Genomic DNA, 72,089 nt, shown 5'->3' with positions numbered 1-72,089 from the left:
AAGAAAACATGGACGACCCCATTGGACGGGCTGTTTCTCTTTTCACAGCCCGACCATGGGAGTTAACCACGTCGGCTTTCGGGCTGTAGTCGGCCCATTTTTCCGGGCCGTTTAAATTTTTTCTGAAATTTTAAGACTCTGATAGAGAAAAGAGACTCACATTGAGCTTTAGCAAAAGAATTAGTGTTATAGCTAAGAAGCTGATCTGTATAATTGTTTATTGCCCCTGCAACACACCTATTTTTCTCTCCGGATTCATCCTTGCAATCTCCTGCATTATTATTAATCAAATCATAAAGACTAAATATTTTTTGGAGCACATGCGTTGTTTGAAATTTAATTCGAAATCTGAAATTGACTCGAGTCAAATTTTGACAAGTTATTTTTTATTAGACTCGTGTTATCTGACCAAGGTGAAATCTAGATAGCTACCTAGCTAGCATAGACTGATTTTAGATCTATCCGAATTAGACATAAATTAAGTCTAATTTAAGAGCCTAAAACAAGAAAACTTAGATTAGATAGTCTAAGAGACAGGCAAGTCAACTCAAACAATTGAAGAAATGAAACCCACCTACAATAAGTAGAAGGTGTCCCCTTCTTTTTACTCTTGGGTCTCCCTCATTAGCGCCCCACGAACTAGAGCAGTTTGAATGCCTTCGTACTAGGCCTAATCCACGTTGGGCTTTAACGGAACGAATTAGGCCCAGTCCGAGTGTCTACGGACTAGTCTAATTCGTGGGTCTCGGACTGCTCAATTTGAGGTCCACGGTGAATGCCAAGAGAGGAATGGGTTAAGAGCAAGAGAAGGGGGTGCCTCTAGAGGCACCCTAAGTAGAAAAAGGAAGGAAAACTTACTATTGTACTGGTAGGTGCAGAGGTTATCGGGTGTATCGATGTAGTGAAGAGGAGATGACCAACGATATCTAAACTTGACACGATCTGCCCATGAACACACGCTTCCTAAATCATTTTCAGCGTATGCAGGAAGCAATTCTTTCACTGCAGCTGCCGCTCCTTTATTCAACATAGGCTATAACACCCAAAACAATTTAACATCAATGATAGAGACTAGAGAGACATGAACTAAAATCGAAAATTATTGACCCACCAAAGTCAAAACAGACTCTGGGCAGACGGAACGCGAAAATTTGACAGTCAACTCTCTTTAGATTCGTGATACATATAAAGAGAATATCCTGGTCGTTGATATCATTTTATACCGAGAATCTGTCTTACCTTTCGGCGGTTGTACTACGATTGAAAAGAAACAGGATAAAGGGTTAAATACCTGAGCTATCCTGCAAACAGTAAGATGACCATCAGTTCCCCATCCATGAATTATCACTGGAAACAACAGAAATATCACAGACACAATACCCAAGCTTTGGAATCTTGAGATGTTCATCCTTAATTTCTTTGAGAGGGAGAATGAGAGAAATAAACAGACAGGAGATATGAATATAAATCTAAAGTGAATCCATCATATTATTACCATTACTTAAAATGATTTTTGAAAATCCATTGTTTGTGAGGTAGGAAAGATTGGATTAATGAGAAAATCATAATGTGAAATGAATACTGATATAGAAACAAGAATATCACAACATTCAGTTTTCAGGATATTCCCTTGTTATGATACCATAAATGTTCATGATATGTTTTCTTTCCTAACTGACTCATCAATTGCGTGATGGGATTGGAAAGTATAATAATAAAAAAAAAAAGATCGTCACATTTAAGGGCTGAATTGGGCTATGGGTTGTCTTCATCTTCATCCTTCATGCAATTATTCATCTTAAGCAGTTGATAATCTGTTTTGTCCTACTCCTTATTGTGTGATTTCCAATTGATTATTTTGGTTCAAACTTTCCTTCTCCAAATCTGATTCGTCCGAGTCAGATACATAATTGTCGTTCACGCGATACAAGTATACAACGACTAGGGTCATTTCAAGCCTAGCGTCTGATTTCAAATCCAACGTAAAAAAACGCAGTCTTACTTTATGTCTTACTGGAATGAATCCAAAATCAGCCTTAATTCGACGTTCAGACGAGTCATATTCACAAACATTCTAAAATCTATCTAGTATCTAGGGAGAATTCAGATCTAGAGTATAATTTCTTATATTACTTAGGTGTCGTTTGACAACACTAAAATAAATTACTTTTTTTGTTTATTTAAGTACAAAAGTCAAAAAGTTAGTTTGGTACACAAAAATTACCGACTTCATTTAAGTTAAAATTTGACTTTCTTTTAAAGTTAAAATTTTTAGCTTTTGATTTCAAAGTAAAGTAACTTTTTTTTGAGACATGCATGAATTTTACTTGACGATTTTTTTTTGTCTATCTCCGCTCCACTACAACCAGGGCCGTGCCTGAGAGTTTAAGGGCCCCGTGCGAAATTTGAATCTGAGCCTTTTAGAACAAAAAAACTAGGGTCCGTGGGTATATAGCCCAAAATAATGTTCAAAAAGGATTTAGGATCCAATCTTCCCAAAAAATGGATTTTTAGTCCTTTTGCTCTTGGGACTAAAAACCCTTAATATATATTACATAATTCCTTCCATGTCCCAGTCATTTTTCGTGGGATTTTAATATGTGGGACCGGACAAAAATTTCAAACGGTTTAATGTAACTTGATTTTAGGATAAATTTAGGAAAAAACGGATAGATTCTCACGAAATTTTCTCTCTCTTCTATAATCTGTTTAGAAAAAAAATCCAAACTTTTGCAAATCAATTTTCTCTCTCTTCTTTACAGATTTAATATGGAGATTTATTAGCCAAAAATATGAAGATTTATTAGAAACAAATGGATAGAAACAAATTATAATTTCTCTCTCCTCTAAACAGATTTGGAAATCAAATTTTCTCTTTCCTATTATCCGAATCAATCAGAAACCAAAATCCTAACCAAAACCAAAACGTCATCACCACGGATATTTCCAAATCAATTTTCTCTCTCTTCTTTACAGATTTGGAAACCAAATCAATTTTCTTTATCTTACTATGTAAATTTTTTTCGATTCAAAACAATTTTCTCTCACTTAACTTTCAGATTTGGAAATAGTATATAATCTAGGATCAATTTAGCGTGATTTGGGGGTTAATATACAAAACATATATGTCACTTTCTCTCACTTAACTTTTAGTTTTGGAAATAGTATATTTTTCTGGGAACATTAAAGCAGCATTTGTTTTCGTTTTTACTCATACATAAATACTCATCGAATACAAATTATGAAATAAATACGTAAATTATGTATTATTTATGACGAATAAACCATCATTTGTCAAGTATACAACGTAATTTTACAAATGTATTTGGGCCTTGTTCAGTAAATTACACATAATTTCTTTTACATTACACATAATTTCTTTTACATAACACATCGTTTACATACTGTTACAAAAAAAAAACGTACAAAATCTTCTCTGGTTCAATAATGGTGCCCATCCATGTTGCCCTATTGCTTGGAATGCTAATGGAGGGGGCCGAATATGAGGCTTTTCCAAGGAATCATGATCAAGATCCATTCAAGTGTGCATTTCTTATGAAATATTTCGAGGAGCCAATCAAAAAGTCAAGTAACAAGAACAAGGGTATTTCAAGTTTGATTTGATGATTTTGCCTGGAACTCCATCTGTGATAACAAATGGAGAGAGATTAATACATATAAATTATATAAAAAAGTATATTATTTACAATAAATTACATGAACATTTACGTAAATTATATGTAATTTATTTCAAAGTACACGGGATTTACATATATAAGCGAAGTTGTTCTAATAATGAAACGAGTACTGTTTTTGAGATTAAAGCATAATTAATGTTCCATATAATATCCATGATATTCGTGATAAAGTATATATAATTTGTCAGAAAATACATATATCATGTTCTCATTTTGAAAAACATCGTACGGGAGATGTTTGCATAATTTACTATAAATTATGGTAATTTATGATAAAGTACATGTACTGTTAATTCTGTTATGAGGAACCGTACGAAAAAACCACGTTTCATAAATCCGTACGGATTGAAAACCAGATCTGAAGAAAAAGTACGAATATCATTAGGTTTAAACTACATATCTAAAGATATCTGATATGATGATTGATTGCAACAATAAGTATACTCGATTTATAGGAATTAGTAATGAAGGATTATCTCATCAATATCGAAATCATTAAAGAAACTTTTAGAGAGAGAAATACAATAATAACATACTCGATTTGAAACAGAATCATTAAAGAAGAATTTTGTTTACCTGATTAACAATTAAGAAACTGATTTTGAAAAACTCTAATGAATATGAAACAATTTCTTTGTTTTAATGGAATATTTTCAGTAGATTAAGATGTAGAGAGAGAGAATCAACTACTATAAACTGAAATAGAATCACAAAAACTTATAAATTGATTTATGTTTTACCTGATTAACTTGATATGAAGTGACATAAATAGAAATGGAGTTCTGAGCTTGTGTATTGGATTAGAAGACGAATGTTTGAAAAGCAATCTAATGAAGATGAAACAAGATTCCTGAGTTTAATGGAGGTTTTGTTATGTGAATCGGATTTAGAGAGAGAGAATAAAGAGGTTTCAGTTACTGGAAATAATGAATCACGTTTCTTTGTTTAGAAACGTGATTGGAGAGGGAATGTGGGAGATAAAAATGGAAGAAGATCTTTATGAATTTTGAAGATAAATCAGTTATAATGTATATTTCTTTGTTTAAAAACGTGATTGGAGAGGGAATGTGGGAGATAAAAATGGAAGAAGATCTTTATGAATTTTGAAGATAAATCAGTTATAATATATGAGGAAGGTTAGATTAGGAATTATGATTTATTTGGTATTATAGGGATTTGTGTTTTTTCTCTAGATGACACCAAATGGACTAGATATCCATTTATATTGTTTTTTTGATTTTGAAACCCTTTATAGGATTAGAGAGGACTAAATGTCTTATTAGGACCCGTTTTTTGGGCTATAAACCCAAAAATTCAAAAAACTACATACAAAATTTGAGCAAAGTATAATTTCTTTGTTAAACTGTATTCTTTCTTTGTACAAGATATAGTATAGAATCTAAAAGTGGGTTTTTAGATGTAGCATTTTTGTATCATGATTTTTACATACATACCTTCGAGTTTTTTTTACGAATTTTAGATATCTATTTCTAAAAATACTTCAAAAAATGAACCCAAATACGTAACAAAATGGTAAAAAGAAGTGTAACAAAGTAAAATAAATAAAGAGTCAATTAGCAATGTACCATGAACATTAATTACAAAACCAGCTAAAGAGCAAAATTAATTTGCGAGCAGTGGGTTTCGAACCCCCGCAAAACAGGTGGAATCACCCACTTCCAACCAGCTCGGCTAAGAGATGTTTTATGTTTGTGCTTGTATCTATATTTTATAAACAATAGCTATAAGGATATTATTGCAAATGGGCCCTTGTCGGTGGGGGGCCCTGCCGGCACGGGCCCAAGCACGGCCCTGACTACAACTAAACTTCTACCATACTATTCTACCCAGTGGCGAAGCCAGAAACTTTTCTTTGTGGGGGAACAGTTAAACAGTAAAAAAACGAACACCATCATTAATGACGAATTGCGAGCTTCATTACTAACCTCTATCAAAATTAGTTATAAGTCTAAATTACAAAAAAAAATCATATGTTGTTCAAACTAATGACTTCTATATATCATAGCAACCCTATTAGTCTATCAACTAATTAGGCTACAACTAACCGTGACTTATTTTGACTAAAATCTAAATATAAATAAATAACATTTGCAATTAAATTAAATAATGTTAGGAAATATACATAAAAACGAAGAATTAATAGGACATAAGGGTAACACGAGAGTGCAAATAACTCTATCGAAAGTTGGATGAGTTTACAAAGAAATAGGAACAAAAGAAATTTGATAAAAAAAAAAAATAAGAGTTAAAAAGAAAATTTGATGTATCAATTAGATAACTACAGAGATAGTAGGGGCAAAAATAAATTGGAAAGTTTAGAAAAGCCCCTTACAAGTATTAATGGTGCCTCCCTCAAGACAAACATGAGAGAAAGTCTGTGAAGGAAGGAGGCGCCTTTAACACTAAAGGAAGGCACCTTTAAAACTTCTCACAATAAAATACTCAAGAAAATCTGAAAAAATATAAGGAGGTGAGATTCGAACCCATGACTTGCCGGTCCTGAAATTTGCATACCTGCAAAGGCTTTTGGCACGGAGTCGTGGGGGCATGCGCCCCCACGGGCCCCTACGTGGCTCCGCCCCTGATTCTACCCCCACCACCACCACAACAAGCATTGCACCTCCCCTCCCGCACCACCCTACTTCAACTACCACCACCACACCACCACCTTCGTACCACCACCACCATACACCACCACACCTCGACAACAACCACCTCGTAGCTCCACCACCACCACCACGGTACCTTCACCACCACCACAACCACCACCATACCTTCACCACCACGGTACCTTCATCACCACCACCATCATAGCTCCATCATTACCACCTACATATCTTATCCACCACCTTTACCACCACCACCATAACTCCGTCACTGTCACTCACGTACCTTATCCACCACCACCACCTTATCCCAACCACCACCGTATTTCCACCAACACCACCACCGTACTTTCACCACCACCATACTTCCACCACCACAATCGCCACCATCATACCTCCACCACCACCACCACCACCCATACCTCCACCACAACCACCACCGTTGCCACCATCATACCTCTACCATCACCACCATCAAACCTCAACCACTACTACGCCCCATAACCATACTTTCATTGCACCACCACTACCACTAATATCACCACTACTTCGTATACGAGAGTAATCGTGGAAATCATAAACCAATTCAATTAAAATCAAGTATCTCTATGAGAAAGAAAAATAAAATTATCAAAAGTAAATTGAGTTACCAAACTAACTTTTTGACTTTTTTTACTTATAAGTAACATTTTTGCCAAATATACATTTGAAATTTTTTTTACTTTTTTAAAGCAAACTAACTTTTGCTTGCCAAACGACACCTTAGGTTGTATTTAATATCGGGCGAACCAATATTGATCAACCATAACCGGTCAAAGAAGTCAACTGATTGACCTGAGTAGCACGTACTGGATCCCTGAATATGCACGAGCGAGGCCTTGACTAAATCAACGAAAAGGTGAACTCGAAAGAACTTTGTAAGCTAAGCTTTGACCAGATTAGGGTTCAGATTAGGTAAATCTCACCTCGAATTCCCGTGCCTCGACACAGTACGAGGCTCAAGTTGTTGAGTTGACTTTCGTAGACCTCCCTTACTATTTTGAGACTCAGGGCAGAGATCTAACCATAGATGGCCTAGAGTCTCCTAGACACCTTGAACCTTGCACTAGTCCAAAGGAAAGCGAAGCGGCAGATCTGAACCAGCTCAAGTCAGCTCTGTCCTGCTTTAGTCTCGAAACAGAAGTTAAGAGGTCTGCAGAAGTCTTTTCGGTAGCTTGAGCCTTGTTCTTCCTCAAGGCAAGAAGTAATGTGGTTCTGAACCAGATCTGATCCTAATTTAACTTTGCTCTGGTTAGAAACACAAGGAAGGTCGACAGAAGTAAGTTCGACACCTCGAGCTCTGCTCTATCTGAAGAGAACAGTAGTGATGCACAAGCCAGATAGAGCCAAAGATCCTTTTTTTTTCTACACAAACCGTTAATTGTCAAAAGATCTGTCAGTGTCAGAAGATACGCCCTCAATAAATATTATCTTCCAAACGGCCATACACACGTGGTTGTAATCAATTTGGCGCCTTACCACCGCATCATCTAAGTCATGCCTTCCCACAACTCACCAAACATATATAAGCATATAGGTTTTTCCTAAAGGAGGATATCTTCAACTCACTCACTGAATCACTTCACTAACTACAAAAACACCTCACTAACTTAAACATCAGAGCATCTTCTCCCCTTTTTACAAGTATCTTTTCCACCTAAGATCACTAACAGGAAGAAGGAACATTTTATGGAAGTCAGAAGGATCATTTACCAGAAAGATATTTAGAAAACCATTTTCCCTCAACATCAGGGGTTAAAGCCTATTTGAAAATATATGTGCCTAATGACAAAAAAAATAAACATTACCATTCTAACGGAAAGAAATCCACAGAATGGGCTACCAACCCCAATTTCCTATTGAATCTAAACTCATTTTATATTATTTTATTTTATTTTTAGAAAGTGACTACGAAAGTCATTAAAATGACATTTGATACATCAAAGATGTGATAAGCACCACAACCGTAAACCTTGAAACACATACGGGCCTAAACCCTAACGAAGTAAACGGCCTAAAGCCCATCTAACTACAATATAAGCTCATTTAAATCTCATTTGAAATGGATTTTTTGTTTATGAGTTAATTCCTATTTGCCCCCTACTTTGTGACCAGCTACCTTTATGGCCCCCTATTTTCTGTAAATTCAAATATGACCCCCTTTTTTTATGTAATTGTCCTAACTACCCTTCCTTTAAATACTTGTTCAAAATTAAAATTAAAAATAAAACATTGATTTCACCTCATTTCCCTCCCAACCACACAACTCTCTCCACGTCACCTCTCTCTCCAACTCACCTCTTTCTCTCTCCAACTCACCCCTCTCTCTCCAACTCACCTTCATCTTCTCCGATTAAAGTCGCCGGCCGGAAAATTTTCCGGCAGGCGACTTTCAAAAAAAAAATTCTCTCATCTATCTCTCTCTCTCTCTAAAAACTCCGGCGAAGGGGGTTTCCCTTCGCCGGAGTCGGTCTGTTCTTGAACGGACCAGATCCGGCGAAGGAAACCCCCTTCGTCGGAGTTTTTAGAGAGAATAAAATTTGTTTTTTTTTTTAAGGTCGCCCGGCCGGAAAATTTTCCGGCCAGCGACTTTAGTCGAAGAAGATGAAGGTGTGTTGGAGAGAGAGAGAGAGGTGAGGTGGGGAGGGAGAGAGAGAGGTGACGTGGTGAGAGATGTATGGTGGAGAGGAACATGAGGTGGAATTATGATTTTATTTTTAATTTTAATTTTGAAAAAGAATTTAAAGGAAAGGTAGTTAGGGCATTAACTAAAAAAAAGAGGGTCATATTTGAATTTACAGAAAATAGGGGGCCATAAAAGAAGTTGGTCACAAAGTAGGGGGCCAAACAGGAATTAACTCTATGTTTATTAAGTGTCATTAATGGATTAATGACCCATTATAATGTAATCAATGAGCTTTTAACCCATGAGGCCCTAATCTCTTATTTGAGTCAAATTGGATTGATACAAATCTTCATGCCCCCAACCAAAACTAGATGTCCCAATGTGTCGGCCTATTCTTGAATTCCCACGTTTCTTTTAAATTGTCACATGTGCGGAACTGCAGGGCTATTGTCCCCATTAAAGCTTTTTCTTTTATAAAGAAACCCCATCAAAGTTGACTTAGCTCCACATTTCTCTACCAGATTAAGACCTTTAGGTGCTACTCCACTTTCTTTTGGCCAATGTGTTTCACTAAAAAAAAGTGTTTTTGAGGGAGAGAACCAAAAAAAGGGGGGTAAATAAGCTTTTCCCCCAGCCCAAAACAGAAATAAGAAGCAGGTCCAATTTGTAAGTTTTTTGGTGGGCCCGAGATGACAAGTACAATAAAGAATGTGTCTTTTTATCTTACTACCTGTAATACCCTTTTCTCTTTATTTTCATTACATTCTCTCTCTCTCTAAAAAAACATTCCAGAGATATCTTCTTTCTCTCTTCAAGAAATTTCAAAAGCTATCTTCTTTCTCTCTCTAAGATTTTTCTTAAACAAATTTAGTGAAGAAATATTGGAACGGTTTAGGGTTTTGGAGAAGTCAGATTCAGTTTGATTTCTTAAACAAATTTGGTGAAAGTTTAATGGTGAAGAAATATTTTAGAAAAACCAGATCTAGAAATATTTTGAATGGTTTAGGGTTTTGGGAAGTCAGATTCGGTGAAGAAATATTGGTGAAAGTTTAATGGTGAAGAAATTGGAATGGTTTGATTTCTTGAACAAATTTGGTGAAACTTTAATGGTGAAGAAATATTTTGAAAAAACCAGATCTGGAAATATTTTGGAATGGTTTAGGATTTTGGATAAGTCAAATTCAGTTTCAAATTACTTGGGAAGAAATCTTTTGTTGGGTTCAGGAAGCAACAAATCTGGTTTTTTTTATTTAAGCGGGTTGTTGGAGATTTTTTATTTAACAGAAATTCATAATGGTGAAGAAATCAGATCTGAAGTTATCCTTAACTTGATCTGCTTTTATTGTTTTCGAGGAATTTCATTACCAAGTTTTCGAGGAAATGTAGTGTACATTCCTCAGTTCCCAGTACATTTTATCGTTCCCAATCAGTTCCCACGTTTCCTTGTTATGTGGAAGTTGACTGTACATGTTTAGTTTCTTTCGTCTTATATTTCTATCTTTTTTCCAATTTTGTGAATGTTGCAACGTGAAAGTTTCCTTCGAATATTGTTGAATGAAAAATCTAGTACGAAAGATTGTTGAATGAAAAATCTAGTACGAAAATCGGAAGTATCTAATACTTTTATAGAGAAAAAAATATCTTGATCTGTTTTACGGAAGGAAAGTTTAGAAAGAGAACGTATAAAAGTCTTGGGTGGCGTCTAAATTTGATACATTATAACAACCAGATTTACGTGCGTTTTTAGATTTTTGTTTACCGAAACTTCATTAAAAAATCTTTATAAAAATCTTCCAACATATAAGGCAAGAATGTTTGAGATAAGGAAAGTAGTTAAGATTAGAGAGAGAAGATATGCTTACAAAAGAAAAATATGGAAAGAGAAAAATCTGGAAAAGAAATATGAAAAAGGAATATAATTTTAGATAGAGCTAAAATAGGAAAAATCCGGACAGAAATTTCAAATTAGAAAAGAAAGAATAATATTTGAGAGAAGAAACGCATACCACATTCTATTATATACTGTACATAACATAATGTACAGTACGTAAAACAATTCCTGGTATATAAGACTATTCCCAGTACAAAAAGTGTCTAGTACACAACCAAATGACTAGTACATAAAACAATTCCGGGTACACAAGAAAATTCCCAGTACAAAAGTGTCTGGTACATAACTAAATGGCTAGTACATAGAATAATTCCCGGTACACAAGAAAATTTTCAGTACACAAGTGTCTAGTACATAACCAAATAGCCAACACATAAAACAATTTCCGGTACAAAAGTGTCTAGTACATAACCAAATGGCCAGTACATAAAACAATTCCCGATACACAAGAAAATTCTCAGTACAAAAGTGTCTAGCACATAACTAAATGGCTAGTACATAAAACAATCCACGGTACACAAGAAAATACCCAGTACAAAAGTGTCTAGTACATAACCAAATGGCTAGTACATAAAACAATTCCCGGTACACAAGAAAATTCTCGGGACAAAAGTGTCTAGACATAACCAAACAAGTGTCTAGCACATAACCAAATAGTTAATAAATAAAATAATTTCCGGTACACAAGAAAATTCCCAATGCAAAAGTGTCTAGTACAATGGCTAGTACATAAAACAATTCCCAGTACACAAGAAAATTCTCAGTACAAAGGTGTAGCACATAACCAAATGGCTAGTACATAAAATAATTCCCGGTTCATAAGAAAATTCCATGTACAAATCTGTCTCGTACATAACCAAATGGCTAGTACATAAAATAATTTCCGATACACAAGGAAATTTCTGGTACAAAAGAAAATTCTCCGTATTAAAGTGTCCAGTACACAAAAAAATGTACAGTACAATACCTATTGTTTTAAAAAAATGTACAATACAGAAAATCTAAACAAATGTCCAAAATATAAGGAGAAAAATTATAAAGAGGGAAATAAAATCTCGATACAAATCTCAAACTTGAAAATGAAATTCATCTAAAAAAAATTTAAGATTTACCAAAAAAACTAGGGGGGAGAGAGATAAATTTACCGTAAATATATGAAAGAAATTAGGGGGAGAGATGAATCTAGAGATATAATTTTGGAGAGATAAAGTAGTTATAGAAAGAGAGAAATTAAATAATTAGAGAGAAATTAAATAATTTAGAAGAAGTTTAGAAGAAATAATTTAGGAGAAAAAAATATGGAAAGATAAAGTAGTTATAGATAATTTAGGAGAGAGAAATAAAATAACTAGAGAGAGAAACTGTTTGAGAGAAATAAGGAGGAGAGAGAAATAAAGTTGAGAAGAGATAAGGGAAAGAAATGACACATGTCACGTTTGAATTAAAAGAACGTGAGAGAGTACGGAATTGGGTGAATGGCATTCTTGTAATTTTATGAAAAGTGAGGCCTTAACTGCCACAAAAAATTCCCTCCTGACAAGGTGGACCTGCTCCCTATTTTCTCTCTGCAGTGGAGCGGGTCCCCATTTCGTCCAAGGGATTGGGCCTTTTGCCCAACCCCTCACAAAAAAACCCCAAAAGAAACCCTAAAAGATATTACAACTAGGCCGTCCATGTAGGTCCACAGTCCATTGGTCTTTCCAAACGGTTTTCGGGCATCAACCAACAATTTTCCACTCAGAAAAGTTTTAAAGGGGCCTCTCATGCCACTTTTTCTAAATTCTGGTCAATTGATTTGGACCATATAGACGTCTCCCTTAGCTTGTGGTATCAGAGAGTTTGTAGGTTTTATTTGTTGAAACGATTGTAGGTTTTATTCACCTGTTTTTTTTTTCTTTCGGAATTTAAACTTCAGAAGTTTTGAGAATCCAAGAGAAGGTTACGGCGAGACGAGCCGTTTATCATTACGATAAGTGTCAAGCGGAAGTGCAGTGATGTATGCAGGAAATCAAAATAACTTAAATACTTAAAGCACCTCCTACCTCAGCGTGGCACTCTTCAATAAGGATTATGCTTACCAATAGCTGACTTACTCTATTGTTTTGTCATGTTCCAGCTGAAGTACTAGAGGTGGCTCATTTTATTGCAAAACCACCGTAGAAAATGGAACTTCTAAACAACTGAAAAAGGAGGAAATATAATATCTAAAGCAACTTCAAAATAAAAGTCTAGACATGATTCAGTCTCCAACGATGTATATAAGCATTCTCATAACACGTTATTTAATGGTCAACAAGTTGGAACAGAAAATGGTTAGACAATACTGATTATAGTAAGCACAAATGACAAATTGGTAATGTCAAATTGAATTTTGTATGCAAATTCAAATCATCTTTAACGTTTTGTGTCTTCTCATTTTATCTATTTCCAGCATAACTTTGAGTATGTTTTTCATGTTCTTAAGTTTTCACACCCTAATTGTACGACTTTTGGAATTTTGGAGGTTCTTAAACTCCAGTTAGGTGGCATGCCGAAGTTGAAGGCATGAAAACTTCTTCTCACTTCTCGACTTTCTAGCATATGACTTTCAGGGTTCTGGAGATCTTCAGACCCAAGATAGGTGGAATTCCGAAGTTGAAGGCATCCTTCTGAAGGAGGTGTTATTTCATCAAAATGACAATGTGATCAATATATCGGACATGATAAATGATGAAGACCATCAAGAGTGTCAACTCGATCAGAAGATATGACTAGAGAATGAGGTACAAAACCAGGGCCCGCCCAAGGTCCCGGTGGGCCTAAAGCAGACGTATAACCGCAGGCCCTTTTATTAACATAATAACTATGTCTTCACATTTTGCCAGAGTACACTTGTAATTAGTAATGTATTTTTAATGTTAAATCGCCCCTTTAAATATTAAATTGTTTGAAAGTACTTAAAAGTGTAGACGAACAATTTTTCTGAAATTAAGTCCACCTAACTTTGAAATAATTTTTCTGTTTAACTGTCAATTATTTGTCATTTAAAAATTTGAGTAGCTTACTAAATTTAAAAGCCCCGGAGAACTATAGTTTTGACAACTGTTTTCATTTCTAATTTAAAAAAAAATAAGAGTCAAAATAAACAACATTTTTTTAATGAAATTGGACTATTATAACATTTTTTGGTTATATTAGATGCAAGCTAGCAACTTTTTACTCGTGTGTGTGTGTGAGTGACTGTGTGTGTAGTTTTGGCGATTGGAACATTAGTGTCATATAGTAGTCTTTTTTCACAACACTTTATGCGTCTGCTATATTTACAACTTAAAGTTGAATGTCAAAGGTTTTCTGATGCAGGGGCACCCGGCGTGGAGACTATTTCCATGACCGACCCGGTCATGGGCCAACCGGCCATAGAGAGTAGTTTTAGGAAGTCCCAATTTTAGTATGATTATTAGAGAATTGAGGTTTAGGAAGTTATGTTATTTTAGTATTTCCAATAATTGGAAAGGTCCAGATTTGAGTCTAGTTATTTAGGCAGTTGCAGTATTTTAATTATTTAGGAAAGTCTAATTCAAGTCTATCTAGGAAAGTCCAGAATCCTATAAAAGGATATCTAGTTAGTCCATTATTCAGAGATTGAGAGAAAAACCCCTTTGAAGTTTTAATAAAGTTGAGTATTTAGAGTTATTTAATCTTTATTTTTATCGTTCTTATTTAGTGTATTCATCTCTTTTAATTCCGTTGCGTTTCTACATCATTTTCAATGTCAGGATCAATAAAAATATCACAAAATTACACATTACAAATAGTAACATATTCCCCGTCCATTTAAATGCAAACCATATGTACAAACAAGAATAACACATATGGAGATACACAACATAATATATTTGCTCATAATACGTTATGAGCATAAATAATTGTATTCCTTTCTAAGTTTTTATTTTTCTCTTTAGAAGTTCAGTATTTTTCATAACATATTATTAACTATTATACTACGTAAATATTTAATACGGTAATATTTTCCACTTCATACTTCTTTTTTTCATGCATCATGTACAGAGGTACAACTTTCAACAGAAAAAGTGTAGAGAGGTACAAAAACACCATTTTGACAAGTCCAACGTGCGTCGACTTAGGGCCTAAATTTAATTTTTGGACCTCAGTTGACGCCTCCAGTGGGCGTCGACTGGGGCCAAGTTTGGGCGCAACCCCAACCCAACCCTTCAACTGGCCCAACAGTTTGGGTCGGCTGAAGGGTCCCAACATGACCGACTGTTGGGGACTCCCCAACGGTCATGTTGGGTGGGCAAATATGGCCATTGGAGCAAATCCAACGGCCTGAAATGGTTTCAACCCTTATGAATAGGGATTGACCCCATTCTTTCTTTTCATCTCATACTCAAGTCTCTCTAATTTCTCTCTAATTCTCTCTCAATTTCTTTTTATCTCTCCAATTCACTCTCAATTTGTTTCTCTCTAATTTCTTTATTCCTACAATAGACCCCTGACATGTTCACCAGACGTCCGACCAAAGTTTTATAGAATTAGTCTCCTAATTTCCCGTTCGTTGAATAGGAATGATGATACCGAAGAAACATCACCGTCTTTCCCTCGACATTTAATGAAACTTTTGATGATTCTTCTGCGCAAGAAGACACGTCTTCGACCAAGAAAGCTCCACGGGTACCGTATACACAAGATGAAGATATTTCACTTGTTCATTCTTCTTTGAAAATTCCATATGATGGGTGATCGTAAGAAATCAGAAGTATAAAGATTTTGGAAAAAAAATATCCGATGAATATAATGCAAATGCAGTCCGAGAGCGTTCATACAGGAGTTGTAAAATCTCCTTTCAGTGAGACAAACACAGAATGCCGAAGCTTAATTTCTATTTTGAGGCTAGTAAATAAAGTTAAAAAAAGCGGGAAAAACGATCATGATCGAGTAACTATTCAAACTTTTAATCCCTTTATTTCTATTTTTTTTACTTCATAATATAAGCTTAAAATAAATTTTGTTTCTTTCAGTTCTATAGAACACTTGATACTAATAAAAAAAATCATAAAGAAAAAGGCTTTAGATTCCAACATGTATACAAAATTTTGATGGCACACAATAAGTGGATGTCAGAATTGTCAGGTGAGATAACATCCGACAAAAGAGCATCTAATTACATTCCTACGAAGGAAAAAACCAATTGACTGTAAACAAGCCAAAGCAAATGAAAGAATTGGAGAAAATTCTTCAAATTCTAGTTCTAAAGACAAAGAAGTCAGTGGTTCTTCAAAAGATCTAACTGAGGGATATTGGAAAACGAGAGACGAAGAAGGATGTCGGAGAGGAATTGCAATGGATGAAGTTGTGGAATTACAACGGAAAAATGCACGGGTACAACAAGAATCTCTACGGGTTCAACAAGAAAACTTACGAGTACAACAAGAACACAAGAACCAAAAAATGCAAGTTAGAGATCAATATGGTGTGAACTTAATGATGATTGATGTTAAGACTCTCAACGAAGATGGTGCACTAATGTTTAAGGCAACGCGAGATGTTTATATGGTCGGTCTTCCACGAGACTCAAGAAACCCCTTCTAGTTATCTTTAGAAATCATTATTGTTTAATCGTACTTAAGTAGATTTAAATTTGTAAACAAATAATTGTAATCATTGTTTTTTAAGTGAATTTATTAAGTAAATTGAAAAAATTTTAGTTCAATTTTAGGCCTAAGCACGTGCTTGCATTGGAGTTGATTTTTGAAGCTTGAGGTGAGACTTGAAATTTTGGGTTGAAAATGTGATTTTTAGGCCTTGTTGGAGTTCATGAGTGACCATTATATAAATTGAGATTCTTTTGACTCCTTGGTTTTTTCCTTCATTAAAAACCTTCTTTAATTTTCACACCTGTAAATGATCATGAAGTTTACTCAAAGCTCTCTCACTCTCAAATGTTCATGTTCAAACTTTTCTTTGACAAACAAGAGCTCCAACTTTCTTAAAGGACACATTCAATTACCCATTTCACTCCAACCCAGAAAAGATTTATCATCATCATCATTATTGATTTCTTATGTTCCAAAAATTAACCGATCTAAAGTTGTAGTAACGGCTAAAATGATTAATAAGAAAAAAATGATTGAAAATGTTAGTGAAGAGATGAACTTGATTGCTTCTGAAAATATGGACTTTGCACCAGCTAGAAGAAGGGTTCGATCTGCTTTTACTATAGTTCAACAACAGCTTGATCATATCTTGTTTCAGGTTCATTTGATGTTTTTTCTTTCAGAAATTTGATCTTCTTTTACTCTTATTTTAGTAAAACCCTTTACTAATGGGTTCCCCTTTTTCTTCTTTAATGGGTATATATATGAATCAGACAGATCATGATGGGATCAGAACAGAAGAGGTAATAATCAAACTTCCCCTTTTCTTCTTTTTCTCTTCTTTTTACTACTTTTTCAAGATCAAGGGTAATAATAATGGATTCCCCTTTCTTCTTTAGTGGTTTGAAAGAAATTCAAAGGGTCAAGAGATTTTTTGTAAGAGTTGGTTACCAAAGTTGGATCAAGAAATCAAGGGTATTCTTTGTTTTTGCCATGGTTATGGTGATACTTGTACTTTCTTCTTTGAAGGTACATTTCAGATTCAATCTTTTAAAATTCATTCAAATTTTCAGTGAAGTTTTTAGATGATATTCTGAGTGTTTGATATAAATAAGATTTTCAGGAATTGCTAAAGCAATAGCTTCGTCCGGGTATGGGGTTTATGCTGTGGATCATCCAGGTTTTGGTCTTTCTGAAGGATTGCATGGTTATATACCAAGTTTTGATGAATTAGTTGATAATGTTATCGAACAATTCAACATCATAAAAGGTACATTTTAGCTTGATGAGTTTTAAATTGTTGTAGTAAGTTCGTTGATTTGATCCATGATTGGTGTTGTTTTTATTGTGTTTTGACGATGAATTTTTCTTGAACAGAAAGGCCAGAAGCGAAGGGATTGCCTCGTTTTTTACTAGGACAATCCATGGGAGGAGCTGTTGCTATTAAAGTTCATCTAAAGCAGCCAAATGCTTGGGATGGAGTAGTTCTTGTAGCTCCAATGTGTAAAGTAAGCATTCCAATTTCACTATAAATATGTCTTTGGAAATTGCCTCAATGATTTCTCATCTTGAAATCGTTTAATTGGCTCTCCCGAGGAACTATTTGTGATGACGATGTCCGACAATTATCTATCTTGTCTATGTTTTGTGGCTTAGGCCCAAGCGGAACGGGTTCAAGTTCTTGTATACTGTTCTAATTGCCTCGTGTGGTAATCGTGTTTTGATCAAGGTCTTGAACTCTTGATAGATTAGGAAAAGTAATGAAGAACTAACAAATCTAATTTGGAATAAATGATGAAACATTTTAGGATTGACAACTATGTTCACTGATATTACTTGATCTGGTATTCTGCACCACATGACCTTATAGTGAGACGAAAGTTTATGTGCTAGGCACTTAGTCCCACATTGGTTAGGAAGACCTTTCAGACTTGGGTTATAATATAACACCTTCTCTTGCATATTTCCCCGGCCTTTTGGTTGTTGTGCCTATGATGGTGAGGTGGAGAAGCCCTAGGGGTTGTTATAGGACAGTTCCGTGCAAGGTAGAAACCTTGTCCATGTTCAACTAGGCTAGTGGGCTTTGGTGTGCCTAAATCAAGGACAATATGGTTGGTATTGAGATGTGTGTTACATCATAAGTTTGAAGGGTTTCAAAATCTTTACCTAATTTAACATGAACCCTGTAGGTACATGAAGGTTAAACACTTAAACCTATTATGGGGGGTCTATCAACACACTAAAAGAATGGAGCTTTCCGAAATTCCTTTCAAATTTAAAGTTTAGTTCCCTAGAGATAGTTCAAGCTTCATTTCATAATTCAAACAACGAGACTAACTAAAATTATGTTGAAACTAGATTGCAGATTCTATGAAACCAGCACCAGCAGTGCTAAAGATCCTGACTCTGTTGTCAAATGTTCTACCAAAAGCAAAGTTAATACCAGAAAAGGATTTAGCAGAGCTCATGTTCAGAGACCCCATAAAAAAGAAAATGGTTGGTATTAAATCAAATTAAACTTAAAGTGTTTATTGATGATTCAAGATCGCAAGTAAATAACATGTAATTTTCATATTAGGCTGTGTACAATGTGATCTCTTACTCGGATCGAGCACGACTAAAAACTGCAGTAGAACTTCTGAAGGCAACAGATGAGATTGAGTCACAGGTCGAGAAGGTCAGTTAATTTTTCGACTCTAAATCTGTGTCTACATATATGTGTGTGTGTGTACGCGCGTGTGTGTGTGTGCACGTGAGTGTGTGTAACTTTACTGTTTTGGTATCAATTGTTTGCTTGTTTGTTTCTGATTGATGTACTTTACTGTTCAGGTTTCAGGTCCATTACTGGTTCTTCATGGAGCAGCAGATAAGGTAACAGATCCAACAGTTAGCAAATTTCTCTATGAAAAAGCATCTTCTACGGACAAGACCCTTAAGCTTTACCCAGAAGGTTATCACTGTATACTAGAAGGTGAGCCTGATGAAAGGATCTCGACAGTACTCACCGATATCGTCTCTTGGCTTGATTCCCATTCTCCCCACTCCAAGTAAAAAACAGACGTTTTCCGCCGATACGTCTCATTGCTTAGTAATTATCTATCAATTGTTGTAATATGTAACTGTACTTTTTTCTTTTTTTCCTCTTAGCTACTTTTTCTTTGTGTTTGGATGTGTAACTATTATGTCTCATAGGATTATAATTTATCCAATAAAGAATAATTATTCAGGAGGGTTAAAGTCCAATGGGGCTAGTCCTTGCAAATGAGCCTCCAAGCATTAACCCAGGACTACTTTACAAATTCTAATTCCCAGACAATGTGGGATAATGTTAGTACCACCCTCAACACCATGGTTGGAGACTTGGAGTCATTCAGCACTCTACATCAGCAAAAGTTGAGAATTTCGACCGATCCCTGAAACACTAGCATTGGTACCATATTAAAGCCCATTGGCTCTAACTCTCCTTGCAATTGGTTTGCACAGAAAGGATTGTCCAAGACTTGTCATACTTAGCAATATAGAGAAGCTTTGGTAAGGAATTTATACTAAGGAAAATAAACAGCTTCAATGCACATGAATGAATGTCTAGTACTTGCCCATGGTTTCAGGGGTATAAACTGAATGATAATAACAAAATCTATTTGAGAAGATGATATTATAATACAAAAACAACAGAAAGTGACAAACCACCGACATCCATCCCTCGACTATATTCCTTCTAGTCACTCCCAGTTAACAACAGAATTGCCATCTCAACAAGTAACCTTTAATGACTTAAAAACTCGATACCACGTCATCATAAGAAAATAGTATATATCGCTACCGCAACATTTGTTGCAACTGAAGAACTTGATTCCTTTGTTCTGGTGGAAGAAGATTAATTTGCTCCTGAGTCAAGCTCATTACCTGCTGAACAACAGCTTGCTCCATCTCAGGTGTCAACTGCACCAAATTGGGAGTGAAACACCAGAAACAAACGCTTCATGACTATTGACTACTTATGGAAACCTAAATTAGATTTGGAGAAAGAAATATATAGATAGGTCAGCTACCTGTGGCCCTCGCGGCAGTTGACCACCGAGACCTGTCTGATTACCGGGCAGTGGTGGACCTGGAAGCTGCACTCCACCAGTTGCATTCTCCTGAAAACCTGGCCCAAAACGGGGCTGCCTGTCGACTTGCATGGCATTCCCAGCTTGCCCACTAAAGTCGGGCCTTGATTGTAAACCTCCTCCAACCTGGAAAATCTTTAGTAATCAGGATTCACAAAAGCATGCAAGTTTAATGGAAACACCTCTTCATGAGGAAAACTTCTAAAAGCACAACTAGTTAGACAACAGATATAAAATAAAAATGAGAAAATTTTAAGACAGGATGCAGTTAATAAATTTGGTAGTCTAATATCATTGTACTTGCGAAATTTCTCTTACATAATGAGAATTGGGCAATATAAGTCCTTTGTGCCTTATGTTTGAACTAAATGGCCTCTGGAACCCATGATTTGGCATGGGAAAAATATATATTTGGCCTGGACACTATCTGGATTGAAACAAAAATAGTACAACATGTGCAATCGTTGATTCTGCATCAGGATAATCCCCACTATCCAACAATTATCAAATCACTAAGATGTGGTCCAACCCCAAAGCCTTCTTTCTCCCATCATTGGCTATACTAAAACATCTTGATGCTAAATGAAAGAAGGGTGTAGTATATTTCAGATAAGACTTGTAGAAAATTTCAAACATCTTCCATTTACATAATCATATTTTATTTTTGAAAACTTGTATGATTTCAGATTTGATAACATGCCATTGATGCTGAATAGACCATAAAAGATATTCAAATGGGGGACCGTACGCATAAGCTCTAACTTGGAGAACTATCCAAGCACTAGAAAGCACACTTATGAAACCAATTATGTTACCAGTCGTACACAACATGATTATACCAATCAATATAACAAATCAGTTGATATACAAGAATGGAGACGTAATTTTACCTGATATAGTGGATGAGGAGGTGGTTGACTTGGTAGTGCTGGCTGTCCCTGTTGAAATGAAGATCCAATGCTACCTGATGATTGCTGTACTGACTGGACGATTTAAAGAACTAATTAAATATAGTCCAGTTCTAAATCAACACAGTCGATAAAATGAATGGAATAAACAGTCAAAATTGGTAAAATCTTCTTACATTGAACAGGTTCTGTGAAAGATGAGGCTGATTAGCACCAGAAGGCTGGTAAGAATTATGAGAACCCAGTTGTGAATGAACTTGGTGCTGGAAAGGTTGCATTGAAGGTGGCCGAGGTTGTGATGGTAATGGAGGTTGTATTGGCAGATGTTGAATCCCGGGGGAGTATAATGATTGCTGTTGTTGGATGGGAACAATTGGTACCTGCTGGGATTGAAGTGAGGGTGGCCTTGGAGCAGGATGAGGTGGTCGTGGAGTCAAACTATGCAAATTGGAGGATTGTGGATGTGAAATGGAGGTCATTTGACCTTGACCACTTGGGTGCCCCATGGTCTGCTGCAATGGCTGTGGGGAATGTGTTGGCATGGTCTGGACAGAAGTAGAAGGGATAGGCAAAGAAGCATGGCTTTGCATTTGCTTTTTAACTAGATCGCGGGCCTGTGGTTGAATTGCTTGGTCCGGGAGCGAGTGGTCATCTGGAGTATTTAGCTGCTGTGGTGGTTGAGCAGACTGTTTAGGAGGCAGAGTTTGCTGGACGGTTGGCACCTACGAGACATAGGGAGTTAAATTTATTCAAATCCACCAAATGGGCGAAAACATAGATAAACTAAAAAACATACCACTTGTGGAGGCTTCACCATTCCAAGCATAATTTGTGCCTAATCGAAGAAAAAAAACGAGATAAAACAATTATCAACACCAACAAAAGGGTCACTTGAATGCTATATATACACATATATTAAGCTTAAACAGGAGGGAATATATGAATTAGTCATAGAATCAGAATACTATAAGTACACATATATTCTAGGTGGGGTAAGATAAAGCCTAAATAACACTAATGAAAGATACACTGGAGAAAGCGAGATATAACATGAAGTGTCACAGAAAAAACCTTTGGCCCAGATTTATCGATGCTGGGTATCATTGATATATAAGCAAGGTATTACATTTCAGCCTGCTTGGAAACAAAGGTACTTAGGAATATTTAGGTTACTGTCTGATAAACACAATTTCATTGAAGTTCATTTAAACGTTCTGCAAACTACAGAAATATTATAAAAGTGTTTTTGGAACATTAGTGAACAACGAAAGAAGAATATAAACATATCTCTAACACTAACCATGGTACACATAAACGAAATTTATACCATTCTAACGCTTATATAACAGGTTGTTATAAGAAATATTATGTCATTTGTTCTATGTACCGCTGAAAGTACGAGCATTTGGTTAACCCCATAAAAGGATCCAAAATCAATTCAATAAGGTGAGCAATTTTTCCCGTCCTTGAGATTGGAACATGTAGGCCGAAATTAACATCAATTTCCACAAAATATTGACGTTTTTTCAAGGTTTTTTGCAATTTCGGACTAAGCGACTATTCAATAAGAAAAGAACAGTGATTTCCACGAAAATAATAACAAAAATGCCATTATACATAGAATTTTGTTTCGATAGCCACGGAACACGATACCTTTCAAAATTTAATACCGTACGTGCAAGCAATAAAAAACATAAGGAAATAAAAAATAGACGGGACTCTCAATTTAAAGCATACGCTTAACTAATCCTTGTACTACTTTTCAAAAAAATAAATCGAAATTCAATTGAAATAAGCCTCTACGTACCAAATCTTACACTACCATTTACAAAATGCAGCATAGACTTTTTGAAGGATAACATGATAGTATGCAATAGTCAATAGATAGAATCAGCTACCAGAGTTCTCCTTCTAATAATCCAAATCAGATTTTCTTGTGTTTCAGAGGAGAAATAACAAAAGACCACATCGTAGTTATCTTTGTACAATATTTGACTCTTCTTCCCACAGTTGTATCGATGAATAACCATTCCCCTTTTCTTTCTACATCCATGCTCAATGTGACTCGAACAATACTAGCTTTCAACTAGCTAATTGATTTGATTATATTTAGCACGCATGGACTAATTTCAAATTTATGACGAACATACACGTATTAACATATATCAACCCTTTCCCATCAACAAACTGATTACGTGTTCCTTGCAAATAATTCAATCAACTTTACAATAGAATTCACATTAAATTCCATTCCAGTACAAGTTTTACTTAAAAAAAAACACCTAAATTGAATATATCAATGTTAAAATATAAATTAGACCTCACCTCATTGAAAATCAATCTTTTAAAAAAAAGAATTTGAATGAATCATTGAAAATCAATTTTAATTCAATCTCAACTACGCTCCAATTACAACATATCAAAACAAAAACCCTAATTGCATTAATATAAACAAGATACTTGGTAAAAGATAAATAACAAGAAGGAAATGTAATGAAAAATAAACCCTAGATATCAAAGAAGGAACCTGAAATAGGGCTTTGGTTAGGGCAGGATTTTCGACTAGAACCTGTCTAGCTTGTTGTTGATTCTGCTCCGTTAAACTCTGTATACAAATTATTAAGAGAAGACCGATTTAAGAAGTGTTAAACAAATCGAAATCAAATCGAAGTCATTAGAAAGAAAAACAACAATTAGGATTCAAATTACTAAATAATAAGTATAATTATTACCTTCATTTGAGACATAATTTCATAGAGTTGATTCTTAGACATTCCGGCGAGATTTGATTTCGATGTTAAATTGTCGCCTGAAATCTGCTTTCCCGCCATCGACTTTTCTTGTCTTTTTCGGATTGATGGAGAGGCGTTCCTTCCCACTCAAGAAAATGACCGGTCTTAAAGTGTTTCATTAACCAATGTAATTGAGAAGTTTTAAAAGCGCCCCCAGATACTCAGGCTCCCCGATAAAATTTACCTACAAGGTCTTCAAAACTTACTAGAATCACTAGTAATAAATATATTTGTTCAAATAGGTTAATGACAATATCTCATATAGATTTCAACTTATTATAATACTAGGTATAACCTATGTCTTCTTCAACAAAAAAAAAAGGTATAACCTATGTCTCCGGTACCAAGAACATCGTATCCAAATATGAATAAATTCTTACAAATATAAATTAGATAATTTTAGAGATGTCCCCAAAATATTATCAAGACTCTTTTTCCTCGCAGTTCTCTCTAGAATATGCCTTCACATGGCGCCAATAACACTCTGGAGGGGTGTCTTTAAAATTAAATATTCTTTTTATATCTCTACATATTGATGCTTAGCTGAAATCGGAATAGATTCAACCAATCTCAGGTCAGCTTATGGCATCGTAATAAAACACCAAGATCTATCGATTGAAACAAATTCTGAATGAAACCGACCCATATTAGTTTCATTTTCTACCAACAACGCTGATCTGGAGATATTCCATCTGCTCTTCGCAGACGACAACATCATTTTCGGCAGAAACAAGATTGACAACATCCACAATCTTAAGAAGATTCTTCAAGAATTCTGTGAGAGCTCAGGGCAAATGATTAATTACGCTTAATCCAACATCTTCTACTCCAAAAATTCGCATCCTAAGTTTAAACACCTCATAATGCGCACCCTTAAAGTCAAATATGCCTCCACTTCTGAGAAATACTTGGGGGCCCAACTCTTCATCGGAGCTCAAAAAACCAAAGTCTTCAACGATATCCTCGATCACATCAAGAATAAGTTCAATAAATGGAATCATTCATTTCTTTCCCAAGCTGGTCGCACGGTGGTCATCTCGGCCATAGATGCAGTCGTACCCCGATACCAGATGCAGTGTTTTGCTATTCCCAAAGGAGTTAGCAATCGCATCAAGGTTGTTCAAAGGGCCTTCTGGTGGGGTAAGTCGAAGGGTGGTCATCTCGGCCATAGATGCAGTCGTACCCCGATACCAGATGCAGTGTTTTGCTATTCCCAAAGGAGTTAGCAAACGCATCAAGGTTGTTCAAAGGGCCTTCTGGTGGGGTAAGTCGAAGGGTATATGCTCCAAAGTCTGGTCATATATATGTCTGCCGAAGAATCTCGGAGGCCTAAGGATCCACTTGCCAGAACTGAACAACACCGCGTTACTCTCTAAACTGCCCTGGAGTATCAAAACTGAACCAGATTCTATATGGGCTAAACTCCTCAAAGTTAAATACTTCCCTCACTCTGATATACCGGGTCCAACGAAGCCTCATTGAAGATTTAGCCACTTAGGAAGTGCAATCTGGTAATGATATCAACATTTGGAAGGATAATTGGATCTCAGAAATCAATGGATCAATGCAAAACAACAATCAATTTGAGTGATCTCTTCTGCGCTAACTCCGAGTAGAGTGAAAAGCTACTCAACCTCGCAATATTGAAGAACTCATTTGATCTTTTGAGTTCAAATTTTACAACCACTAGGGATGTCATTAGGAAGTGAACCTTTCTCTTGTAGTCTGGAAACTTGAAAACAGTGTCGACTAGAGGAAGATAGGAACCTCATCATTATTTAGAACCCAGGGAATAAGGCATGAAGCAAAGTGAAGAATTTCCCAAGGAAAGAAAAGGTCAAGAAAGTCCTTGTGAAATTATCTTCGGTACCCTGTCATGCATCTAATGCGATCTTTCAAAATCAGTTTCATTCATATCTCGAAACCAATATTCTCATTCAATCTCAAAACCCATTTTCTCATTCATATCATTATCTTATCAAACACAGAAGTGGAACAACCAATAGCCATATCACACACAAAGTAGAGGGATTCCCAATCAATGTCACCTCCCAGGCGAGCAATCAGGTGTACGTCCCTGAGCCTCGAACTGGAGGCACAAGCACCAATGGCCAGCAAGTGAAGCACTCTACTCCCACAGGTCTTATGACTAGTGTCGCCCACCCCACCGGTCTCACACGGGTCACACCCGTCTCCACATGTCATCCTACCCTCAATGGCTACATGCCCGTAAGTTGACATAATCCGTAGTCGGGTACATACAAGAAAATCCTCAGTAGTTCACAATCATCGTAAAATCAGTCCGAAAACATTTCTCATATCGCATCAAAATATTTCAAGCATATTTCAGTTCATCACATAAATTGAGTTTCATGCTACCTAAACTCTAGTTATAATGTCGCATATATAACTATAGAATCTAGCATATTCATTATCTATAAAACCATGCTGGATAAAGGATTCAGGACCCCTACCTCAGTCCTTGCATCACCAAAGACCTCCCGCTTACCAGGCGACCTAATTCCTCCTCATTCGCGTACTCTGGGATAAGGAAGAATAACCAAAAATCGAATAAAAACATTAGGTTCTTATACTAAGAACCTCCTTACAATAAAAGAATAAATAAAAGAAAACAACGAAAGCGTAAAACATAAAAAAAATTCGCCAGATTCGGAAGACTTCAAATATAACTAAATCGATCTCTAACTTCATACATATGCCCACTAAATACCCGAAATGCATACTGACCAACCAATCGACTTCCTACAAACTCTATTTTACATTTTAGAGTCTTCATAAGCTGACAAATCATATAATGAACTCCATATTATAAATCTATAGCTGAAACTGTCCATTTATATGAAATATGATAAAATTCGAGCCGTAAAATAAGTCGGTAGCACCCCTTCTATATTTGGACACCCCGAAATAGTCTACAATCTCCTGAACATGTTTCTGAACACAAATCATTCGAAGAAATTGAATAATAATCGTCTAAATAGCTCCAAATTTTGAACCCAAATGAAATTAGTATAACAGTTATCGATATAACCATCAGTAAAATCATCAAATTTGAACGACATCGAAAATTTTGAACGGATACATATGTAGAACAAGTCGGGTGAGATTACTTGAAAGAAGTTTCACTGAATTCTGACTAAAGCTCGCAAAGAAATCGACAATTGAAATAACTAAAATTGGTGGTCTCTCAATACCCAACTTCTGTTTCATTCCCTCTGTAATAACATTGTGTTTCATCCCCAAATGAAATCCCAACCGAGACCAAAAGGTGTTAAGTGTTGGATGGTGAGTAGGGTCCACATCCAAAATAAATTGCTATCCATCCAACACGTTTTCCATGGCATGCATTTAAATCCATGTTTGAAAATGAATTAGATTGTTTAAACTAATGGAAGATAAATGATTTAAAACCTTTTTGTTAAAAATGGTGATGAGGTGTAAAGCTACTTTGTTTGAAGCTTTAGGTGGCATCAATCAAGCTCTTGGTGTCAACTACTATGTGAGGTGTCAAGCAACATGAATCACCTATTGTGAATGAGACATCTCACCTTGGTGATAAGTCTCTTACCATTTGAGGTGACCATTTATCAAGATGACACCATGAGCTTGTGAGACACCTCAATTGTTGAGGTGTCCACACCATATCTCTCCTCTAACACTATAAAAGGAGATGACGAACTTCAATTCAATATCATCCCATTCTCATCCCATCCATTCCATCTCATAAGCAAGCCAAGTGAAGAGAAAGTGAGTTAGTATTAGAAAGAGAGTTTAGTTTCTTCTAATTGCTTGTCTTTCCTTTGGTAAAGAGAGAGTTGATAGTATATCTCCTAGAATAAGAGAGAGGTTGTTCATAATTGTTATCTCCTTACATTAGAGAGAAGAAGTTGTAAGTAATTCATCTCTAAGTGTAAATCTATCTACAAAGTTGTTCATCTTCGTGTTATTCGATATTCAACTTTAGTTGCAATTGAGTGTCTAATATTCACAACCTTTCTAACAGTGGTATCAGAGCACAGGTTCTTGTCGGTTTGGTTAGTGGAAGAAGACACCAAAATAATGGCGGCAAAGTACGATATAGAAAAATTCAAATGGAATAATTTCTCATTATGGAAAATGATGAGTCATGAAAATGCCTCATTTGAATCTCTTAACTCGGGTTAGTTAGCCCATTTCGAGCAGTTTCTCTGATAAATTATGCGTTTCTTTTGTCCAGGTGTCTTTTACAGAATTGAACGCGGAAAACGGATAAAATCGGGAGAAAGACTCATCCGAGGGCATTTTGGTCATTTGAAGATTATGGTGGTCTTGTGATTTGGAAATCTTGATGTTCGGAAGAAAAGTAGACTCCAAGATAAACCAAACGGCGAAATCGGGAGTCAAATCGGAGTCCGAATAGGGAAGTTAGACCAAGTCAAAATGCGGGTCAAAAGTAGTTGACTAGATCAGCTATAGGACAGGTGGAGCAGATCCCTGAACGGTGGTACGAATTTTTGGTACACTAGTTGGGCGCGAGGGCAAAATTCGGGATCTGTTTCGAAGCTCTGATTCCTTGAGGCCGACAGGATCTAACGGTCAGAACTATCTCAGTACACATGGCTTCGTCAAAAGGCAGCGATGCACTTTATCCAGTAGCCCATGTCTCCACGGTATCTCAGTACACACCAACAGCTGTGATATGGACGGCATTTACTGGTTGGCTTATAACCAATGGGAAACGTACACCTGGCACGTGACAACCAAATATTGGCTGTATCTCACGCCTCTTGACTGGGTAGTTATATTTCTTTCCCAAATTATTATTATCTCCATTTTTTGAAAACTGATAAACAGAGAGAGGATATAAGAGAAAGATAGAAAGAGATGGATTCTTTCCTCTTCTTTCTCTCGTATCTATCTATTATGGGCAGTGTAAACAGAGATGTGAAAGAGATTTTATCACAGAGAACGTAGAGAGAGAGAAGGATTTAAATTCAAACAGAGAGAAGTTTTGGGGAGAGAATATTCATCTCTCTCTCTCTCTCTAAAAATTCAAACTGGAAACAAAAGAACAACTATGGAAGGAAAGCTGGGTATTTTCGAAAATGGAGAGAAGATACATATGAGATAATCTAGAGAGAGAGATTATTAGCTGGTGATTTATTGTAAAGAAGGAAAGAAGATTGAAGAGGGATCAAGAACCGGATATTTTGGAGAGAGATGAATCTCGGCAGTAGGGGGATTCTCTTAGATATATATTGAAGAACAGAGAGAAGGAATTTTTTATCTCGGATTGGGGGTCAAATGATCCCCTCTCAAGCTCACCAAACCAGAGAAATACAAGAGAGAGAGAGAGAGAGAGAGAAGTTAGAGACCATTAATTCTTCATCATCTATTGTCATCTTCTTCTTTTTTCTGTATTTTCTTTTAGTGAGAGAAAGAAACAGAGAGAAAGGAGTCATTGAAGAGAGACCGAGAGCTAGAGAGAGAAAGTGAGAAAGAGAGTTCTGTTTTTCTTTTCTTCTTTTTCTTCTTTTTCTGTTTGTAACCCTTTTTAGTGAGAGAAAAGATTATCAAGATAGAAAGAGAGATTGTAGAGAGACAGAAAGATTCAGTTTAGAATAAAACAGGAAATTGATTTTAATTCTTTTATACTGTTTGTGTTTCTCTTTTAGTGAGAGAAAGAGATTAACAGAGAGTTAAGAGAGAAAGTGATTAAGAAGAAAAGAAATAGAAAATTATAGAGAAAAAGATAGTTGGAGAAGATGAGAAAATAGGTGAGAAAATAATTTTCTCACAGGGAAAATGTTTCCGGGAAGACGAGAAAATCGTTTTCCCTAAGGGTCTGTTTGGCAGAATTTGGGGAAAACAGAAGGAAAATCTTTCCCTAAGGCCCTGTTTGGTTCTGAAATAGCGAAAAAGTTAAGTTTTCTTCTCCTTCTCTTTACTTTATTTTCCAATTTCTTTTATTTAATGTCCATGAGTAACTAATCTTCTAATCTAGGGTTTAGATGAAGTCGTAATAATCATTTTCTCGACAATTTATTAAAGTTTTTACCATTTTAACGATAAAATCTTCCGGGTTTTTAGACCGTTCATGGACTGAAAACCTGAGTTATATAAAGAACTATCTAATCAGACCAAAATTAATTTGTCATTAGAATTGTTAGGAAGACGGATTCAGAAAACCCTAGGCTCTCCCCCATTTGAGTTCCTTGTATCATTTGTAATTATTTTCTTTCCATCATTTTATTTTAATATTTTATTCATTTAAAAACCAAAACCAAATTATTTTAAAATCTTCTTACTTCCAAGTCTTAGAATAGGTTTCACTTAGTCTCTGAGGAACGAACCGGTCTTACCGGAATTTATTACAACTTGACACCCGTGCACTTGCGGGTGTAGACCTATTTAGGGTAACCCTTTTAGGTTCATCAGAAAATGAAGATGAAGGCAATTTTGAGAAAAGATAATTGTCTGGCGGCAATTGAAGATAGGCGGGTTGATATGCTTGATGACGCTAAGTGGAACGAGATAGATGGAAATGCTATTGCAAAATCTACACCTAGCACTAGCCGATGGAGTATTATCAAGTGTAGTTGAGAAGACGTCAGCAAAAGAAATATGGGATACTTTAACAAAGTTGTACGAGACCAAATCACTACATAACAAAATCTTCTTGAAGAGAAGACTCTACACTCTTAGAATGATGGAGTCAACAACAGTAACAAACCACATCAACATCCTTAATACTCTATACTCTCAACTTACATCAATAGGGCATAACATGGACACGGTTGAACGTGAGGAAATTCTACTTCAAAGTCTACCGGATTCATATGATCAACTCATCATCAATATTACCACCAATATAGAAGTTCTGTCCTTTGATGATATTGCTGCTGCAGTTCTTGAAGAAGAAAATCGACGCAAAAACAAAGAAGATAGACAAGAAAGCTCACAACATGTTGAAGCTTTGACGATGATGAGAGCGCGATCAATGGAACATGGCTCAAGTGGGAGTCAAAAGCAAAGTAGATCAAAATCAAGGAGTAAGAAGAATGTGAAGTGTCACTATTGTGGAAAGAAAGGGCATTACAAAAGGGAGTGTTGGAATCTCAAGAAGAAAGAAGGAAAAAGTCCTGAGTTGTCAAATGCTCAGGGTTGTGTAGCATGTACCTCGGATGAAGGCGAAATTTTATACAGTGAGGCAACAACAGTTCATGAAGGCAGAAGAAATTTTGCCGAAGTTTGGCTAATGGATTCAGGAGCCACATGGCATATGATCCCTCAGAGAGAATGGTTCCATCAATAGGAACCCACCTCTGGAGGATCTGTGTACATGGGAGATGATCATGTTGTGGAGATTGCTGGTATTGGGAGCATCAAACTGAAGATGTATGATGGTACCGTTCGCACTATCTAGGAGGTACGACATGTTAAAGGTTTGAAGAAAAATCTATTGTCTTTAGGACAATTAGATAGTCTCTGGTGTAAAACCCATATTGAAGGTGGGAAAATGAAGGTGATCAAAGGCACTCTTGTGATCATGAAAGCGGAAAGATAGCTGCTAATATGTACATGCTTCAAGGAGAAACACAACAAGAGGGGGAAGTTTCAGTTGCATCAAGAAGTTCGATAGAAGAGTCAACAAATCTTTTGAAGGAGTTGAAGGAGATGTCCTTCGACCAAGATGGCAATGCAAGCAATATGTCGGCTAAGACAATTGATGAAGAAGACATCAAGTCCGATTGATTTAGGGGTCGTAGTGTTTAGCTAGAAACCAACTACGATTGTCGAATTACGAAGTAATTCGCGGCTAACTTCGATCGGATCCTACATCGGGTTACACATAAGAATGGGTATTTAATCGGATGATATGACTAGTGGGAGTGTGATATAACATTGAGAATGTCCCATAAACATATCTCACAGGCCTAAATAGAATTTGGGCAAAAGATAGCAAAAAGACCCGAAATAAGGGTTTTGGGCCTAGACCGATTCGGGTACTTCTAGGACTCGGATTGGGCTGAATTTTGGAGGGTTAGTTTCTGATATAATAAGCATTATATCTGAAAATTTTCGTGGTGTTTGGACACCTCCTCCTTAGGGAATTGAGAAAATATCAATAGTTGTTATTTTCGACAATTTCCCTAAATCTTATTCTAAAGGGTGTTTTAGGAAACCTAAAAGAAGGTGGATTCTTATTAGGGTTCTATATAAACACTCTTAGGGCAGAGAATAAGGTGTGGAATTTCTCTCTAAGCTTTCTTACTCTACCACATCAAGTAGAGAGGAGAAAGTGAGCTAATTCCCAAGCTATCTTCTAGTCAAGCAAGAAGAAGGTCTTCTTATTATCAAACCACCATTGGAGTGCTAGCGAGCTTTCAAGGAGGGAGATTAAATACACTATTCGGTGTCCCAAGTAGAGGAGCTACGTTTGAAGCTCTTGGTCTCTCTTTAATCTATTCAACTAGCTCGAAGGAAATAGCGACTAAGGTAATCTACTATCTTCTTATTAGTTAATTACTAGTTTTGCATGATGATCTTGGGGATACTAGTGTTAGACATTAGATGTCGTTATCCGCTATAAACACTAGTATAAGGGTATAAAATCCCTTCATCTTTGACACCAAAAACTCGGTCACATATCAGAACAAGGTATGAAGATTCTCGTTGAACAAAACCTTCTTCCAGGGCTCAAAAAGGTTTCCTTACCATTTTGTGAGCATTGTGTTACTAGTAAGCAGCACAGATTAAAGTTCAGTAGTTCAAATGCTAGAAGCAAGACTATCTTAGAACTTGTTCACTCTGATGTATGGCAATCATCGGTTATATCCCTAGGAGGTGCAAGATACTTTGTATCTTTTATTAATGATTACTCTAGGAGATGTTGGGTGTTTCCAATCCAAAGGAAGGCAGATGTATTTCCAATTTTCAAAAATTTCAAAGCGCAAATAGAGCTTGAATCTGAGAAGAAAATTAAGTGTCTAAGGTCAGACAATGGAGGAGAATACACTGGTATTGAGTTTGATACCTTTTTTCAAGAAGAAGGCATCAAAAGGCAGTTCACAGTGGCGTACACTCCACAACAAAATGGAGTAGCAGAGCGGATGAATAGAACCTTGTCAGAAAGAACAAGAACAATGTTGAGAGCTGCAGGAATGGCCAAATCTTTTTGGGCGGAAGCAGTCAAGACCGCGTGCTATGTGATCAATCGGTCTCCATCAACCGCAATTGATCTAAAGACGCCAATGCAAATGTGGACAGGTAAACCAGCTGACTATTCTCGCTTACATATGTTTGGAAGTCCGGTGTACGTGATGTACAACACCCAAGAAACATCAAAGCTAGATTCGAAATCCAGAAGATGTATTTTCTTAGGGTATGCTGATAAAGTGAAGGGGTACCGCCTGTGGGATCCCACTGCCCACAAGGTAATAATCAGCAGGGTCGTGATATTTACACAAGACAAAGTACTTGCAAATGATAGCACTTCAAAGGAGAAATCAGAGATTAGTACAATTCATGTTAGAAATGAACAAGAAGATCAAGATTCTTCTGAAGCGGAACTAGAGCACGAAGAACAAGAAGAAGCTGTGACTGAAACTCCACTAATTCGACAGTCAACTCGGGAGCGGAGAGAACCAGCTTGGCACTCAGAATATTTTATGGAAGGGAATATTGCATACTGTCTGCTAATGGAAGATGGAGAACCTTCGACTTATCATGAGGCTATAAAAGGTCAAGAAGCTTCTCTATGGGTTGCGGCAATGCAAGAAGAAATAGAAGCTCTCCATAAAAAAAATACCTGGGATCTTGTTCATCTACCACATGGAAGGAGAGCTATTGGAAACAAATGGGTCTTCAAGATCAAACGAGATAGCAATGACCAAGTGGAGCGGTATCGTGCTAGATTAGTAGTGAAAGGGTTCGCTCAGAAAGAAGGTATAGACTTCAACGAGATATTCTCACCTGTTGTACGACTTACAACAGTTCGGGTAGTCCTGGCGATGTGTGCTATATATGACTTGTACTTGGAGCAGTTAGATGTGAAAACTGCATTTCTTCATGGAGAACTTGAAGAAGAAATTTATATGCTCCAACCAGAAGGTTTTGAAGAAAAAGATAACTTGGTTTGCAGGTTGAACAAATCTTTATACGGTCTCAAACAGGCGCCGAGATGTTGGTATAAGAGATTTGATTCCTTCATTACGAGCCTAGGATACAACAGACTTAATGCAGATCCTTGTACTTACAACAAGAGATTTGGTGATGGTGATTTTATAATTTTGCTGTTCTATGTAGACGACATGTTGGTTGCAGGCCCCAGCAAAGATCGTATTGAAAATTTGAAGGCTCAAATGGCTAGGGAATTTGAAATGAAGGACTTGGGACCAGCAAATAAGATTCTAGGGATGCAAATTCACCGAGACAGAAGTAATAGGAAGATTTGGCTTTCTCAAGAAAACTACTTGAAGAAAATCTTGCGACGCTTCAATGCAAGATAGTAAGTCAATCTCTACCCCTCTTCCTATTAATTTCAAGTTATCTTCAAGTATGTGTCCTAGCAGTGAAGCAGAGAAGATGGAGATGTCTCGAGTACCGTATGCATCAACAATTTTGCTATGGTATGTATAAGAACAGACATTGCACAAGCAGTGGGAGCGGTTAGTCGGTACATGGCAATTCCTGGTAGAGAGCATTGGAATACGGTGAAGAGGATCTTGAGATATCTCAAGGGTACCTCAAATGTTGCATTATGTTATGGAGGACCAGACTTTCTTGTTAGAGGCTATGTTGATTCGGATTATGCAGGTGATCTTGGCAAATCCACCACAGGGTATGTGTTTACTCTTGCTAGAGGAGCAGTAAGTTGGGTTTCGAAACTGCAGTCTATCGTGGCCACTTCTACGACGAAAGCAGAATACGTGGCAGCTACACAATCTAGCAAAGAGGCAATCTGGTTACAAATGTTATTGGAGGAGCTTGAACACAAACAAGAGAAGATAACTCTGTTTTGTGATAGTCAGAGCGCTTTGCACTTGGCAAAGAATCCAGCATTTCACTCGAGGACAAAACACATAGAGTTCAATATCACTTTGTTCGTGAGAAGGTGGAAGAAGGAAGCATTAGTATGGAGAAAATTCATACAAAGGAGAACCTAGCAGACATATTGACAAAGTCAGTAGACAACAACAAGTTCATGTGGTGTCGATCCTCCATCGGCCTAGCAGAAAACGTGAGCAGCATAAGAGCAAAGTAGATTAGATGGAGAAGTTACAAACAAAAGTAACTTTAAGTGGGAGAATGTTAAAAATGGTGATGATGTGTAAAGCTACTTTGTTTGAAGCTTTAGGTGGCATCAACCAAGTTCTTGGTGTCAACTACTATGTGAGGTGTCAAGCAACATGAATCACGTATTGTGAATGAGACATCTCACCTTGGTGATAAGTCTCTTACCATTTGAGGTGGCCATTTATCAAGATGACACCATGAGCTTGTGAGACACCTCATTTGTTGAGGTGTCCACACCATATTTCTCCTCCAACACTATAAAAGGAGATGACGAACTTCAATTCAATATCATCCCATTCTCATCCCATCCATTCCATCTCATAAGCAAGCCAAGTGAAGAGAAAGTGAGTTAGTATTAAAAAAAGAGTTTAATTTCTTCTAATTGTTTGTCTTTCCTTTGGTAAAGAGAGAGTTGATAGTATATCTCCTAGAATAAGAGAGAGGTTGTTCATAATTGTTATCTCCTTATTTAGAGAGAAGAAGTTGTAAGTAATTCATCTCTAAGTGTAAATCTATCTACAAAGTTGTTCATCTTCGTGTTATTCGATATTCGACTTTAGTTGCAATTGAGTGTCTAACACTTTTTACTATTGACACTATTGTATTATAATAGAAAACTACAATTTATTTACTTAATGCTAAGATTTAAACTCATGTAGTATAAATACTAAAATCTACTTAATCTCTAAATATCATTAGTTTTGTCTCATTTTTGAAAACTTACTATTTCATTGAAATAAAGCATATAAAACTAAATTGAGTAATTTTAAATCAATTTGTTTTAAAAATATAATTCTTTTAAATATTTATAAAATCATTTCGATCATAAATTGTCTGTACGGAAACAAAGAAAAAAAATAAAGGAAATATTATTTTTCACTCACTAGAAAATCCTCCCACCCGATCAACGGTCGACGTTCTTCATTCACTGTAACTTTAATCTGCCTTCTATCGAAAGTCAAAATAACATCAGAACTTCACAAATCACCAGTCAAAATTTCTGATTTCTCCAAACCTATCTGATGAATTCTCAAACCCAACCAAACAAGTGTTTGGAACCAAATATTAAATGGTCCCTAAACTAACCTTAAAAACTTAGGATGTTACAAGCCATATCTCAGGAATCAGCTTTGCATTGCCTCGCAAGCAGGTTAGCAGGTCGTAAACCGGGTTAGATGTCAAACCCATATTCAAAACATTTTTCAATAGGACCTTTGTCTGATCCCCTCTATAACATTATAGACAATTCAACTTTGCACCATCTACTGGAATAGAGTCCTGCGGAGCTAAACTTGACCACTGCAAAACTAGTCCTGCCGCACTGAACTTGACCACTACAAACCTGTTGGGCAAGATGAAGGAGGATCTGTAGAATTGCAAGGCTTAAGTGAGTTCCTTTTTGTCGCGACTTTGGGGAATAAAGAAAAATCTCCGAGGAATGAACTTTTTCTACAAAATTGGTCAACTAAGATTGACTTTTTTATTTTTGTTCATTGTTATAGTGCTTCCAATTTTGGGAGTTTCAAAAATTATATTTTGGAAGATCCCATAAAAAAGTTTCGAAGGAACTTTTATAAACTTCAACAAAATCTTTCAAGGGATGTAAACCTAAGCTCCTTCTTTTTTTCTAATCACTAAATCGTAAAAACATGGAGAACAAACCTTAATATGTTTAGATGTGATGAAAAATATGGTACAGGATTCAAAATTAACTGATTTCTTGGGTTTAAAATGTGTTTACCTCTCTTGGGGAGGATTAATGGATGAAGAAACTTGCTTTAGACGTCCAATGGAAGATATATTAAGAGCTTCAAAAGATTTTGTTTGATGATTTCTAGGGTTTAGAATGTTTTTCTCTCTTTATCTCTCTGATTTTGTTTCCGATTTTAGAGAAGTATGGGTTGGAGATTTGGGGAAGATAAGTAAGAGAAGTGACGGAGAAGGAAAAACAAAAAATTTGGTTAGAAGTTATGGAGGATAGGAGATGGATGAGTTTTTCTCCGTTAAAAAAAAGCGGAGGGGAAGAAAGAGGGGAAAAGGACTTAAACTAAAAATTTTACTTAAAGTTAATTTTGTAGATTGTAAATTTTTTTGAGTTAATTCCTATATGGCCCCCTACTTTGTGACCAGCTTCCTTTATGGTCCCCTTTTTTTCGTAAATTCAAATATGGCCCCCTTTTCTTAACACCGTTAGTCAACTTTTATGGTTAATCTTATTGTTTCCATATTTACCCTTCTTATAAGAATGATTTCAAAATTCAAAATTGACCCCCTTTTGAATTTGGGTCAATTTCCAAAAACTTATAACTACTTTAGAAAAAACTAGGGGGCCAAAATAGAATACATATAAAAAAAATTTAAAAACACCTCATCTCTCCCTCTCTCTCCTCCATCTCATCACCTCTCTCCTCCACATCATGTATCTCGCCACCTCATCATCTTCTCCGATGAAGGTCGCCGGCCGGCAAAATTTTCCGGCGACCTTCAAATTTTTTTTTTTTTTTTAATCTTTCTCTAACTAATCTCTCTCTCTCTCTCTCACTCCCATCTCTCTCTCTCTCATTTCTCTCTCTCTCTCTCCCATCTATCTCTCTCTCCCATCTCTCTCTCTCTCTCATTTCTCTCTCTCACCTCTCTATAATTCCGGCGAAGGGGAGGAGCCCCTTCAAGGTCTGGTTAACGACCAGACTCGGTCTGGTTTCAAACCAGACCGAGATCTGGCTTCAACCAGATCTCGGTCTGGTTTCAACCAGCCAGACCGAGATCTGGTTGGTTGAAACCAGACCGAGTCTGGTCGTTAACCAGACCTTGAAGGTCTGGTTTCACTTTGAAACCAGACCTTCAAGGTCTGGTTATTCCGGCGAAGGGGCTCCTCCCCTTCGCCGGAATTATAGTGAGATGAGAGAGAGAGAGAAATTAGAGAGAGAGAGAAATTAGAGAAAGAGAGATGAGAGTGAGGGAAAGATAAAAAAAAAAATTTGAAGGTCGCCGGAAAATTTGGCCGGCCGGCGACCTTCATCGGAGAAGATGATGAGGTGGCGGAATACATGATGTGAAGGAGAGAGAGGGAGAGACGAGGTGTTTTTAAATTTTTTTTATATGTATTCTATTTTGGCCCCCTAGTTTTTTCTAAAGTAGCTATAAGTTTTTGGAAATTGACCCAAATTTAAAAGGGGGTCAATTTTGAATTTTGAAATCATTCTTATAAGAAGGGTAAATATGGAAACAAAAAGATTAACCTTAAAAGTTGATTGACGGTGTTAAGAAAAGGGGGTCATATTTGAATTTACGAAAAAAAGGGGGCCATAAAGGAAGCTGGTCACAAAGTAGGGGGCCATATAGGAATTAACTCAATTTTTTTTGTATTCTCAATAGGAAAATATGCCCTATAGACATGTTTTCCCGTGAGAATTTATTCTCTAGAAATTTTTTTTTTATTCTCCAAAGCCGCAACCTTCTTCTTTTTTTTTTGTTGCGAGGGTTAAGCTAGCTCTCTCATGTGAGAAACTAGGGGAAGAATACAGTTCAATTTTGCTCAAATTAACTCGGCTAAAAGTTCTCCCTTATAGGGCCAAGAAGAAAACCTAAAAAAAGAAGAAGAAAAGATTCTCAAATTAAGGGCCTTAATTTTACATAAATTAAGTCTGACATTCAAAGATAATTTGAGGACATCTAGGCTTTGTTAGTGGAGACTGCCAAAAAAGAAGTTTTGGCTGCCACCTCATCAAATAATAGAAGATCTTCTCCTAGAAATTCTGATGCTACCTTATAAACTCTAATAAACCCTAGAGCAAGCTATAAATAGATCTTGGATCTCTCTCTTCTCTTATCCATACATTGAAAGGGGGGTGTAAAAGCGACTCCATTCTACCAAATAATTAATGGAAAATTATCTCCAAGAAGAATTGATGCTCGACATATTTTCTCGCTTACCAGCCGAATCGGTTTTATGCTGCAGACAAGTATGCAAAACATGGCGAAATCTTCCTGTTCTTACTGATGCTAACTTCATCAGTATGCACCTCAATCATCAACTTCATGATGTAGGGGATGAGCCAGGTTCGAATCTTCTTCGCTTCTCTGATTCATCGACAAGTAAATATGACTATTACCAAGTTTTCTTTGGTGGGTATCCCTACAATGGACTTAAAAAGATATATAATTCTATCCCTAATGGTAGTTACATTGTTGGTTCATGTAATGGTGTGGTTTGTTTTAGTCAACCACACAAAAGTGGTCCTAGATTTAGTATATGTAATCTCCTCACTAGAGAATACATTCACCTTCCAAAAGGACCAGAACTTAACATGCAGAAGAGTCTTTTCAGTATTATTTCAGGATTCGGCTACCATCGTTCGACTAATGAGTACAAAGTTGTTCAAATCACATGCTACTGTTCCAATGGATTAGAGTCGCATGTAGAAGTATATTCTCTTGGAAGTGGGCAATGGAGAAACAAAGGGGTAATCCCCTATGCGTTTTATCCTAGCGCAAGTACATTTGCGAATGAAGCTCTTTACTTTAGGGACAACTATAACCCTAGAGGTATAATTTATGCGCTTGATTTGAAGAATGAGGAATTCAATATCCTCCCAACTCACCTTAATTTCGAATATCGTGGATACGGACTCTGTGTATTGGATGGTTGGGTTTGTGGAATCGAACGGAAAAGTGAAAGTATGGACTTATGGTTATTTAAGAAGAAAAAGATGGACAACAACACTAATATTAAAGCGATCAATCAAGGCGTAAAGGAAAACAAATACCTCCACTGGAGTTGGATTAGGGAATGCAGCATACCTAAAACCATTCTCTCCGACTTTACCTTCTTTCAACCAATAACCCTTACAAGAAGTCGCGAACTTGTATTCTATGGAGTTAATGGTCCCAAATATCTCTATAGTTATGACCCAAAAAATGGAAAATGTGAACGCCTTTTGAAATTGGGACTTGATCAGGTAGTTCTTCACATGAACAGCTTTGTCTCATTGGCTGCTCTAGGAGAAAACTCTGTGCAAGAACAAGAATGATTAATGAGTCCCAAAAATTAACCATTGCTTTATTTCCAACATTTCCTTTCATACATTTCTTTTAAGAAAATGTAAGAATTGCCCTTGTTACAAAAGTTAGGATTGATAATCATTATTCTTCATGACCTAAAATTCTAGCTCTTTTAGTTAATGCATCTGCTGAGATAGCAAGGTTTACCTGTTTCATAACTTCAATTAGTGCAATAAATTGGTAATACTATTTTGTGGATTGAGAAGAGTTTAGATGTAGTAATTGTTTTATTCTTTTGTTTTAAAATCTGTCTTTTCTTTTCCTTTCCTTGTTTTTAAAGTTATGATTTCTATTATCCGTATTGGTTCCCACCAATGGGACCCATGCTGCACTCGAAATTATTTATGACTAGTCCACTAATTCGATAGTCAACTCGGGAGCGGAGAGAACCAGCTTGGCACTCAGAATATTTTATGGAAGGGAATATTGCATACTGTCTGCTAACGGAAGATGGAGAACCTTCAACTTATCATAAGGCTATAAAAGGTCAAGAAGCTTCTCTATGGGTGGCGGCAATGCCAGAAGAAATTGAAGCTCTCCATAAAAATAATACCTGGGATCTTGTTCATCTACCACATGGAAGGAAAGCTATCGGAAACAAATGGGTCTTCAAGATCAAACGAGATAGCAATGACCAAGTGGAGCGGTATCGTGCTAGATTAGTAGTGAAAGGGTTCGCTCAGAAAGAAGGTATAGACTTCAACGAGATATTCTCACCTGTTGTACGACTTACAACAGTTCGGGTAGTCCTGGCGATGTGTGCTATATATGACTTGTACTTGGAGCAGTTAGATGTGAAAACTGCATTTCTTCATGGAGAACTTGAAGAAGAAATTTATATGCTCCAACCAGAAGGTTTTGAAGAAAAAGATAACTTGGTTTGCAGGTTGAACAAATCTCTATACGGTCTCAAACAGGCGCCGAGATGTTGGTATAAGAGATTTGATTCCTTCATTACGAGCCTAAGATACAACAGACTTAATGCAGATCCTTGTACTTACAACAAGAGATTTGGTGATGGTGATTTTATAATTTTGCTGTTGTATGTAGACGACATGTTGGTTGCAGGCCCCAGCAAAGATCGTATTGAAAATTTGAAGGCTCAAATGGCTAGGGAATTTGAAATGAAGGACTTGGGACCAGCAAATAAGATTCTAGGGATGCAAATTCACTGAGACAGAAGTAATAGGAAGATTTGGCTTTCTCAAGAAAACTACTTGAAAAAAAATCTTGCGACGCTTCAATATGCAAGATAGTAAGTCAATCTCTACCCCTCTTCCTATTAATTTCAAGTTATCTTCAAGTATGTGTCCTAGCAGTGAAGCAGAGAAGATGGAGATGTTTCGAGTACCGTATGCATCAACAATGGGTAGGCTAATGTTTGCTATGGTATGTACAAGATTAGACATTGCACAAGCAGTGGGAGCGGTTAGTCGGTACATGGCAAATCCTGGTAGAGAGCATTGGAATACGGTGAAGAGGATCCTGAGATATCTCAAGGGTACCTCAAATGTTGCATTATGTTATGTTGGACCAGACTTTCTTGTTAGAGGCTATGTTGATTCGGATTATGCAAGTGATCTTGATAAAAGCAAATCCACAACAGGGTATGTGTTTACTCTTGCTAGAGGAGCAGTAAGTTGTGTTTCGAAACTGCAGTCTATCGTGGCCACTTCTACGACGGAAGCAGAATACGTGGCAGCTACACAATCTAGCAAAGAGGCAATCTGGTTGCAAATGTTACTGGAGGAGCTTGGACACAAACAAGAGAAGGTAACTCTGTTTTGTGATAGTCAGAGCGCTTTGCACTTGGCAAAGAATCCAGCATTTCACTCGAGGACAAAACACATACGAGTTCAATATCACTTTGTTTGTGAGAAGGTGGAAGAAGGAAGCATTAGTATGGAGAAAATTCATACAAAGGAGAACCTACCAGACATATTGACAAAGCCAGTAGACAACAACAAGTTCATGTGGTGTCGATCCTCCATCGGCCTAGCAGAAAACGTGAGCAACATAAGAGCAAAGTAGATAGGATGGAGAAGTTACAAATAAAAGTAACTTTAAGTGGGAGAATGTTAAAAATGGTGATGAGGTGTAAAGCTACTTTGTTTGAAGCTTTAGGTGGCATCAACCAAGCTCTTGGTGTCAACTACTATGTGAGGTGTCAAGCAACATGAATCACCTATTGTGAATGAGACATCTCACCTTGGTGATAAGTCTCTTACCATTTGAGGTGGCCATTTATCAAGATGACCCCATGAGCTTGTGAGACACCTCATTTGTTGAGGTGTCCACACCATATTTCTCCTCCAACACTATAAAAGGAGATGAAGAACTTCAATTCAATATCATCTCATTCTCATCTCATCCATTCCATCTCATAAGCAAGCCAAGTGAAGAGAAAGTGAGTTAGTATTAGAAAGAGAGTTTAGTTTCTTCTAATTGCTTGTCTTTCCTTTGGTAAAGAGAGAGTTGATAATATATCTCCTGGAATAAGAGAGAGGTTGTTCATAATTGTTATCTCCTTATTTAGAGAGAAGAAGTTGTAAGTAATTCATCTCTAAGTGTAAATCTATCTACAAAGTTGTTCATCTTCGTGTTATTCGATATTCGACTTTAGTTGCAATTGAGTGTCTAACACTCACAACCTTTCTAACCCTTTTTACTATTGACACTATTGTATTATAATAGAAAACTACAATTTATTTACTTAATGCTAAGATCTGAACTCATGTAATATAAATACTAAAATCTACTTAATCTCTAAATATCATTGGTTTTGTCTCATTTTTGAAAACTTACTATTTAATTGAAATAAAGCATATAAAACTAAATTGAGTAAATTTTAAATCGATTCGTTTTAAAAATATAATTATTTTAAATATTTATAAAATCATTTCGATCATAAATTGTCTGTACGAAAACAAAGAAAACAAAATAAAGAAAATATTATTTTTCACTCACTAGAAAATCCTCCCACCCGATCAACGGTCGACGTTCTTCATTCACTGTAACTTTTATCTACCTTCTATCGAAAGTCAAAATAACATCAGAACTTCACAAATCCCCAGTTAAAATTTCTGATTTCTCCAAACCTATCTGATGAATTCTCAAACCCAACCAAACAAGTGTTTGGAACCAAATATTAAATGGTCCCTAAACTAACCTTAAAAACTTGGGATGTTACAGGACATGTCTCAGGAATCAACTTTGCATTGCCTCGTAAGCAGGTTAGCGGGTCGTAAACCGGGTTAGATGTCAAACCCATATTTAAAACATTTTTCAACAGGACCTTTGTCTAATCCCCTCTATAACATTATAGACAATTCAACTTTGCACCATCCACTGGAATAGAGTCCTGCGGAGCTAAACTTGACAACTGCAAACTAGTCCTGCCGCACTGAACTTGTCAACTGCAAACCTGTTGGGCAAGATGTAGGAGGATCTGTAGAATTGCAAGGCTTAAGCGAGTTCCTTTTTGCCGCGACTTTGGGGAATAAAGAAAAATCTCCGAGGAATAAACTTTTTCTACAAAAGAGGTCAACTAAGATTGACTTTTTTTTTATTTTTGTTCATTGTTATAGTGCTTCCAATTTTGGGAGTTACAAAATTATATTTTTGGAAGATCCCATAAAAAAGTTTAGAAGGAACTTTTATAAGCTTCAACAAAATCTTTCAAGGGATGTAAACCTAAGCTCCTTCCAAGTGTTTCTTCTTTTCTTCATCTTCTTCTCCAAAGTGTTATTTTTTTCTAATCACTAAATTGTGAAAACATGGAGAAAACCTTAATATGTTTAGACGTGATGAAAAATATGGTACAGGATTCAAAATTAACTGATTTCTTGGGTTTAAAATGTGTTTACCTCTCTTGGGGAGGATTAATGGATGAAGAAACTTGCTTTAGACGTCCAATGGAAGATATATTAAGAGCTTCAAAAGATTTTGTTTGATGATTTCTAGGGTTTAGAATGTTTTTCTCTCTTTATCTCTCTGATTTTGTTTCCGATTTTAGAGAAGTATGGGTAGTAGGGGTTGGAGATTTGGGGAAGATAAGTAAGAGAAGTGACGGAGAAAGAAGAACAAAAAATTTGGCTAGAAGTTATGGAGAATAGGAGATGGATGCGTTTTTCTCCATTAAAAAAAAAGGGGGAGGGGAAGAAAGAGGGGAAAAGGACTTAAAATAAAAATTTTACTTAAAGTTAATTTTGTAGATTGTAAAATTTTTTTGTATTCTCAATAGGAAAATATGCCCTAGAGACATGTTTTCCCGTGAGAATTTATTCTCTAGAAACTTTTTTTTATTCTCTAAAGCCGCGACCTTTTCTTTTCTTTTTTCTTTTTTTTTTGTTGCGAGCATTAAGCTAGCTCTCTCATGTGAGAAACTAGGGGAAGAATACAGTTCAATTTTGCTCAAATTAACTCGTCTAAAGTTCTCCCTTATAGGGCCAAGAAGAAAACCTAAAAAAAGAAGAAGAAAAGATTCTCAAATTAAGGGCCTTAATTTTACATAAATTAAGTCTGACATTCAAAGATAGTTTGACGACATCTAGGCTTTGTCAGTGGAGACCGCCAAAAAAGAAGTTTTGGCTGCCACCTCATCAAATAATAGAAGATCTTCTCCTAGAAATTCTGATGCTACCTTATAAACTCTAATAAACCCTAGAGCAAGCTATAAATAGATCTTGGATCTCTCTCTTCTCTTATCCATACATTGAAAGGGGGGGTGTAAAAGCGACTCCATTCACCAAATAATTAATGGAAAATTATCTCCAAGAAGAATTGATGCTCGACATATTTTCTCGCTTACCAGCCGAATCCGTTTTATGCTGCAGACAAGTATGCAAAACATGGCGAAATCTTCCTGTTCTTACTGATGCTAACTTCATCAGTATGCACCTCAATCATCAACTTCATGATGTAGGGGATGAGCCAGGTTCGAATCTTCTTCGCTTCTCTGATTCATCGACAAGTAAATATGACTATTACCAAGTTTTCTTTGGTGGGTATCCCTACAATGGACTTAAAAAGATATATAATTCTATCCCTAATGGTAGTTACATTGTTGGTTCATGTAATGGTGTGGTTTGTTTTAGTCAACCACACAAAAGTGGTCCTAGATTTAGTATATGTAATCTCCTCACTAGAGAATACATTCATCTTCCAAAAGGACCAGAACTTAACATGCAGAAGAGTCTTTTCAGTATTATTTCAGGATTCGGCTACCATCGTTCCACTAATGAGTACAAAGTTGTTCAAATCACATGCTACTGTTCCGATGGATTAGAGTCGCATGTAGACGTATATTCTCTTGGAAGTGGGCAATGGAGAAACAAAGGGGTAATCCCCTATGCGTTTTATCCTAGGGCAAGTACATTTGCGAATGAAGCTCTTTACTTTCGGGACCACTATAACCCTAGACGTATAATTTATGCGCTTGATTTGAAGAATGAGGAATTCAATATCCTCCCAACTCACCTTAATTTCGAATATCGTGGATACGGACTCTGTGTATTGGATGGTTGGTTGGGTGGAATCGAACGGAAAAGTGAAAGTATGGACTTATGGTTATTTAAGAAGAAAAAGATGGACAACAACACTAATATTAAAGCGATCAATCAAGGCGTAAAGGAAAACAAATACCTCCATTGGAGTTGGATTAGGGAATGCAGCATACCTAAAACCATTCTCTCCGACTTTACCTTCTTTCAACCAATAACCCTTACAAGAAGTCGCGAACTTGTATTCTATGGAGTTAATGGTCCCAAATATCTCTATAGTTATGACCCAAAAAATGGAAAATGTGAACGCCTTTTGAAATTGGGACTTGATCAGATAGTTCTTCACATGAACAGCTTTGTCTCATTGGCTGCTCTAGGAGAAAACTCTGTGCAAGAACAAGAATGATTAATGAGTCCCGAAAATTAACCATTGCTTTATTTCCAACATTTCCTTTCATACATTTCTTTTAAGAAAATGTAAGAATTGCCCTTGTTACAAAAGTTAGGATTGATAATCATTATTCTTCATGACCTAAAATTCTAGCTCTTTTAGTTAATGCATCTGCTGAGATAGCAAGGTTTACCTGTTTCATAACTTCAATTAGTGCAATAAATTGCTAATACTATTTTGTGGATAGAGAAGAGTTTAGATGTAGTAATTGTTTTATTTTTTTGTTTTAAAATCTGTCTTTTGTTTTCCTTTCCTTTTTTTTTTTTTGTTGAAATATTGTTTTCCTTTCCTTGTTTTTAAAGTTATGATTTCTATTATCCGTATTGGTTCCCACCAATGGGACCCATGCTACACTCCAAATTATTTATGACTAGTCCCTCAGTGATTATGTTAAATTCATATACATTCTTTTGTATTCATCTACTTCTAAATCTCTTTGGTTCAACAAAAAAAAAATCGTACTTCTAAATCTCTTTATGTTTATTCTTTTGTGGCCTAGTCTATATATACTTGTAACATATAATGAATCCATACAAGAGTTTTATCTTCTCTTTAAACTCATTCTATGTACCTCTCGGCTGCTCCTTTTAACAATTATCATGATTTCAAATTTGTAGAAGCTCCGAAAGTTGTTAAGTGATGTTGTTAGATATAAGGATCGAGATGACTCGAGATCTGAAGATATCAAATATCAACCGTCAAGATACATGAAGATTTAGAAGATATTATCTTATACTTATCTTACATCGAGTGAAACTAGGATACCCAAGTCACTATATAAATAGAAGTGACCTCTATGTATTTTATTATTGAGTTACATTGAGTCTTCGAGTCTGTAACCAATCACTTCCACGATTGTGGAGTTAACATAAAGCAGCCATCAGTGTACTCCGATCGAACCACGTAAACTATTGTGTTCTTTATTTTAGTTTGTATCTTCTATTCTACCAACTTACATGAACTTTAACATAGTATCAAGAGCAGGTTAATCAATCTTGATCAAACTTCCGCAAATTCTCGATTTTATTTTAGATCGATTAAAATATCCTGAGCAGGTTCATCAAACCTGTTTTATCATTTTTTTTTAACTTCCACTATCATCGGTTGTGATTAAGTAATCGATATATCACTTTGTTGATATTTTTTACCCAAATTATTCTTGGAATTATCAAGTTTCAAATTTCTTTTTGTTGCGACTCAATACTGTTCCAAGGTTGGTCTTGCTCAAACAACCTTTTGTTCTCTCTCTCTAGCTGAAGTATTCAGCTTTGAAGCTCTTAATCCAGCATCTTTTTCTTCTCCTCTCCACTTCCTCTCTCTACCTATCTCTTAAGTTCTAATCAAGCTGGTTAAGAGATTCAAGTTTAAAGAATCAATGGAGGAGGTGTTGGTAGTGTCGTCTCCAATAGATGTTGGTATAAGCTGTTGGGACCTCCATTCTGGTATAGAAAAACTTTGTTATCAATCTTGTACTTCACCTCTTCATTGAAGCATCTCCCTTGGTAAAAGGTTTTTAGTTTCATCTCACTTACGCGACCCCTCTTCTTCTCGTTTTTCTTTTCAACAGCCGCTGATCGATTTCTTGGCCTTCTCTTTTATCAAATCTTCGTATCACGGCAACATGTTGTACTCTAATCATGCTATTACTTTTCAAATTCTCTATTTATTTAGTTTTCAAATAAATAAATACATCCTACCTCTCATATTTGGACACCATTAAGAATTTAAGCTTTCACTGTTTCTCTTTATGGTTCCTTGAAGTTTTATAGCTGCTTTGTTCCTTGAAGTGACCTATCACTCTATAACATGAGAACTCTTACTTGGATGCAATTTCCCCAAGATTACTTCTTAATACAATTTCTTTCAAATTCATTAAAATTTCATGTACGGATTCTTCAATATTCTACTATTTGGCATGCCATCAACCAAGAAATTTCTAATTCTTGAAAATTTCGTTTTGTTCATCTCCTTGTCATACAAATTCAAAACTTTCGCAGAGATACGCGAAGAAGACGATATTATCTTGCACTTTAGTCTCCACCTTTCAATTCATGACCGGAGTTACCGTTATTGTTCTCCTCTAACATTCACAACCAGACGATCTTAAAGGAATATGAATATGTTTTGTGTGAGGAAAACCATTAACCTCCCTTGTATATTTATATTGTTAATAGTTTACATAAATATGTAATTTGACATAGATAGTTGTAGATAAGAGAGGAAAGAAAATACATAAGAGAGGAAAGAAAATACATAAGGTAGGAAATAGTATATACAATATATTGGAAAGAATCAAGTCCAATCTCATCCAAAATCCTTAGTCAATTATTTCCCGAATCTGATTATTATTATCATTATTACCCTCCCGCGAATTGAGCTTCGAGGAGATGCGAAGGTTCAATTTGGGACAAAACTCCAAGAACCAGAAATGAGATAAGCTTTTCGTTAAAATATCAGCGAGCTGATCATGAGATGGCACAAACTGAATCTTCACTGATCCGACTGCCACCTTTTCTCGAGCAAAGTGGTAGTCCAAAGCAATGTGCTTAGAACGACCATGAAACACTGGTCTTGCAGTCATGAGGATGGCATTTTTATTGTCACAATATATACTAATAGGAGTAGATAGCCGAATACCCAATTTCTAAAGAATATAACCAATCCAAGTTAAGTCAGCAGTAGTGGAGGCAAGAGCCCGATATTCAGCTTCGGTTCTGGAACGAGAAACCGTAGGGTGCTTACGAGCACTCCATGTGAGAAGATTTCGACCAAGAAAAATGGAGAACCCAGATGTAGAACGACGTGTATCAGGGCAACCTGCCCAATCAGCAACAGAGTAAGCATGAAGATAATTAGAGGCAGAGTCCGCAAATAACTGTAAACCCATGTGAATCGTCCCCTTAACATAACGCAATATGCTTTTAACAGCTTGAAAGTGGTCCACTGTGGGAGCGTACATAAACTGACACGCCACATTGACCGCATAGGCTAAATCTGGACGGGTCAACGTAAGATACTGAAGAGAACCCGTCACCTTCCAATGTTGAGTAGGATCTGAAAAAGCAACACCCTGTCCTGACAACTGAATGCCTGTAGTCATAGGTGTAGAAGCTGGTTTGACACCCTCTAAATTTAAAATTTTAAGGATGTCTAAGGCGTATTTAGATTGAGTAAGTAAAAGACCATCCTTATTCGAAGTTGCTTCAATACCCAGAAAATAATGTAGAGAACCCATATTCTTCATCTTTAACTCAGAAGATAGTTGAGAAATAATAGTATCAATAGTGGAGGAATCAGCTCCCGTGAGTATAATATTATCAACATAAAGCAACAAATAAATCATACCCATTGGAGTCGTACGAATAAAAAGAGAGGTATCAGACTTACTAACACGAAAACCAAAACGGAGTAGGTAAGAGCTGAATTTGTCATACCATGCTCGAGGAGCCTGCTTCAAACCATAGAGAGCCTTGTGAAGACGACAAACATACGATGGATGGGAAGTATCAACATAGCCAGGATGTTGGGCCATGTAAACTGTTATGCTCAATCGGGGTTAATGTAAACAATACGAGTAATCCAAGACAAGCAATAAGAATAGTAAAGAACAATCAAGAACATAACACAGAGATTTACGTGGTTTGGTTGGTGAGACCTACTCCACGGCGACAACGGCGCGATGATTTCCACTATGATAAGCAAACACGTTTACACAAGAGATTCGTGAGAATGTGTGTTACTGATATCTCCTTAGGGTTTAGTTTATATAGCCACTAAACCTTAATCCCACAGCCTCACCGACTCTCTCCTTACAACCGACATTATACACGGATATGCTAATACTAATAACCGACATAAGCCTAGCTTCGCATATTAGCTCTGTCTCGGAGTCCAGCTTTGCCTCAGAGCACTACTTCGCATACCAGCTCTGTCTCAGTAATCAGCTCCGCTAATGGGTCCAAGCTTCGAGGTTGTACCGGGTTCGATACCAATCCATATTCGAGTCACTTCTAACAATTCTCCACCTTGACTTGAATATGCTCCTCTTGACTTAGATCTGCCATCATCATAGCTCAGCGCCTCTTAGCCATCGTCGCTCCATCCCTGCTAGGGCAAACATCTGGAAATCCCAATCAAGTCTAAGCAATGCTTAAACTTAAAAGTTGTAACTGCCTTGGTCAGCATATTCGCTGGATTCTCTGCCGTAGAAACCTTCTTCATCGTGATCTTCCCTTGTTCAATCACGTTCTTGATAAAGTGATACCTGACGTCAATGTGTTTAGTTCTCTCGTGTTACATTTGATTTTTTGTCAAATGAATAGCACTCTGGTTGTCGCAGTAGTTCTCTGTTACCTCCTGCTTCAGGACCAAATCCCGAACTAAACCACTCAGCCATATTGCCTCCTTCACCGCCTCTGTTATTGCCACGCACTCAGCTTCCGTTGTAGACAGCGCTACCACCGACTGCAGCACTGCTCTCCAACTAATGGCACTCCCGCAGAGTGTGAACGTATAGCCCGTCAGCGACCTCTTCCTATCAAGATCCTCTGAAAAATCCGACTCTACAAATCAACTAACGAACCAGAAGTGTCAGCCCTTCTGTCGTAAACCAAACCAAGCTCCGCAGTTCCTCCTAGATACCGCAGTATCCATTTCACAGCCTGCCAATGAACTTTCCCAGGTCTGCTCATGTATCTGCTTACTACACTAACAGCATGTGAAATATCAGGCCTTGTGCACACCATAGCATACATAATGCTACCTACTGCATTTGCATAAGGCACCTGAGACATGTACTCCGTCTCGTCATCAATTGTTGGTGACAGTTCCCCCGAAAGCTTGAAGTGTGCTGCCAATGGAGTACCGACCAGGTTTTGCCTCAGTCATACCAAAACGTTCCAACACCTTCTCTATGTACGTTTTTTGAGACAAGAACAGTTTCCCAGCAGATCTGTCTCTCCGTATCTCCATACCCAATATCTTCCTTGAGGCACCCAAGTCTTTCATCTCAAACTCACCCTTTAACTGACCCTTTAACATGTGCATTTCCGACATATCCTTGCAAGCTATCAGCATGTCATCCACATACAGGAGTAGATACACATAAGAACCATCCGATAGTTTCTTGTGGTACACACAACTATCATACCTGCTTCTGTCATAGCCGTTTTTAACCATAAACGTGTCAAAACGCTTATACTCCTGCCTAGGAGACTGTTTCAGTCCATACAAAGACTTCTTCAGCAAACATACATGGTCTTCTTTCCCGAGAATTACAAACCCCTCTAGCTGACGCATATAGATTTGTTCCTCCAGCTCTCCATGTAAGAACGCAGTCTTAACATCCAGCTGCTCCAATTCCATATCATACAAAGCAACCATAGCAAGTATCACTCTAATAGAGTTATGTTTAACAACAGGAGAAAATACCTCATTGAAGTCTATCCCTTCTCGCTGTGTCAACCCCTTAGCTACTAACCGTGCTTTGTAACGTGCATCTTCCACCCCTGGGATTCCTTCCTTCTTCTTGAAAACCCATTTGCTACCAACAATCTTCTGACCCTTAGGTTGCTCGACTAATTCAGTTTGCTCATCTACCTGAGGCCGAACCTCTTCCGGAGTGTCTATCTCAAACTCCACCTGCTCCCTATGATCTTCCTGCTCCACCTGTTTACCAACACCCTCCCAAGCATCTACAGGAGTTACCTTCTGTTACCATGGCTAACTCATCAAAAGTAAAAACTCTACTTATGAGAAATTTCTTCGATTTTCCATCCGGATTCCACAACCGATAACCTTTAACTCCAGGCTCATACCCAAGAAATACACATTTCTTAGCCCTTGGATCAAGTTTACCTTCCTTAATATGTGCATAAGTTGAACAACCAAAGATCCTCAATTTCTCATAATTACCAAGATAACCAGACCATACCTCATTAGGAGTTTTACACTCGATAGATGTACAGGGTGAAATATTTACCAGATACGCTGTCGTGTTCACTGCTTCAGCCCAGAACACCTCCGGCAGCCCTGCATTCGAAAGCATACAACGAGCTCGTTCCGATAGAGTTATGTTCATACGTTCTGCCACCCCATTCTGTTGTGGGGTCTTTCTGACCGTATGGTGTCTCACTATCCCTTCATCTACACAGAACCTATTAAACTCGTTTCCGCAAAATTCCATGCCATTGTCAGCCCTCAAGCGTTTGATCGATTTTCCAGTCTGTTTCTCGATCAAGGTCTTCCACTGCTTGAACTTGACGAATGCCTCATCTTTGCGTTTCAGTATGTAGACCCATACTTTCTTGGAAAAATCATCTATCAAGGTCAACATGTATCTACCCCCACTATGTGAGTTGACCCGAGAGGGACCCCAAAGATCTGAATGGATGTAATCCAGAGTTCCTTTGGTATTATGAACCGTTGTACTGAACTTTACCCAATATTGCTTCCAGAAGACGCAATGTTCACAGAATTCCAGTTTTCCAACCTTCTGCCCACAGAGTAAACCCTGCTTGCTCAGTATAGCATTATACACGAATAAACACTAATCACCGACATAAGCCTAGCTTCGCATTCCAGCTTTACCTCAGAGCACTGCTTCACATACCAGCTCTGTCTCAGTAAATAGCTCCGTTAATGGGTCCAAGCTTCGGTAGGTTGTACCAGGTTCGATACCAATCCATATTTGAGTCACTTATAACATGAACTTCCTCAAGTAGATCCCCATGAAGAAAGGCATTCTTCACATCTAACTGAAGAATGGACCAACCACGAGAAACTGCGATAGACAAAATAATCTGAATAGTTGTAGGTTTGACCACAGGGCTGAAAGTCTCATCAAAATCAAGTCCAGGTTTTTGGGTAAAACCTTGGGCAACCAAACGGGCTTTATACCTGTCAATAGTGCCATCAGGTTTGAGCTTGGTGCGAAAAACCCATTTAGAACCAACGATGTCCATACAGGGGTCAGGGGGCACCAAAGACCAAGTGCGTTGTTTCATAAGAGCTTCCACTTCTTCTTCCATAGCACGTTGTCAATGTATTGATTTACTAGCCATACGATATCCCCGCGCTTTCGTGATAGCAGACAAGGCAGCATAAAAGCAGGAACCAGAAGAACCAAAAGTATCAGAATCACGGGGTCAAATAGGGTACCGAGAATATACCTGAGAAGGAGTCGTGTCAACTAGTAGAGCATCACGCATGATTGAGTCCATCAACCGGTAACCTTGAGGACCACACTCCGAGTTAGAATCTAATGAGACCGTCGGAGCAACCTCTCCCGTAATCGAATCCGTCAGAGAACGCATGGGAACCGGAGTAATATCTGCCAAAGAACGAGGATCCGATACTAGAGGAGTTATAGGAATATATTCTGATGGTGTAGTAGAAGGAGTTGCAAATGGGCCCTCAGACGAGACTGAAGGCACCTCCCCAGTTGGTGCAGGAATAGGGGTCACTAATGAACTGACAGGGGTATCATCTAGACGAATTGTGGTAACTAAAGGTGCCTTTGAGGCAAATCATCCACCGAAATGGGAATGGGACTGGCTTTAGTGTTAGGGGTAGTAGGGGAAGACGAGACAGACATTAAGGGACGAGTATCAAGAAAACTCACTAGATCATCAGATGAAGAAACAAAATCAGACGTTTTATACGGGTAAATAGCTTCATCAAAGATAACATGGCGAGAGATAAATACCTTCTTGGTGGTAGGATCTAAGCATTTGAAACCCTTATGAAATTGATTGATTGTAACCGATAAATGCACATGGGACGCTCCGAGGTGAAAGTTTGTTAGAAGCATAAGGTCGCAAATAAGGAAAAAAATACATCCAAACGAATGCAACATGGAATAGGAAGGTGGCGTACCGTATAAAGTGGAAAAGGGAGAAACATCCTGGAGCACTGTCGTAGGCATTCGATTAATGAGAAAATTTGTTATTTGAAAAGCTCCAACCCAATAAATAGCAGGTAACCCAGTATGGAATAGAAGACTCAATCCAGTTTCAGTTACATGACGATGTTTACGCTCTACACGAGCATTTTGAGCAGGTGTATACGGAAAAGAAATACGTCTGTCAATGCCATTTGCACTTAGAAAAATTAAAAATTGAGTACTTTGAAATTCACCTCCTCCATCTAGTTGAAGAGTCTTAATTTTAGAGTCTAATTGATTTTCGACAAAAGATTTAAATTTTACAAAGACTTGAAAAAATTCAGATTTAGCACAAAGTGGATAAAATCAAGAAAATCTACGGTAATCATCAACAAAAAGCACATAATATTTAAAATCATTAGAATTAGGAATAAGAGAAGGACCCCATAAATCAATATGCAGAAGAGCAAGTGGAGAAGAAGCTCATTTATTATTCAAAGTAAATGGAAGTCTATCACCTTTACTCATATTACAAGAAATACAAGTAGAAGACATAGAATTTGTTGAAACAAACTGAATTAAATTATCCTTAAATAAAATATCTAATACCCTAGAAGACACGTGACTAAGTCGACTATCCCATATAGCAAGTGGTGCTTTGACTGAGACTGAAGTAGAACTAAAAAAGGAAGAATGAGCTTCATCCAAGACAAACAAATTTCCTCGCCTACTGCCGGTGCCCAGAATCCTTCCTTTCTCCTGAAAAATAACAAAGTCATGTTTTGAAAATAGAACAAAACAATGAAGATCATCAACAAGTTTGCCTATAGATAATAAATTCTTAGTAAGAGAAGGAACATGAAGTGAGTCAGTTAAGGTGAGGACATCATGAGGAGTGGGAAGAGAAAGGGAACCTTTATGTCGAATGGTCAGAGGCGAACCATCACCGATGTAGACTTTATTTGAACCAGAATATGGAGTTAAGTGAGAAAAGTCACCGGAAACTGACGTCATATGACTTGAGGCACCACTATCGGCATACCAAGACGGATCTGACGGATTGGTGATGACAAGAGACTGAAGAGCATCAGCGGCGGCTTCAATAGATTCAGCATCGACAACATGGGCTTCTCGGCGAGGTGATAGAGATCGATCATGAGGACGACGACGAGATGAGTCACGGGTCCGACGAGGAGAGGGTTCTCGGTGTGGTCGTCGTGGTGAATATTGATCACGACGACCAGGAGAGTCTCTTTGTTGACGGCGCGGTGGTCGACCAGTAAGCAAGAAAAAACGGTCAGCAGAATTGCCATGTTTTTTACACCATTGACAGACAAACGTCGGTGTGGACCGAGAGGGTCGTCTATCATGACGAGGGGGAGACCTAGAAGACCGATCATAACAAGAGGAACGTTGTGGAGACCGATATTGGTGATGACCTGAATTGTGGGTAGAGACATAAGCACCTTCAGTAATAGGAGGAACAACCCGAAAGGATTTTATAACACCCTCTTGAGCCTGAAGCATAGGTAAAATATCTTTAAAAGTTGGAAGAGGTGGTTTAGAGAGAATGAATCCGGCTAAAGTTTCATAATCCGGGCCGAGACCTTTCAAGAACCAGTATACTTTTTCAGCTTCAGAAATATGATGACCAGTGGTGGCTAAGGTTTCACATAAAACCCTATAATTACGAGCATAATCCGCTATAGATGTCTTACCTCGTTTAATACATTGAATTTGTTCCTTGAGCTGAAGAGAGCGAGTGATGCACGGACTAGCATAAGTTTGATTGAGCTGAGCCCAAACATCAGCCGCTCGGGTTAAGCCTATAATATCAGTCATTGCCTCTTTGGAGAGAGAACTATAGATGATCGAAAAAACAAGGCGATCAGTTGTTAACCAAGATTCATAGAGAGGATTAACAGTTAACGAACCTGTAGGGGAAGCAAGTGTGGGTTTCGGTGGAGGGACCGCATTATCAAGATGATGAACCAGACGTTGACTTTCCAATAAAGATAAAACCTGAGGACGCCATAGCAAAAAAAAATTTGAATCAAGTTTTAAGTTGATCATAGAGCTAACATGCGGATAAGATATCATAGTTGGTGCCGAGGGAGATAAAATAACACTTGAAATAGAAGAACCGGGTGAAGATTCCATAGCAAACAAACTTAATAATAAAACCTTTTGAAGATTTTAACCTCGATATGAAATCGGGAAACAATAGCTCTAGAAAAGAAGAAGACCTCGGTAAAGACAGACCGGACAGTAGAATAATGATCTCGGTTGGAGACAACCGGAAAAAAAATAACAAGGATCGAACTCGTTAGAGAACGACTCTGGATACCATAAAAGAATATGAATAGGTTTTGTGTGAGGAAAACCATTAATTAACCTCCCTTGTATATTTATATAGTTAATAGTTTACATAAATATAAAATTGACATAGATAGCATATACATAAGAGAGGAAAAAAATACATAAGAGAGGAAAGAAAATACATAAGGTAGGAAATAATGTATACAATATATTGGAAAGAATCAAGTCCAATCTCATCCAAATTCCTTAGTCAATTATTTCCCGAATCTGATTATTATTACCATTATTAGATCTCATCTTCTAGTTCGTCTTCATCATCATCACAGTCTCCACTTCGAATGGTAAGACCATTACCATAACCGAACCTTCATGGTTTTCTTCCTTCAAGTCCTAGGAATGGCAGTGGCAATATATCTGTTCTTCTTCTTCGTCGGTCTCGTCGTTGTTGTCCTTATCCATATTGCAATCGCTGGTAGAGCCACCACCGATCTCTTTCTCTCTCTACACTTCTTCAAGACGTGAGTATAAATCAAATAAATCTTGCCTGGTTTGTGATTTTTCTAGATCTTCTAGGGGAACATTTCTTTTTTATCGGTCAATAACTGAACCAGTTCCAATCTCACCATAATTTCCGGTCATTTTTTGACATCTTCATAGATTCCACATTATTCGTGACAGTAATACTCTGTCACCATTTTCTCCAACACCAGGCAGCCTATTGCGAATAGTTCTTTCATAATTTATTTACCACATGAACTGATTGTTGGAAGCATTCTTTTGCGACAAATTCTTCTGTCACTTTTGTTTTGTTCTGTTTGTGACACTGTGTCTTCATCATCCTCTTCATGGATCCTCAAGATGAATCCATTATGTCTACTGGTTCCTCTTTTCCATCATCAACTACATATGGTACCGTTTCCTCCTTAGTTTGATGATAAATTTGAAATTGTCCTCCCTCTCTCACTTTTTTCTCTATTTCTCCATTTCTCTAACAAAAACAAAATAAAACAGAGGAAGAAAAAGATGATAATGGTTACTGTTTCTAACTCTCTCTATCCTTCTCTTCTCTCTCAAAATCAATTCATTGAAGCTCAGAGAAGGAGAATAATAGAAAGAAGCTCTCTGTTTTTGACTCCCCAAAAGATGAGATGATCTCAACTCTCTCTTTTTCTATTCTTTTATAATCATGAACACATCTCTTTCACAGCTCACACTTTCTCTTGAAATCGAAATCTTCAAATAATATCTCTTCAAAACTTTCTGTTAGAAGAGAGAAGAATCAATTTAGTCGATTCTCTCTCTCTCTAGAAAATCTGTTCATCTGTCATAAGATCATCTCAAATCCTCTCCTTCAGTTCTAACCGACTCTTGTTAATATTTGATCTTGCTCTAGCCAAGTGATCACCCTCTCAATCTCTCTTTGTTTCTATATAGAGAAGAACGAAATCTCTCTCTCTAAATAATCCTAATGAGAATCAACCAGCCACTTTCCTTCTCCATCTATCTTCTGAAATCTCTTCGGAAATCTTCTCTGAAAATCGTTCCATAAGTTTTCTCAATCTTTCCATCAATGAGAAATTTGAATTACTTCCTCGTTTTGTCTTTCCATTTTTGCACAAGCTCCAGCTATTCCTCTCCATCAATATCTCTCTTTCCCTTCTTCACGCTCTCTCTAGATTTTTCTTTGCTCGGTTATTTCTCTGTTTAGAGAAACAGTAAGATATGAGAAGATGGATCCCAACAATCTTGGGAGGTAAGTTGCTGGTAATCACGAGAGAGCGATAGGGTGTGGTGCAGCCGAGTGAAAGTTTTTTTGAAACACAACCTCAGATGGACCCACGTGTCTCCGAAACAAATTTGTCGTTGGATGGTAGCGGGCCATTAGTTTAGCTTGCGCCGCGTCATATGGAATCCGGTTCCAGGGTAAATCCCGAAAAACACCCACGTTAAACCGAAATGAGCCCACCTTTCCTTGCAACCGTCAATCTGTTTGCCTCTTGCGCGCCACGTGTTACAGTCAACTGATTTTTACCCACATTTTGACTTGGACCAATTTTCTCCTGCAGACTCCGATTTGACTTCTGTTTTCGCGGTTGGGTTCGTCTTGGATTCTACTTTTCAACCGAGTACTAAAATTTCCAGAACACCCTCATCTCTAAATGACCGAAATACCCTCAAGTGTGCCTTTCTCCCGATTTTAACCATTATTCACGCCGAACTCCGTAAAAGACCCCAGGAAAAGAGAAATACATAATTTATCAGAGTAACTGTCCGAAATGGACTAACTAACCCGAGTTAAGATATTCAGATGAGACATTTTCGTGTCTCATCAAGAGTGTTAGAGTATAAGGATCGAGATAAATCGAGATCCGAAGATATCAAATATCAACCATCAAGATATATGAAGATTTGGAAGATATTATCTTGTACTTATCCTACATAGAGTCTTAGGAAACTAAGATACCCAAGTCACTCTATAAATAGAAGTGACCTTTATGTATTTTATTATTGAATTAAATTGAGTCCTCGAGTCTGTAACCAATCAATTCCATGATTGTGGAGTTAATATTAAGCAGCCATTAACGGCTTTCCATAGATGTAGGTCGTGATCCTCCGACCGAACCACGTAAACTATTGTGTTCTTTATTTTAGTTTGTATCTTTTATTCTACCAACTTACATGAACTTTCACAGATTTTCTTGAGATGTGCACCTTTTCTAACTCACGATTTATTAGTAATCTGACCGTTCTTCTTTACTTATCCCCAAATCTTCCTTTATTTGGCTGCAAAATTTCATTTCTTTCAACGTCTTCTAGTATTCTCTATCACCTTCTTTAGAAATTCAAATTCTTCCCCACCTTTAATTCTGGTCTCTCCTTCGCTTTAATCTTCCACTGTATTTCCAACAACTTCTCCCTTACTTTTGGTATTTTCTTTGATCCCCATTGAAACCACTCTTTGGGCTCAAAATCATTAAGAAAGCGTTAGCATTGTTACTGAGGACGAACTTTCTTTCCTGCGAGTTACTTATACCAGTTGAGAGGATTTCGTGTCGTCTTGCCCTTCATTTGAGGATCGAATTTTTCGAACCTCCGACTGTTGGGTTGGTTTCTATGTCGTCTTTACGAAAGCAGGGTATTTTGTTCCCCTTCCTTCTCGGTGGTTGTATTGGATCACTTTGAGTTGGTTCCTTGTCGGCTCAACCCTGATTCCACTGCCATCGGTATTACTTTTCTTTATGATTTGCAAAGTCGATTTGAATATGAGCCTAGCCTTGACACTTTTACCCAGTTTTACCAGTTAAAATCAGATAAGGCCATCCCCTTTTGGTATTATTTCACTGCAAAATGGCGTCCTTTGATCTCTTCTAAGACATGCTTGAACGATTATAAGTGGAAATATTTCTAGCACCCTAATGAACCAAATACCCACTGCTTCGGCTTGAAGTTCATGACCAAACAAATTTTGGGCATAAGAGGGCTGCATAAAAGGTACTACGAAAGTCAGGTTGGGGAAGAATCACTAGACGACGAGAGAAGTCATGGGAGAAAGATACAAGCTTCCATACGGTCAGGCGAATTTATAAAAAGGAACAGTCGGATAGTCAAGGCGATGAGACGCCACGTTCCAGAGAAATAAATGATCATTAAAGGTTAGCAAGCATCAAGAAAATAAACATAGAGGAGACGAAATGAAAAAAGATGAACAAAGTGTCGTCAGTAGCAAGACCATTAGGGGAAGTTAAACTACCGTCAAAAGCTAGCAGCGATAACGATATGAACTTTCAGGGTGACGTTACCACGCACACGCAGGGACGGATCTACATGCAGGCCAAAGGGGGCCATGGCCCCCCTTGACTTGCCGTAAATTGTTTTAGAAATGCTGATTGCTGTCTTGTTTATCGCATAAATAAAGTTCGAGTCATACTCATAACATATGTGTAGCGTGGGTGAGATGGTAGAGGTCCGAGTTTCGGACATGAGAGACTTGGGTTCGAGTACTGGTAGACTTAGATTTTTCACTTTTTTTTTTGGTTCGGCCCCCCTTGACTACTACTCCTAGTTCCGTCCCTGGGCACACGATAGAACAATGTGGTATGTGGGTCGATGAAAAGTAGATCGTTGATCCAAGAAACTTATCCGGCAAACATGATGAGGAAATTATTACAGAAAAATATTAACCTGGGAAAGAAAGAAATTCCAAGAATAAGAGAAAAAGTTGTCCAGTAGATATTCATGAAAAGAACAAAATTATACCTGAATATTTAGGCCTTATCCAAAAGCCAACCAGAAGATTTGTTTACTTGAAAACTCATTTCAAACCAATCTATTCGTGGTTTGGTTTGGTTTGGTTTGGTTTAGTTGGATAACCAAAGCAAGGTTAAACTTTAACAAGAACAAAATTTTAACTTTAAAACCTGACTTAACAATTAAGTCTCAACTATGACTATATGTCTGTGTTTTATTTTTTGACTTTATGATTTAATTTTAATATGTTATGTTTGATGTCTTGATGAAACTGACTTAACCATTGAATCTCCACCATCCATCATGCGCATCATATATTAATTGAACTTACAAATTAGATAAAAATTAATGAAGAGTCGAAGTTGGAGTGTCATGTCGGGCGGTTGAAATATGAGAGAAGAAAACGAAAATATAATAAGGGTGATGTCATTTTCGTAAGAAATTTTAGTAATTTCCAATTAAAAGAGTGGTATTTTAATTGGAGGGAGGGGTTATTGCTGAATTCCCCACTTATTTTTGTAATGGACCCTTGTCTGATCCCCTCTACAAAATTATAGATACTTCAATTTCTTTTTTCTTTTTTTTTGTTAAGAGATACTTCAATTTCTTGCATTGTAAAACCTAGAGGTAGCTAGGTTTTGTATATTCCTCTTCTCTTAGTCGTGGTAGGGCAAGCAAATTTTCTCCCACAAGAATTGATGCTTGACATATTTTCTCGCTTACCCGCGGAATCAGTTATACGGTGCAGAGTAGTACGCAAAAGTGGCGAAATCTTCTTATTATTACTGATACTAACTTCATCAGTATGCACCTCAATCATCAACTTCATGATAATCACAACCATTCTCATGTAGCCAATGAGCCAGGTGTGAATCTTCTTTGCTTGTCTGGTCCATCAACAAGTAACAAAGAATACCAACTTTGCTTTAGTGGGTACCTGTACAATGGATATAAAAAGATAAACAATTGGAGCTCTTGGTCTTCTTATATTCAACCGTTTAAGTCCGTGGGAAATAGCAATTACAGTAATCTCTAAACTACTTAGTTTCATGTTTAGCTTATGCATGAGATCCTGGGGATACTAGTGTTAGACATTAGATGTCTAAGATTCCGCTTAGAACACTAGGAGACACCATAACCCAACAAACAGAGTCTGGTTGGGTTCCACTTTCTTGTGCCTCGAGGCAATGCCGATGGGCCTAAAAGGTTACCCTAAAAGGCCTATACCAACAAGTATACGGGCGTCAAGTAGTAATAACCCGGTAAGACCGCATAGACGTAGTCAAACCTATTTTAAAACTTAGAACTAACACGATTTTGTTTTGAAATTGATTTGGTTTTGGTGATTAATAAAATACCTGAACAAAAAAAAAATAAATACAAATGATACAAGGAACTCAATGGAGGAGAGGGCCTAGGGTTTCTGAATTCACCACATAAAATAACTTTAAGAATCAATAATTAGACAAATTAAATCTCTCTTTTTATAACTCAAAATTCAAGGTAATGAACTACCCGAAGTCCGGAAGATGTTTTCGTTCAAACCCGATTATTAATCATAAACTTGTAATTATTTTATTTTGAAAAACAAATCTCTAAACTATTGACTATTAATCAATAAACATACACCATCAAAGAACTTAATCTAATTATGATGTATCAAATTAAAAACATAGACAATGAAAAGAAAATAGGTTTAACAAACTAAAAGAACTTAAACCTTACGGCACATTGAGTGATTTGATGAACTAACGAAAGTGTTCTCTAAATGATCACTTATGGGTTTCATCATAAAACCTAAGATGGAGAATTAGCTACTCATAATACGAGATTGAAATAAATATGAAGAATAAGAAAGAGAAAGGAGAAGAATAGCTAACCTTTTTCTCACGCAAAACTGTTTTCCCTCTGTAAGCCAAACGCACCCCTGGAGAAAATACTTTTCCAGCAACAGTGGAAAATTATTTTCCAACAATACTCCTGGACCAAACGAGGTCTTCTTCTCCACTTAGTATCTCTCTCTACTGTTTGAGTTTAATTTCAATCCAAAAACACCAAAATTGAAGAAGACAATTCAATATCGATTGACAACTAATACTCTCTGTTTATTCCTTCTTTCTCTCTCTCTTTAAAAATACCTTATTCTCTCTCTCTCTCAAAGATACAAAGGTAAGAAGAACTAGAAATAAAGCAATTATAAGCTCTATATTTCTCTACTGATCTCTCTCTCTCTCAAATTATAAGAAGCAGTTATGTTTCTGTTCTTCTCCTTCTCTCTCTCTCTCTCTATAAATTGTTCTTGAAGTTCGTGAGAGGATAAAGAAGAACATATTTCTCTATTTTTGCTCCAGAAATAATCAAGCTCTTCCCCTCCAACCGAGATGATATTTTTTTTGTTATATGTCCATTAAATAAGAGAAATATTAACCAGTCGATTCCTTCAATCCCTATCCCAATCTCTCTAACTATGGTATGAAAATTCAGTCGAATCCTCTCTCTAACTTCCCTTTTCTAACAGCAAGAAATCTCTGTTTCTATTGCTTCCATTTTCTCCAAAAAAAATCTTTTATATCCCTCTTCATTTCTCGGTATGATCTCTCCAATCAACCCCAATAATCATCAAATCTCTCTACAAATCTTCAAAGAAATTCCTACTCTGATCTTCTGGTTTTCCTTCTACGTAAAAATTTGAAATATTTCCTTCTCTTCACGCGCCCTCTCTCTCTAATATCAATCTCGGTTTCTTACCAAACTTTCTCTAACATTTCCTCTCTCTCTACTGTTGAGACTTAAGGAAACAACAAATTAGGTTTTAAATGGTGATGAGAGATGCAATAGAATAAGGCCGCGGCTTTGGGGAATAAAGAAAATTCTCCAGGGAATAAATTCTCGAGGGAATCGAGATTTTTTTGAAAATTCTCCGGGGAATAAATTTTTATGGGGAATACAGAATACATTTTTTTGAAAGTTCTCCTCCATCTCATCTGTTCTCTCTGCCACCTCATCATCTTCTCCGGCGACCTTCAAACATAAATTTTTTTTTCTCTTCCTCTCTCTCTAACACTCCGGCGAAGGGAGACCTTCGCCGGAGGTCTGGTCTGTCCATGAACAGACCAGATCCGGTCCGTTCATGGACAGACCAGATCCGATCTGTCCATGGACGAAGGGAAAAGAATTTGTCTCGAGGGTTATTGTTCTTCTTCTCATCGTTAATGGCGGTTAGGGTTTTTAATTGACTATCGGATACCCAATAGCAGTCCATCTCCCCTTTTAATTCTTTTAAAGACGACGTTTCCCTCTCAAATCACTTATCAATCTTCGTAAATTTTGTTTTTCGTTATCTTCTTCAATAATTTCAGTAGAAACCAGCAATGGGTGGAGAAGAAAAAACGGAGGCTTCTGAGAGTTCTATGCAAGTTAGTATTTTTCGTTTAGTTCTATTGAATGTTCAAATTATTTGTTCTGTTGATGCCCTAGAATTGAATTTGATGTTTTCTCTTCTAATGGGGATTTCATAAAGTAGCAGTCTTTATTCTTTTTTCTCATATGAATATCACTATAAAGCTTAGCTAAATTGTTTGTTTTGGGATGTGGGTCTATCTTGTTTTAGAATTCAATCTTAGTTTACTGGATAGCTAGCTTGATTAAGTGTTTTAGTTTTTACCTTGTTCATGGACAGACCAGACCTCCGGCGAAGGTGTCCCTTCGCCGAGTGTTAGAGAGAGAGAAGAAGAAGAGAGAAAAAAAATTTATGTTTGAAGGTCGCCGGCCGGAAAATTAGTCGGCCGGCGACCTTCGCCGGAGAAGATGATGAGGTGGCGAGAAGATGAAGTGGCAGAGAAAACAGATGAGATGGAGGAGCCTTTTTTATAGCATCTCCTAAAATTAGAAGCCCCTTAGCAATAAAAAAAGAAACATAAAAGTCAATCTTATTTGACTAGTTTTAAGTAAAGTCTTTAGTCCCCGGAAAATTTTCTTTATTCCCCGAAGCCGCGGCCTAGAATAACCAATCAGTCGTCAAGTAGCTGGCAAAAGGAGATGTTATGGTGTTTCAAGGAGCAGCCAAAGAAAGTGAAGTTGTCATCCGATGGAACACAGCAGACGTGTCGTATTAAAGTTCGTTGGATCAGGTGGGGATCACCGAGGTATCGATTATAACAATACACTGAATCAACGGTTGGACTTTATACCGAAAGTGTAACCCGTGCGTCCCACATATGTACCGAAAGTTACATCCCAACCGTCAGATTTGCGCCAAGTGTTACAACAACATCTGTGTTGACCTTTGGTCAACAAATTTGGAACCAAACTTTGACCCATCCTAGTTTTCGCATCCGGACTCCGATTCGACTTCGATCTTCGTCGTTGGACTCGTCCTCGACTCTGCTTTCATTCGAGTAACAACATGGACCAAACAACCAGACTATCATAACCTCCAAATGACCAAAATACCCTCAAGTGTGTCTTTATCCCGATTTTATTTGTTTTCCGCATTCAATTATGTAAAAGATTTTTGGACAAAAGAAACACACAATTCATCAGAGTAACTGCTCGAATTGGACTAACTGGCCCGAGTTAAGAGATTTAGATGGGACATTTTCATGTCTCATGAAGTACAGTGCTCAAGGTGCGGAACTGGTTTCAGTAGAGCCCCATACTGTTCAAATACTCAACGCAGAGCTTTTGCCAGGGTTGACGTAGCTACTTCTTCTAGTCGTCTTTAAGCCAGAACAGGCCTCAAGACGCCCGTAAAGTCATGTTGACCTCCCACGCCAGGGCTCTGTTGGATCCACCTCCCTATTGACTTTGGCAAGGGATGTTCATCTATGATTTTGATCAATATGTTGACTTCTTGAGTTGGTCAAAGTTGATCAATATTTGGCTCTACAATGATGGATCATGAACTTGTGCATATTTTATTTTTTTTACTGGTTAAAAGACTTTTGATTTGATCCCACGATGTTGACTTTTTGGTTTATTACTAGTTGAACTAGTTATCTAGGGATAAAGAGTAGAAGAGGACTAGATAAGAGAATATGATGGGTTTGAAGTCTTGGAGAATGGGGTTTGATCTATCTCTCAGGAAATCATTAGTATACTTTAATTACCATAATATGAGTCATCTCTTTTGATATTTCTCAGTGAAGCGAGCGAGGGATGAGAATTTGAACATATAGGAGAAGAAAGGAAGAAGAAGATTTTTTTTTTAAAGGTGGGATTTTAATAAGGGAACTAAGAAAGAAAATAAACCGTGAAATTCAGCTAACGACTAAAACAAAAAAGGGTCATCTCTTTACTACAAAATCTTAGGAGGCCGAAAAAGAAACGGATTACAAATTAAGGACTAAAATGAGAAATAAGCAAAGAAATAGACAGAGGCGTGCGTGCACACGGGTTACGAGGATCTCAAAACTGGCGACAGCATTCAATTGTTTCAACTCTGTTCCGTCTTAGTCACGCCATATCCCGTTTCAAATTCCCAGAAGACATTTCCCGTGGAAAAACTGACACTATAAAGAAACAACTTTTTATTTACCTACGGATTAAGAAGAACAAGAATCACCCCACATCGATTATAATGACAAGAACATCAACAAAAGCAAAAACTTCCAAGAAGAACAACATGAATCGTGGTGGAGTTGGTCCTGCAGTTGGGATTAGAAAGATGACAATGAAGAAGAAAAAGAGTTTGATTGATGATTATGATGATGATGAGAGAAAAAGAAATGGGGAGAAGAAAACCAGAGAAGGAAGATCTGAGATGGAAATTAGTATTGGTAGTAGTTTGGGTGATGATGATATTGATCACAATCAATGGCCTCCATTTTTAAGTTCTTGGAGTAGTAGTTATTTGGATGAACAAATGTTATGGGCAGGTTCAATTTGGATTAATCCTCTATTGGATTATGAAGTTGAAGAAATGAATGAGATTTTTTGGGAAGATGATTTATGGCAAATCAAACATATAAAAGAAGTTCCAATTAATGCCATTAACAAAACTAGTTTCTAGATAGATCGGCAAAAATACAAAGTGAGAAAGATGATTATACATGTTGCAAAATAGTTGGAGGGAGTGAGAGATGAATTAGCTTGAATGGTATTAGCATATAGTTTAGTTTTTTTTTTTTTTTTTTTTTTTTTTTTGTTGAATAAGCATAAAGAAATTTCAATTGATGCCATTAACAAAACTAGTTTGTAGATAGATAGTGAAAATCCAAAGTGAGAAAGATTCATGTTGCCTGAGGGAGTGATTGAGAGATGAATTAGCTTGAATGATACTAGCATATTTTTTACTTTTTTTTTTTGTTGAAGTGGCCTATCATTTACTTGAAAGTGGAGTTTTTCAAAATTTGTGTATACTTTGAAAGATGTATTTGTAAAACTTTGTATCTTAGGGTTCGTTTGATTCATGTGAAAGTATTTAGTGTGAAAAACATCATTTTTTTTTATGAAAAAGAAAACAATCATTTTTCACATAAGAAATTTAAATTGAAGTGTTTGAAAGGTTGTATGGAAAATTTTGTGGTCTTTAAGAACTGATTACTTGGTTAATACGACGTCTTTAGAAAGTTCAGGTCTGGTCTTGGTATGAGTATCCTTATCATGTTAGATATTTTGGTGAAAAATCTCATCTTGTAACTTATGTTGCAGATGAAATTTGTCCGGATGTTCTTCAAGCTTTGATTCCATGAATTGAAAAGGGTTTGTTAAGTTACAAGATATTACATATCAAGAAAGATTTATGAGATATTAAACAAAAAAAAAAAAGAACGATTTATTGGTATTATCATACTTGTGTCTTAGTGATTGTTTAGTTCAGATTGTTGAGGGAGCAAAAAAATTTACAAGAGACGCGAGGATAAAGAAAGAGAGAAAATGTTAGGGAAGAGATAAGGAGAGAGAGAGAGAGCGCGTAATCAGCTGAGAGTGTGAAAGTGGTTTTCCCAACTTTTGGGTGAGAAAAAAGTACCCAACTTTTTTACCACGGAAATTTTTTTCCACATCTTCTTTGTCCTCCAAACAGTGGAAAATAAGTTTTTCTATGAAAACGACTTTCTCAACCTTATTTTCTCACGTAACAAACAAACCCTTAAGTTGAAATATCATATCTTTTTAACTCGGTTGCGTCTATATGTGTGGGTCAATCTCATTCGACTTCTGACGCCTATAAGCGCCCCGCTCGGAGTGAGTATAGATATAATTTTGTGGATTTTGTTAACCCATATATCTGATCTTCTTATACATTATCCATCCAAGAACTTGGAGATCCTAAAAACCCATCCAAACTTCCATCTTTATAGATCTCGTCGACCACCACCGAGATCCTACACCATCGACGCCACCCAATAGGTCTTCACGAACCGCCACCAAGATCATTTTCCAGTGTGTTGGTTTAGATCATCTTTAAAATAGTTAACCACGGGAAAGAAATTACAAAAAAATTAGTGGGACTTCTCCGATTTTTTAACATGAATTTGTGACGAAGAGGTGTGTAAGCCTTTGAAGACCAATTTAACCAATTTTGATTGAGTGATTTTAAAAAATAGGGTTTATTCAAACTACACCGATTTCTGTTAAACGAGCATGGATCAACCCCTTCGAAAGATAACAAACTGGTTGGTCAGTCAGCTTTCGGTGCGGTTGGTCCGACTATTTTTCTTGATTGTCGGGTCAACCCATACGAACTGAGATGGAGTTTGTTTTCAAAGAAATGTAGTTTGGAAAAAATGACGACAATTGTTGTCATATCCTTAAGTTTTTACCAGTTGAACTACAATGTCAACGGCTTGAAAGCACACTCTAAAATCCGTTGTCCAACTATAATATACAAAAAAAAATAATGTCCAAAATAAAGACTATCTATTTGTATGTGGTACGTATAAGCAGATTTTTTTGGCCAGCGCTTTGGGGAAAGCTAAAAAGTAACCGGGGTGTGAAGACTTGGTCAAAAATTGGTCAATTTTGTTTGACAATTTTATTTAGGGGGAAAGCAAAATACTTCTCCACCTCACCTCACTCTCTCTCCACCTCACCTCTATCTTCTCCGATTAGGTCGCCGGCTGGAAAATTTTCCGGCCGGTGACCAAATCGGAGAAGACAAAGAGGTGAGGTGGAGAGAGAGTGGGGTGAGGTGGAGATAGATTGAGGTGAGGTGGAGTGTTTTTTTTATTTCCCCTTAAAATTTATTTCCCCGGAAAATCTCTAAAATTTTACATATTCCCTTTAAAATTTTACACCCCGGAAACTATTTAGCTTTCCCCAAAGCGCTGGCCATTTTGTTTTGGTGAAAAGCCCACAAGACCCAAATAGGAAATTAACCCCGCCACATAAAATAAATTTAAAAAGTCCATTTTTTTTAAATCACCACATATCAATCCCAATTACAGATTTCAATGATCTTTTTCCCGATCTCCAGACATCTCAATTTTCCCCTAATATCCTTTCTACCCTTATATATATATATATATATATATATATATCATACATTCCTTATCTTTCTTTTCCCTCTCACAAAAAATAAACAATGTCCAAAATAAATACTATTTATTTGTATGTGGTATATATATAAGTAGAATTTTTTTTTGTGAAAAGCCCACAAAATGGACCCAAATAAGAAATTAAGTCCACTACATAAAATAAATTTAAGGATTATTTCTCAAATAGCCCCCAACTTTGTGATCGGCTTCCTGCCTAGCCCCCAAACTTTATCAAAAATACTCAGATGGCTCCCTTTTTCAGTTACCGTTATAACACCGTTAACTAGTCATCACCTCTCTCTCATCCAACTCATCGTCTCTCTCTTCCACTTCACCTTCTCGCCACCTCATCATCTTCGGCGACGAAGGTCGTCGGCCGACCAATTTTTCGGTCGGCGACCTTCAAACATTAAAAAAAATATATATATATATATATATATATATATATATATATATATGTTTATCTCTCCTCTCTCTCTCTCTGAAAATAATTTTTTTAAAAAAATCTCTCATGTCTCTCTCTCGAAATACTCCGGCGAAAGGAAACCCTTCGCCGGTGATGAGTCTGTTCAACGAACATACCATCAGGAACAGACTCGTTTGTGAAGGTCTCTTTTCACAAACAGATCTGTTCGTGAACAGCAGGTTTTGTTCATGAACAGATGTGTTCGTGAACAACAGGTATGTTCATGAACAGATGTGTTCGTGAACAACAGGTATGTTCACGAACAGATTTGTTCGTGAATAGACCCTCTGGCGATAGGGTTTTCTTTCGCCGCAGTTTTTTAGAGAGAGAAAGGGGAGAGAGAAAAAAAATTTGAAGATCGCCGACCGGTAAATTGGCCGGTCAGCGACTTTCACCGTTGAAGATGATGAGGTGGCGAGAAGATGAGGTGGCGAGAAGGTGAAGTGGAAGAGAGAGACGATGAGTTGGATGAGAGAGAGAGAGAGGTGATGACTAGTTAACGGTGTTATAACGAAATCTCTAAAAGGGGGTCATCTGAGTATTTTTGATAAAGTAGGGGGCTAGGCAGGGAACCAGTCATAAAGTTGGGGGGGCTATATCAAACCCAATTACGGATTTCGATGATCTTTTTCCATCTCGAGACATCTTAATTTTCCCTTAATATCCTTTCTACCTTTCTATATATATCATACATTTCTTTATCTTTCTTTTCCCTCTCATATTTCTTCCAGCTCCAATTATTTCTCCCCTCCTCTCTTTCTCTGCCCTAACCAGAATTAGGTGACTGGACAAGAAATTGACTTCTCTGAAAAGTAAGTTAAACCGTTGAACTACAGATACGATTTCATCTTCATCGTCTTTAATGTTTCATCTTCACCTTCTTTAATGTTTCATCTTCCCGAATGTATTCATCTTTAATATCCATCTATCCTAATCTTCATCTTCTTTAATCTTTTTTCTTCATATACTCCTAAATTTGCTCTTTGCATAATGTTTTAGACAAATAAATTTTTAAATTCAGGTCTAGTTATTTGAAGTTCCATTAATGAGGTTCTTTTTGTTGTTTCTTTATCTTATGATGTTCAATATTCTTATGAGAATTCTGAATTTTGCTTCCACATTACATAATTTCTTAACAAAGTGAAACGATTTACACAGTTTTTTTATTCTAAGAAAACAAAAGTGCAATTTTAGATCTATTTTCAGCTTTCTCTCTCTAGAAAATACATTTTCAGTTGATGTTGATTTTTAAAAGACAAATTGACTGGTATCTTGAGTAGTTTAAATTATGCTGTTAGTACGATGTTAATACAACGAGCAAACTGTAAAATAATTTATTTATTTTTATAGATGTTACCACCAAAATTTAGATTTTGTGCCTTACAGAAAGTTAGTAGTGTTTTATGCATTTTAAATTTGTAGTAGAAACGATGTTGGTACAACAAGCAAACACTAAAATACCTTATTTATTTCGTGATTTTTATCGATATTTCTGATTTTTTTCAAACATAACATCTATTTTTGTAAAAAAAAATGAAACAAAATCACTTGTATCGGATATACTGTTACATGCTTTCAGCACAAGGTGTAAGCTAATCACATAAATATATGTTGTTATAGCAAATAGGTACATGATCATCTTAATCGTTAAACACTATTTTGTATTTTTTTTTGCTCTGTCTCATCTGTTTGCACGATATCTTTATAAACACTTAACATACTCCACTTTTTTTATTGCAATATCTCACATTTAGTAAGCACAACAACTGACTTCGTGACATTTGTGTGTTACATGGAGCAAACAAGTAAATTCTTTTGTGGTAAAAAAAACAAACAAAAAACCACTGTTATAGGAGCATTTTGTAAAATTCTTTCAGCTCAAGGTGTTAGTTAATCACATAAATATATATATATATATATATATATATATATATATACATATGGTTTAGCAAATGCGTACATACTCATTTTAACCATTAAACACTATATTTTTATTTTTTTTGTTTTCGCTTTGTCTCATTTGCTTGCATGATGTTCTTATAAATTCTTTACATACACCACCTTGTTTATTCAACATCTCACATTCACCAAGCACAACA

The 72,089-nt window shown here is 36.9% G+C and overlaps 5 protein-coding genes and 1 long non-coding RNA gene across 8 annotated transcripts in view; 3 read left to right on the top strand and 3 right to left on the bottom strand.

The window, feature by feature from the left end:
- ENDO2 (endonuclease 2) overlaps window positions 1–1,684 on the bottom strand; it is an 8,642-nt gene extending 6,958 nt beyond the window's left edge. For both annotated transcript variants that reach the window (XR_015237247.1, XM_086667627.1), the window contains exons 1-3: window positions 1,292–1,684; window positions 859–1,033; window positions 161–271 (exon numbers count right to left, since the gene is read on the bottom strand). Coding sequence is in view for 1 of the 2 variants with exons in the window: in XM_086667627.1 (XP_086523753.1) it covers window positions 161–271; window positions 859–1,033; window positions 1,292–1,408 (403 nt within the window). In the remaining variant the exon portion in view is untranslated. The remainder of the gene's footprint in view (window positions 1–160; window positions 272–858; window positions 1,034–1,291) is intronic.
- A 14,929-nt stretch (window positions 1,685–16,613) lies between these two features.
- Window positions 16,614–19,701, top strand: LOC147548131 (alpha/beta-Hydrolases superfamily protein). The gene is made up of 8 exons (XM_086669003.1): window positions 16,614–17,133; window positions 17,249–17,278; window positions 17,375–17,504; window positions 17,599–17,745; window positions 17,853–17,983; window positions 18,834–18,971; window positions 19,054–19,152; window positions 19,305–19,701. The coding sequence occupies exons 1-8, from the start codon at window positions 16,783–16,785 to the stop codon at window positions 19,524–19,526; spliced, it is 1,248 nt and encodes a 415-aa protein (XP_086525129.1). The 5' UTR covers window positions 16,614–16,782; the 3' UTR covers window positions 19,527–19,701.
- Window positions 19,702–20,097: 396 nt separating this feature from the next.
- Window positions 20,098–24,484, bottom strand: LOC147548130 (uncharacterized). Its single transcript, XM_086669002.1, has 7 exons — window positions 24,228–24,484; window positions 24,023–24,100; window positions 22,292–22,330; window positions 21,672–22,217; window positions 21,478–21,570; window positions 20,528–20,713; window positions 20,098–20,417 (listed from the first exon to the last, which is right to left on the bottom strand). The coding sequence occupies exons 1-7, from the start codon at window positions 24,324–24,326 to the stop codon at window positions 20,295–20,297; spliced, it is 1,164 nt and encodes a 387-aa protein (XP_086525128.1). The 5' UTR covers window positions 24,327–24,484; the 3' UTR covers window positions 20,098–20,294.
- A 14,838-nt stretch (window positions 24,485–39,322) lies between these two features.
- LOC147548129 (F-box protein At3g07870-like) lies at window positions 39,323–40,615 on the top strand. Its single transcript, XM_086665276.1, has one exon. The coding sequence runs from the start codon at window positions 39,467–39,469 to the stop codon at window positions 40,613–40,615; it is 1,149 nt and encodes a 382-aa protein (XP_086521402.1). The 5' UTR covers window positions 39,323–39,466.
- A 2,892-nt stretch (window positions 40,616–43,507) lies between these two features.
- On the bottom strand, window positions 43,508–44,934 carry LOC147548128 (uncharacterized). Its single transcript, XR_015238735.1, has 2 exons — window positions 44,513–44,934; window positions 43,508–44,094 (listed from the first exon to the last, which is right to left on the bottom strand). It is a non-coding gene; the product is annotated as an uncharacterized LOC147548128 (long non-coding RNA).
- A 398-nt stretch (window positions 44,935–45,332) lies between these two features.
- On the top strand, window positions 45,333–47,517 carry LOC147548127 (F-box protein At3g07870-like). 2 transcript variants are annotated; one of them, XR_015238999.1, is made up of 2 exons: window positions 45,355–46,624; window positions 47,216–47,517. XR_015238999.1 is itself a non-coding variant. In XM_086672688.1 (1 exon), the coding sequence occupies exon 1, from the start codon at window positions 45,405–45,407 to the stop codon at window positions 46,551–46,553; it is 1,149 nt and encodes a 382-aa protein (XP_086528814.1). In that variant the 5' UTR covers window positions 45,333–45,404; the 3' UTR covers window positions 46,554–46,958. The 2 variants fall into 2 exon arrangements, 1 of the variants encoding a protein (XP_086528814.1); XM_086672688.1 differs by lacking the exon at window positions 47,216–47,517 and having other exon boundaries at window positions 45,333–46,958.
- Window positions 47,518–72,089: the final 24,572 nt, after the last annotated feature.

Source organism: Eschscholzia californica, unplaced genomic scaffold (assembly GCF_041429995.1).
Source record: "Eschscholzia californica isolate CP2 unplaced genomic scaffold, dmEscCali1.0.p SCAF_3, whole genome shotgun sequence".
NCBI classification, from domain to species: domain Eukaryota; kingdom Viridiplantae; phylum Streptophyta; class Magnoliopsida; order Ranunculales; family Papaveraceae; genus Eschscholzia; species Eschscholzia californica.
The sequence above is the reverse complement of the archived record's forward strand: the minus strand, read 5'-3'. Positions and strand labels throughout refer to the sequence as shown.

What these genes read in the sequence shown, in the direction of transcription:
- LOC147548131 (XM_086669003.1), top strand. Translation starts at nt 16,783, where the DNA reads ATGATCATGAAGTTTACTCAAAGCTCTCTCACTCTCAAATGTTCATGT. An exon ending in TTGTACTTTCTTCTTTGAAG is followed by an intron (nt 17,505 to 17,598) that starts GTACATTTCAGA and finishes TAAGATTTTCAG; the next exon opens with GAATTGCTAAAGCAATAGCT. An exon ending in TTGAGTCACAGGTCGAGAAG is followed by an intron (nt 19,153 to 19,304) that starts GTCAGTTAATTT and finishes TTTACTGTTCAG; the next exon opens with GTTTCAGGTCCATTACTGGT.
- LOC147548130 (XM_086669002.1), bottom strand. Translation starts at nt 24,326, where the DNA reads ATGGCGGGAAAGCAGATTTCAGGCGACAATTTAACATCGAAATCAAAT. An exon ending in AAATTATGTCTCAAATGAAG is followed by an intron (nt 24,101 to 24,227) that starts GTAATAATTATA and finishes ATTTGTATACAG; the next exon opens with AGTTTAACGGAGCAGAATCA. An exon ending in TTTCACAGAACCTGTTCAAT is followed by an intron (nt 21,571 to 21,671) that starts GTAAGAAGATTT and finishes TAAATCGTCCAG; the next exon opens with TCAGTACAGCAATCATCAGG.
- LOC147548129 (XM_086665276.1), top strand. Translation starts at nt 39,467, where the DNA reads ATGGAAAATTATCTCCAAGAAGAATTGATGCTCGACATATTTTCTCGC.
- LOC147548127 (XM_086672688.1), top strand. Translation starts at nt 45,405, where the DNA reads ATGGAAAATTATCTCCAAGAAGAATTGATGCTCGACATATTTTCTCGC.